The sequence below is a fragment of the Hibiscus syriacus genome, unplaced genomic scaffold, assembly GCF_006381635.1.
Source record: "Hibiscus syriacus cultivar Baekdansim isolate YM2019G1 unplaced genomic scaffold, ASM638163v2 tig00111408_pilon, whole genome shotgun sequence".
Lineage (NCBI taxonomy): Eukaryota > Viridiplantae > Streptophyta > Magnoliopsida > Malvales > Malvaceae > Hibiscus > Hibiscus syriacus.
This window is the reverse complement of record NW_024063085.1, coordinates 9,967-82,055: the sequence shown is the minus strand read 5'-3', so window position 1 is coordinate 82,055 and position 72,089 is coordinate 9,967. Positions and strand designations below refer to the sequence as shown.

At 33.9% G+C, this 72,089-nt stretch overlaps 2 protein-coding genes and 1 pseudogene across 7 annotated transcripts; 1 reads left to right on the top strand and 2 right to left on the bottom strand.

Moving 5' to 3' along the window:
* Window positions 1-14,123: 14,123 nt before the first annotated feature.
* Window positions 14,124-22,993, top strand: LOC120162750 (lon protease homolog 2, peroxisomal). Of its 4 annotated transcripts, none has more exons than XM_039172835.1 (18): window positions 14,124-14,317; window positions 14,764-14,876; window positions 14,949-15,057; window positions 15,202-15,371; window positions 15,691-15,782; window positions 15,933-16,112; window positions 16,193-16,276; window positions 16,568-16,695; window positions 17,102-17,303; window positions 17,384-17,590; window positions 18,203-18,333; window positions 18,602-18,815; window positions 19,612-19,914; window positions 20,140-20,334; window positions 20,656-20,901; window positions 21,108-21,209; window positions 21,956-22,066; window positions 22,760-22,993. In XM_039172835.1, exons 1-17 carry the CDS (start codon window positions 14,211-14,213, stop codon window positions 22,061-22,063), a joined length of 2,691 nt encoding a protein of 896 aa, XP_039028766.1. In that variant the 5' UTR covers window positions 14,124-14,210; the 3' UTR covers window positions 22,064-22,066; window positions 22,760-22,993. The 4 variants fall into 4 exon arrangements, with proteins under 4 accessions (XP_039028766.1, XP_039028765.1, XP_039028767.1 ...); XM_039172834.1 differs by having other exon boundaries at window positions 22,748-22,993; XM_039172836.1 differs by having other exon boundaries at window positions 21,956-22,045; window positions 22,702-22,800.
* A 5,110-nt stretch (window positions 22,994-28,103) lies between these two features.
* LOC120162812 lies at window positions 28,104-53,789 on the bottom strand (annotated as a pseudogene).
* A 1,934-nt stretch (window positions 53,790-55,723) lies between these two features.
* LOC120162808 (casein kinase II subunit beta-1-like) lies at window positions 55,724-61,261 on the bottom strand. 3 transcript variants are annotated; one of them, XM_039172882.1, is made up of 7 exons: window positions 61,069-61,261; window positions 60,527-61,002; window positions 58,176-58,416; window positions 57,174-57,392; window positions 56,699-56,808; window positions 56,431-56,596; window positions 55,724-55,960 (listed from the first exon to the last, which is right to left on the bottom strand). In XM_039172882.1, the coding sequence occupies exons 1-7, from the start codon at window positions 61,238-61,240 to the stop codon at window positions 55,830-55,832; spliced, it is 1,515 nt and encodes a 504-aa protein (XP_039028813.1). In that variant the 5' UTR covers window positions 61,241-61,261; the 3' UTR covers window positions 55,724-55,829. The 3 variants fall into 3 exon arrangements, with proteins under 3 accessions (XP_039028813.1, XP_039028814.1, XP_039028815.1); XM_039172883.1 differs by having other exon boundaries at window positions 55,726-55,960; window positions 56,699-56,793; XM_039172884.1 differs by lacking the exons at window positions 55,724-55,960; window positions 56,431-56,596; window positions 56,699-56,808; window positions 57,174-57,392; window positions 58,176-58,416 and adding an exon at window positions 59,580-60,211 and having other exon boundaries at window positions 60,470-61,002; window positions 61,069-61,259.
* Between the last annotated feature and the right edge of the window lie 10,828 nt (window positions 61,262-72,089).

The following is a 72,089-nucleotide window of genomic DNA, read 5'->3' as shown; positions in this document are numbered from 1 at the left end:
GACTCCCATCATCCATCCCTCGCTCTATCTCTATCTACATCTGTCACTCTTCTTTCATTCAAAATTAAATACAAAATTACAACAACATACCACACCCTCACCCCAACCCTTATAGGCCGTAGCATAATATTTGTCAGTGTTTCTTTCTTTACCTCCATGTTACCTTGTAGCTCATCTCATCTCTTTCTTATTATAAGTACTCATTTTCCTTCTCATCTATCACACTTATTTTCTTTCTTTTATTTGGCACACTTCCCTATTTCAAGACCTCTCCTCTTTTTCTTATCATCAACTATCTAATTCCATAGAGAAGAACAAAACAATATTTACAATAGATTCATTATTTAATAGATAAAATTGGTATAACTTAATCAGCTTGACTTGATGGAATCTTTTCAAAATCTTGTTTTTGATGCCTCATTTATTAAATGGGGTTTCCCACTTTATGTTTCAATTATAAGCTTTTTCCAAGGCACTTCCAACTCCCGAACACATGCATCCCGCATTATTTCATTTCTCATATTTCTCAATACAAACCCTCTCTATCCTCTTTAATTGATATATAGTAATATATTATGAAACAAGGTCAAAGTTGAAATTTATCTTTAAGAGTATGAATTTAGAGAGTGATACTAAAATTTTAAGGGACGTGAAATTATAAAATTGTAATAAATATGAATTTAATTCATCAATAAAAAATACAAATAAAATATCTAAATTATATAGAGATTTAAAATTTTCAGAGAACGACACTCTCCTCTCCCTATCACATGCACCCTTCTTCCATTTATCATAATTCCCAATTCAACCCCCTCCCCCTCCTTCCCCCTCTGATTGAGATGCAAAATATTGTGAAGGAGAGGCTTCTTTTTCTTTTAATTATAAAGAGAGAGCCTATATCCCACTTATAACTAAGAATAGTAAGGAATTAAGCAAGTTTGTGACTTGAGAAATATTATTAATTGTTTCTAGTAAATAATAAATGATAATTGAATTAAAATCATTTCATGTTTATGGGTGTTAAAAAAATACTTTTCTTTCTTTATTAATTGTTAGCAAAGCTATCTGGTGCAGGAATTGGAAACTTGGACTTCAAGAATAAGAAACTGTTCACTTGTGAGAGAAAAAATGCACAGATTTTGCCTAAATTTTATAATTACTTTTGCTCTAATTCATCTCTTCCCATTTTTCTCATAAGTTTAAAAGAAGTTTCATAAAATTTCAGGTTTTTTTTATTAATTTAGAATAAATACAAATTAATATTTGTTCAAAGAATTTTAAATATGGAATGGTAATATAACTCACATTTCAATTGTAGAATTTTTATACCAAAATTTACTTTATTAGGTTTCTCTTTATTTAAAAAAATTTGAATTCTAAATCTATTAAATGTCTTCAATAGTAAATGAGAATATTGTTCTTTATAGAGTTTTCGAGTTTGGGCAGTTACGTTCGTAAGGTGTGTACATTATTAGCATACTAAAAATATATTTGAACAAATATTATCTTATAATCATCCTATAATATTTTTTATTTTTATTTTTTTTACATTCTCTGCCATATATACCTCTTGCTTTTCCTTATAACTCTTTATGATTATGACTACATTGTCTTCATCTCCAAATAGAGGTGGGTATACGGGTTACCCGCCCGTTATCCCGCGGGTTTTGACGATGTGGGTTTAAATGGAGCGGTTTAAAAAGGCCGCATTCATAAACGGTTTTGAATTTTAAGGCCCATGGCTCGTTCATTTAACCCACGGGTTAAACGGGCTTACCCACGGCCCGTTAAATAACAACAATTTTAAATGCTTTAAATGCAATAAAAAATAATGTTCTAACTTGCTACACCTTTAAAAATGATCCAACAACTTGAAAAGGAAGGTAGCACCATTAATATAATAAATAATATTTAAATTTTATTTTAAATATCCGGAAATGATTATAAAATAATATTTTTTTAATTTTTTTAATCATTAATATATATATATAATGATATAATTACTTAAACTCAAATAAAAAAAACAATATTCGCTTATATCACCAAATTGAAAAATAAATAAAACAATAACTACATTATACTTTTATAAAACACAATTATTCAAGGCTATAATATGAAGACAAATAAGTGTCTGCAAGCAGAAATTCAAACATAAAAATTCAACAAAGTCAAACATTATACAAATCTAACAAGAAAGTTGTCAAGTGGTCATAATAATTATATTTTATGGATACTTTAGAGAAAGACTAAAACATAATATGAAAATATAAAATAAAATACTTACAGTATAAGAGTAAATTTGAAAGATACGGTTATATTAAAATTGATAAAATATAAGTCATTAATTTGTTAAAATATATTTATTTTGTAAAAACCTTTAAAAGTCTTTAAAGTTGAAAAAGTATGTTTTTAATTTTTTTTCTTTTACTTTTCTTTCTTATTTTTAATCCAAATATTACGTGTCATGTGATATATTATTATAATATCACGTGACTTTTTATAATTAAAGAACGAAATTGATAACATACTTCATGAAGAAAAAAAAATAAAAGTCAAAATTAAATAAAAAAAATCTTTAAATACCAAAGTGATAATGATGTAAATTTTATAAGACTAAAATACTATGTGAATCTTTTAATTTTTATTTTTTAAAATGAGGAATAATTTGATACATTGTAAATAAAAAAAAAATATCAAGCAAAGGTAGAATTACGACAAACGTCATAATAAATTTAAGAACTACAATGGTCATTAGTAACATCATATTTATAGGTAATTTATTTTCTTTTTCTATAAAATTCTTTAAGTTTATTTTCTCTAAAATTTTATAAATTTTAAATTAAACGGGCTATTGCGAGCTTCGCGGGCTACCCGCGGTTATACTCATTAAACCCACGGGTTTAACGGTCTGGGCTAAAAAACATGCAATTTAAACGAGCTTTAATTTTTGATGTCCAAAACCCACACGGACCACGGGTTAAACGGGTAGCCCGCGGGCCTTAACCATATACCCACCTCTATCTCCAAAGGGTCTCAATTCTTCCAAAATCTTAAAATTATCTTTTAAAAAAACTTTGACAGTTGAAATCAAGCACATCATGTGCTCCACATGTGACTATGGGACACTTGGAAAATTCCAAAGTATTTTCAGAGCAAAAGTTTAGTACATTGGTACTTGCTCTTTGTTATATGTGTATATATATAAGGAATTACAATTTTTAATTAATTCCCATGTCTTAATCTCAATCCTAATTAATTATTGAATTTTTAAATTATGTTCTCATGTTGATTAGGCAATTGCTTACAACTTCATTATAAACAACAACCCACATTAGGAGGTGGGTTTTTCCTTAGTTGTAAAGATTATGGAAAGACCAAATTAAAATAAATAAATTTGATTAATAATAAAAAGATGATGAGATGGAGTTTGACATTTCACCAATTTGTCATCTTCTTTTGGTGGTGCCATTGGAATAGAGGGGAAAAAAATAATTCAAGCTTAATCAACCATTTTGTTTTGTCTCATTAGTTGGATTAGGTTAGGCTCTTTCTCATCCTCTTTATCTCAAAATTGATGTGCACCATCAACTATTTACATGGGATTTAGGTTTTCTCTAGAAAACAAAATTCTCATTCAAAAGAATTACAAAGTTTTAACAAAAATGTGTGAAATCTTATTTTTTTTTTAGTTAGGAGGAGAGTTATTACCATAATTTTATATATTATTAATGAATTATATAATACTATATAATTAAATATAAAAGGTAAATAAGTTTAGCACTTAATACTTTTATTAATTTTAATCCTTATTTTTTTATTAAATTTGAACCCTCAATCTTTTAAATTTAAATTTAATCATTAATCTTTTTAAAAAAGAATTGAATTGCTATTTATAATAAGAATACTAATTAAATATTAAAATTTTAATAATATTGACGTGACATTATATATATATATATATATATTCTATTACATATTTTTTAATTTTTAATATATTTATAGTTGTGTTAGGATTTTTTCCTTATTTTAAATAATCTAGTGTGATTATAAGATAACATCTACAAAATCTTTTTAGTTTATTGACAATATATTCTACAAATATAACTAATCGAATTGAAATTCTTCAAGTAACAACATTCTATTTTATCATTAAGGCTATTCAATGGATTCATGTGACAGTTTCTTTCTTCTTCTTCTTTTATCCTCCCGGTTCTCAAGCCTTCATCCTAACTAATTCGGATCGACCCAGGCCGCACGTCTGAATTTGGTGGGTGAGTCTTCTAACGAGAATTTTATGCATACATAAAGACTCAAACTCAAAATCTACTTAAGCAAATATCAAACTGCTTACCACCTAAACTAATCTAAGAGAGTTTCGAAGCCATCATAGTAGGGACATTCTTTGGCTTATTCCCTATATTGCTTAACTAACATTGTAATTTTCATTGCATACGGTCACTTTCATTATTCCACTATTGAGAAACTGGGGAAAGTTTTGTAGGTTTGAGTTAGCAATTTATATATAAAAAAGGTCATGATTCTTGGCTGCAAATACACATGGGGGAGACTTTTCAAATGGAGAATATATATACAAGTAAACCCAACCAAACATCACCAGAAAATGATGCTTCCTCTTATATTAGCTTCTTTGATGAACAATATTTTATCTCCATTCTTATCTTTTCCTTATCACCAACATAATTATGGGTTTAGCCTTTGCTTAAACAAATTCAGAGCTTGATTGGCTCAACAAGGGTCCAAATGGAAACCATGTGGGAGTAATGGGAGCTTAATGGATCAACAGAGTATTGCAACTATGGATATGGACTCATGATTTTAAGAGTTTAGAGAAATGAATTTATAAAATTTAAAGAACGAAAATAATTTATCAATATAAAATACAAAGAAATATCTAAATTATATAAGAATTTAAAATTTTAAGTTCTTGATCGTCTTCTCTCAATCCATCCCTGATTACAGTAGCAAAAATCAGAAGGAAAAATAAAAGATGGGATTTCTGTCATAAATCATGATGGGATGTGCCTTTAAACCCCATTTATATGATTCTTTGTTTGAAGCCTCCAATGCTGTATCGACCAATCTAACTTTGATTCAAAGATAGATAAGGACGTGTTTGGTTGTCTCATAATTATCCATCTGAAATGACCCCAATATTGTTGAAACAATCTTAGGCCTTTTGCTTTTCTTCTGGTTTTTTTTTCCTGTTGGATGGTATTGTATTCAAAGCTAAGGCATCCACACAAACCGCAACTCATGACCTGAGAAAGACAAAAGCCTGCCCATGGAATGAAGTGTTCAAATTGATTATGAATTTATTTTACATTGATATTGATGTCATCTTAAAACTAATCTTATGGTTCAAATTTATATACAAGGTTAAGTTTTTTTATTAGTTTAAGGTGGTTACAAGATAGTATTTATTCGAAAGATTCTTAACCATTTGGCAATAGACATTCAAACACTCATGTAGACAACATGCTTAAATCTAAGATTTCTAAAAATAATATTCATCTTTTAATCACTATGATCGTTTAATTCATGTAAATTTAGGTCTAAATTGATTGTGTTGAATAACAAATATAAATCTGTGAAGATGAATGATGAAATAATATATGGCGCTCGATCCACTTTCACGGCCCAAAGAGGTGGCATAAAACTGTATTCAAGCTAAGGCGCCTAAACAAAAGCCCTGCCCAGGCCATTCTTGGAGGTAAACATTCAAAGTCAATGGACCAAGCATTAGAGTTCAATTTCCAGTTGTTTTGTCTAAAAATTATATAAAAATATAAAATATTTTTAGAGTAATATTAATAAAAATATTTTAATATTTTTCCTATTGTGTAAATTGTAAAATAGGTTTCTTTATCATTATTTTTTAAAATTAAATAATGATATATATCTAAATAATTTTTCACTTATGTATCGTAAGTTTATTTATTAGTATTATACTTACTTCTATGCTATAAATTGGTTACAAAATATTGTTATTTAATATTATATTATACATTCTAATAGTCCATTTTTATTGGGCCCACTAATAAAGACCATTATTCGAATACAAATTAACCAAAATAAAAATTATAATAACTCGACCCATTTGTTAAACATAGATTTGATGGTTTTGACATAATATTTTTATAAATAAATTTTAAGATGAAAAATGATTCGATTTTATAAAGAGTTGAAATAGTTATTAATCTTAAAATTATAACTTTTCTCTTTAAACCTTTTAACAAAACTCTCACACAATAAGAATCGTTTTAAAAATATTTTTAAGTGTTTTAAAGCTTAAACCTGTCAAAATTGGGCACTTTACTCACATGGTACCGATATTATTCCTTAAGTATTGATACCGTAAAAATAATATCAATATTGTTCTTTATGGTATCGATACTTATTGGAAACAACTGTTTTGAAAACATAAATTATGAATTGATACTCTAATTGGAGTATCAATACCCATTTTTTATTGGAGTGTCAATACCTATTTTTATTGGAGTTGTGCTATTATAACTGATTATTCAGTTGTTGTATTATAGGAGACAGACGACTGTCAATCTCAAGCATCAAGAAGTGGCCAAAAAACTATCTTAAGGAAATTGTGTAGCAACATACCTCAACTAATTTCCAATCGATTGATCTATAAGATAAAATGTGATTATCATCTCGGATTGTTATAGTTCTAACAATCTCAAGGCAAAATCTTTCTTTAATCCGAGACAAATTGAAAATTTGAGTGAAATCGAGATAACAAATAAATTTATTTTCGGGATTTATCCATTTCAACGGGTTTGCTTATTCTCAAAGTGGACAAATCTATTTAACATAAATTGTCGTTAAAGTAACATTAGTTACTGATTTTATTTTAGAGCGTTGATATGTCTGATAACAAGATCAAAAATAAATGAGAATTAATTTTTTGTTTATTGAAATTATTACTAATTTTGATTATGTTTTCTTTACAAAAACAATGAATATGGGACCAATTCACCTAGCTCAGACGTTAGAATGATGATTTCGACCTATAGTGACAGTTAGCTATAGCGAAAAGCCGACAAAATTATGTGGATAGAATTTCAAGACTTGGTAACAGAACATGTTTTTCTATCTGACCACAATGAACTATGCTAAGTTCTTAAAGGAACATGTTTTTCTATCTGACCACAATGAACTATGCTAAGTTCTTAAAGGAAGATCATCCAGCTATTAAAGAGGGAGAGAGAGAAGGAGAGGTAGGCAATACTGCCTTCAATATTATTGATGCTTGAAAGAACTTTGACTTCTTATGCCGAAGTTTAAAAAAATTAGTTGCTAAGTTTTTGAATTATACTATGGTTGATTTTAAACCAATAGTAAATCAAGTGGAGGAACTCCAATTGATTGTTCATGAAATTTTTGTTGAAAGAATGGACATAAGAGAATCTTTTCAGGTAGTAGCAATCATTGAAAAATTACCTCTAGGATAGAATGATTTCAAAAATTACTTGAAACACAAAGAAAAAAATGACATTAAAAGAACTTATTGTTCAAAAATTACCTCTCAGATAGAATGATATTATATTCTATGAACTAAGTATCCCTAAAACAAAGTTTTATTGCTTGGTTTAGATGTATTAAAAATTCAGGCTTTATTAATAAATTAGCCTTCAATCTATACATTGATTCTCACTTATGTACTTAATTTTTTTTTATTAAAAATGATATTAAAATTATTACTTTTTTCGATTTATTCCAAAAGACTAACTATAATAAAAGAGGACGACATATCAACTAATAACAACATAAGTATGTCAGTTTATCGATATCATATATGGTATTGTTAGCTTAATAGAACGATTAAAATATGCTCGTAATAGAAGTAAGCACGTTTGGTTTGTTGGTCAACTTGCTCATTTTTTTATCTCTTATATATTCCCTTCGACCATGAGTTCTAGACATATTAGGAGCACTGCCCTTCATTTCTCTATAGTCTCCCTTTCCCGTTTCTTTAAGTAAAATTAGAATTGAATTTAGAATTTATTAAAAAAAATACTCATAAGTCAATTGGTTTATAAACAAAGCAAGAAAAAAACAAGACAATTAATACATTAATTTTAGAGTGGTATAATTTCTACTTTACTACTTTAACTCTCTCATATATTTGAACTTTTGAAGATAATGTTTGACCTTACAAAAAGTTTTTCAAGATTTCTACTTAAACAAAGAAAAATTATCTCAAGAACAAATAACAAAGGTAAACTATAATGAAGTTTCAAAAGTAACATATTGGTCACTAATGTTATCTATTGTAACAAAATAGTCACTTCATTGTCATATTTATTAAATTGATGACGTGTCAACTTTAATAAAAAGGTTAATATTTAATTTTACCTTTAAACTACTGCTAAAATATCAAACAAGTCCCTAAACAATAATTTTATATCTTATTTACCCCAAAAGCTTTTTAATATCTTGGTCCAATCAAGCATCCTAATCTTGTTCCATTAACCGGATATTGCTTGGCCCAGGATCAAAAGATTGCTATTTATGATTACATTGGAGAATGGAAAGTTACAGAATATGTTACATGACTTGTCACTTGGTGTTCAGGCAACAGAAGACTGGAGCCACGAAACATGGGAGGAAGACAACAATGGGATACAAAATGTTGGGTGTGAAGGGTTATTAACAACCTGGTCTTTTCGACACAAAATAGCCCTTGGCACTGGCTTTTCTCCATCATGTCTGCTCACCACCAATAATCCATAGAGATGTCATAGCTAGAAGTGTTTATCTCGACGTAAACTTGGAGCTTGGAGGATGAAATTGGCCGAGGGTCACCTGGTATGTACCACCAGAATTCTCTCAGCGTCCACCCTAAAATCCCATGTATATTACTTGGGTGTTGTTTTGTTTGAACTAATCACAAGGAAAAAGCCAATCAGAGATGATTATCCGGAGGAGCAAGAAACAAATTTAGTGAGCTGGGTTAAAGGATTGGTGAGAAAGAGTCAAGGATCAAAAGCAATGATCCTAAAATTCGAGATACCAAATGGGAGAGGATGTAGAGTAATTGTTATATTATGTCTTGGAATCTCATAATCTTTGTCATCATAGTCATAATACACAAAGTTTGATCCTTGAAAGTTGCAGCAATATTTTTTTAAGAAAAAATAAGCACTCATTTTTGCCTTTAATCCTCGTATAAACAACTAAATCAATCTAGAATTTGTTTATTAAATGCTTTGCTAAGACAATTGCCAACTTTGATAAATTAGATACAAAACCATTGTGTAAAGACTTACTTGATGTTTTAACAATAGTTTAGAGGTAAAAGTAAATATTAACTTTTATGTTGACGTTGCCACATCATCAATCTAACGGGATGACAATGGAGTGACCATTTTGTTACAAACCAATATGTTACTTGTTAAACTTCAATAGGGAAAATAAAAATTTACTCAAAATTAGTGATTATATTTGTTGTTTACCCACAAAAACATCAAAGTAGAAATAATCCTTACAAGATAATAAGTTTGTAAATTTAAGGTCACACAATAACAAATTAAAAAAACAGTTGAGAAAATATAATATAATAAAACTTATAAGTATTCAATGAAATACAATAATTAAGATAAGAAATTGAAGCATATAGAACAAATTTAGCTCTTAATCGTGGGTAATTATTTTGAAGTCTCTTTTATATTATTTTCTTAAAATTTAACGCCTGAGTTATTTGAGGGAGTTGTAACGAAATTTTGCATTTATAATTTGAGAGATCAATTCTTTTATAAAAATGACTGCCACGAAAAAAGAATCGACCCTTTCTGTCAAAATATGTACTTTTTTTTTATCGAAAACAAAATTTTGAGACCATTCAATTGAAAAAAATAAATACTTTTTTTAATAAAAAATACATATTTTTATACTTTAAACACTTAGAGTTATTTTAGAAATGATTAATTAAATCTAAAAATAGTTTTAAAATAACTCATTATTATTATAACATTAAATTCAAATATTATGAAATGCCACGTTTTATTTCACTAATTTACTTTAATCAAAGATGAATTGACGGTGGGTGAGGCAGTCGCTCCCTTTAAAAATTTTAATTTTTACTATATTTTAGGGTTTTTTTTTCTATTACTCCCTGAAATTTTATAAATTTATTTCTTTCTAAAATTTTATACGTTCATCTCCTAACATATTGTCGGAACCGTCTTTCGGTTGGGCATCGGAATTGGGTTTCGACTTGAAATAATTGGGTTAGAGTCACCACCGATCATTTTTAAAAAATTAGGTGGATCGGACACCATCTTACCTGATTCGCGTTTTACCAGAAATGTGTCGGGTTCGGGAGTCGGTTACAGTCAAGGAATGATTAGCACCCTTATTTTACCCTTTCGGTACCAATTAATTTATCAGTTGTCTTAATTACGAAAATTTGAAATTAAAATTAAAATTTAAAAGACCCGATTCAAATTACTTACCTCCAATAGATTTAAAAGTATATCCTTAAGAAGCAAAAAAAAAAACGTGTTAGATAAAAAAATGAAAATAAATAAAATAAAAAAAGTAAAAAAATATAGAAAATTTATGGAAAATGTAATTAAACATATAATAATAATAATAAGGGTTACTGGCAGACTATATCACGTGTCGAGTATCACTTGATCCAGATAGAGATGCATTAGCATTTACAAAGGTCTTTGCTGCACCCCATTATTAGTGCATGAGATAATAGTAAAACCCATTACATCTCCCTGTGGAGTGATATGGCTATGGCCAGAATCACGTGGGTGTAAACCATACTCTTCTTGGTCTCTGTGCAATGTACTTAATTGCATGCAAACTCTTTGTGCACCATTAACAATAGGTAAGTCAACACCCACTCTACACGAAGCTTGGTCAGCTTCACCTTCGGCATTGATGCGGCCTTGACCGTCTTGGTCCCCCTTTCGCTCTTCGGGACAACGAGATCGACGATGACCCCACCATCCGGCTCGATCAGCGAGCTCTTTATAACAGAGGTAGACCGAACTCGACTCTGCTTTCTCCTCGGCTTGAGAGAAGTTGATGTTGTTGTTAAAGGATTGGAATGGTAAATCAGTTTGGGTCGGATTCTGGGATTGTATGCCGTGAAAAAAAAACTGGGTTTGTTGCAGGAATTAATGTGAGTGGGGGAAATGAATTGTACTTTGATCGTTAGAGACATGGTCGTGGCGGAGAGTTTTGTTAGAGAAGCAAAGCGATGTCCGGGAAAATAGAAGATGAGGCTTCAAGAATGGTGAATGAATTAGTGTGTTATTTGGTGGAAGAGAGAGGTTAGCATAGGACAGGGAAAGAGATCCACACATTTTCCTGTTTCGCTCACTATTTTAGTGTTTGTGGACTGAGGTTGCCATCCTCCCCCCTCCTTTTCTTCCCCGTTGTTGGCGTATAGAACTGTATATAAAGCAGTTCAATGGACAACACGTTCATCCACGGCACGACAATCACGGAATCACGAAGGTCGGTCTTTAAGGGTTTCAGAGTCCCACAAGTCCGCATGCACTTCCGGTGCAACCATGAGAAATAACAACGATTCTCATGGAATCCGGACCATGCTGCACAGTTCCAAGGTTTTCCCAAGGACGTATCTTTTAATAAGAGAAAGTGGAATAGTGGGTTGATCATGGGACCTGCAAAAAAAATTAATAAAAAAAATGTTAATAATAATAGTAATAAATAAATAAATATAAAAAGTATTTTTTTAGAAAATATATATAGATATATATATATATGTGTAAAATAAAATAAAATAATGAAATAATGACGAAAATAAGTGTCTACACATATAATTTTGCTTTCGTCCCTATTCTTAACCTATTGATCTTTTGAAGATAAATTAAAAAAAATTACTATATGATAATTTAAGTACACAAATTCTTAAGAAAAAAACTTTAAAAACACGTGTGATAATTATGATATAGTTAAGAAGCCGATTAACGAATAAAGTAGAAAATTTAAATAGTAAAACTAAATCAAAGCCTTTCGCTGGCATATGATACAATAAAAAAATGTTTTTAGTCACAATGTGAATTCGACCTCCAACAAACCAATCCCCTTAAAAAGAGTGAATTATATTTAGGGTGATGTTTGTTTTTGCAGAGGTAAAAGGTATGTAGTTTGGGGACCACATCTGCAGGCATCTGCAGCATAAGAGGTAGATCAAAAGTCTGCAGTCTGCAAGAAGAAGACTGGTTGTTTTTTAACGTCTGCAGACTGCTAAAATGAACTGAAATATAAATAAACTGATTTTTTAAACTTAAAAGAGTTTTACAATACTGAGATTTAAATAATTTTAGTTTTACAATACTGAAATTTAAATAATCCATACAACTACAATAATAAATTATTTAAAATAAATCAATCCATATTTTAAAATAAATCAATCCATACTAATAAATTATTTAAAATAAATCAATCCATACAACTACAATAATAAATCAATCCATATTTTAAAATAAATCAATCATACAAATAAATTATTTAAAATAAATCAATACATACTAATAAATTATTTAAAATAAATCAATCCATATTTTAAAATAAATCAATCTATATTTTAAAATAAATCAATCCATACTAATACATTATTTAAAATAAATCAATCTATACAACTACAATAATAAATAAATTCATATTTTAAAATAAATCAATCCATACTAATAAATTATTTAAAATAAATCAATCCATATTTTAAAATAAATCAATCCATACTAATAAATTATTTAAAATAAATTAATCCATACAACTACAATAATAAATCAATCCATATTTTAAAATAAATCAATCCATACTAATAAATTATTTAAAATAAATCAATCCATACAACTACAATAATAAATCAATCCATATTTTAAAATAAATCAATCCATACTAATAAATTATTTAAAATAAATTATTTTAAAATAAATCAATCCATATTTTATAATAAATTATTTTAAAATAAATAAGCTTATTAAATTATTTAAAATTATTTTAATAAATAAATATATTTTATAATTGCTCTTGAAGAGGTTTGAAGACCTTTAAAGACATAAAACCATGTCTGCACCAAGAAGAGCTCGCGCAGACGTTTGAAGAGCTCCTGTCTTCTAAAAAACAAACAGTCTGCGAAGCCTAATGTCTGCGCGACACAGACATAAGTGGTTTCAAGAGCTTGCACAGTGAAAACAAACACCACCTTAATCACTCAATTAATAGTGAATTTATAAATGAGATGTTATATTTTAAAAATTTATAATTGAGACAATAAATTAATAAATTATAACAATCTGATCATTGTATTATAAAATGCAAAACTAAAGTCTGAAGTAAAATATTTTAATCATGAAAAATCATATATTTCAAAAGGTTGCAATATACCATTTAATTAAATGATCGTAATAATATGGTAATGTTTAATATAAAATCTAAATATTTTATAGTAATCAATGAATCTAAGGTTTCATCGTAAGGTTCTCTTCGATTTCTTTATTGATTTATCGAGTTATATTCTTAAGATTTCTTCTCAAAATTCACAAAATCAAGTCAAAACATTCAAACCTTTTGAACTCGATCTATGTCATCTATTTAACTTCCGCCGTGAGATATGTTCTTCTTCCTACCAGCATTAGGTCCAACACTTTTCAGATCATCGATCTTAAAGAATCTCAAAACTCAAATCACCCATTTGTGGTAAAAGTAATTAATTCAATTGTAACAATTTGAAATATGATTATCATTTATAAACCTATAATAATAAAACGATGTGTGATGTAATTTATCCGAAATAAAATATCTTAAAATATTTTTTGATGACACTTTTTTATCATTCATTTAAGTTTTTACGATACAATGATACGAGTGTTATGATTGGTAAATTAAATGACTCGATTGTGGCCTTTTGAAATATAATAACCTATTTGTAAAAATGCTAATAATAGAGTGACTTTGTGTTGTAATTTAATAAAAACTCCAAAGTAAAACAAAAACGCAGCAGCCAATACAATAATGTATGCATGTATGTATATATGGTATATGTAATATATATGTTTACCTTGTGCAGTACTAATTTTCAAATGATTTTATTCTATTTAAATATCAGATGAACAATTTAGTAGTCTCTCTTTCCTTGTGGTTTCTTTTTGCTTCTATTTTCCTCTAAGAAAACCAAGGTTTTAAAAATGGCGGAATCGGTGGAGCTGCCCGGTCGTTTAGCGATCCTTCCATTCAGAAACCAAGTTTTATTGCCTGGCGCCTTTATTCGGATTCGCTGCACTTCACATACCAGGTTCGCCTCTATTAACAAGTGCCGAATTTTCTTTCTATTATTTGTTTCATAGAAAACGAAAATGGGGAAAGTTTTTTATTGCTTGAAGTTTTGAAATTAGAATAGTTTCTCTGGTTCTCTCTTCAAAACTAGAACGAATTGATTTTTTTTGCGTGTTGCCTTGTTTTGTGGCATAGTATTATCAGGCTTTATTTATTTATTTTTCGTGAAACTAATGCGTCTTTAAAAGTTTTCGAGTCTTCTAATTCGAACTTATTTTAACCCTCCACTCCCAGTTCATGGCAATTCAAGCTATTTCCTGAATTGCAATTGAGTTATTATTTTTCAAACGTTGGGTTTTATGTGATATTCTGTTTATTTTAGCTGAATAATAATAATGGAGCTGGTACAATCGCGAATTGGTTCACTATTTGTTATTAGATAATAAAGTGGTTTGGCCATTTCAGTGTCAAATTGGTGGAACAAGAATTATGGCAGCGAGAAGAGAAAGGATTAATTGGGATTCTTCCTGTTCGAGATGCTGCTGAGATGACTTCAATGGATTCTGTGTTATCTCAAGGTTGTTGTTTGTGGACTTAATTTGCCATCTGAAGGCTTTATGGTTTTCTAAGAGGTTTGAACGTTTTTTCAGGTGTAGCAAGTGAATGCGGAGAGCGGAGCTCAAAAGTTCAGATTAACACATCAGATGCTCTCAAGGTTGATGGGAAAAACCACCCTGAGGTTATTCATTGGCATAAAAGGTACTTCCAACCAAACATCTACTCGCTTTTAGATTTTGTTGCATTAAGCCTGTCTCTATTTTTCTATTTTGCTATCTTGCTCATGTCAATATTCAATACCTTGTTCTATACTTATGGTCTCGGCATTCGATATTGATATCCCAGGGGTGTGGCTGCACGTGCTTTGCATCTGTCTAGAGGAGTGGAGAAACCGAGTGGGAGGGTGACATACATTGTGGTCCTTGAAGGTTTATGCAGATTCAATGTAGATGAACTCAACACACGAGGACCTTACTGCACTGCAAAGATATCTCCACTCGAGATGACTAAGGCTGGTAAGTTGGCATCACATTCTTTCTTCTGTAAGAACATTCACTAACATATATGAGTATAGTGTTCTTTCTGTTGCACAATATTATGAATATAATGAGTTGGTATCACAAGACTCTTTTCAATCTCTAGTATCAGAAGAATGATTATGGCCTATGGCCTTTGGTTAGAATTAACTTTGGATGTGTCCATTTTATTATGCTATATGGTATTCTGTTGTTTGTTTCAGTCACCAGCATTTTTTTTTAAAATAACATTGGAATGGTAATTTTGTATACCCTATCTTGTCTTTTATAAGTTTATTCAACCTTTGATTTTGCTTAGAGATGGAGCAAGTCGAGCAAGATCCAGAATTTGTAACATTGTCTCGCCAGTTCAAAGCAACTGCAATGGAGCTTATTTCTGTTCTTGAGCAGGTAGAATATTTAACTTGTTCTTTTACTTATCAGTAGCTATGACCCATGTCATGAAGCACATAGAGATTGCTAGTTCTCTTGTTGATTGAAAACTTGCCTTGTTCTTGTGTTATATTGTAATGATAATTCATGTACTTGTGCTGCTTGTAGAAACAAAAAACTGGTGGAAGGATAAAAGTCCTTTTGGAGACGCTTCCTCTGCACAAATTGGCTGATATATTTGTTGCTAGCTTTGAGATGAGTCTTGAAGAGCAGCTATCTATGTTGGATTCTGTTGACCCTAAAGTAAGGCTTTCAAAAGCTACTGAGTTAGTTGACAGGCATTTGCAGGTAAGTTATTTACTAATGGTTAACATTGTCAATTTAATTATTTTCTGGACTTTATACGGTCTAATGTATTACTTATGCAGTCAATACGCGTAGCTGAGAAGATTACACAAAAGGTTGAAGGGCAATTGTCAAAATCACAGAAGGAGTTTCTTTTGCGACAACAGGTTAGCTTTCTTCAACTGAAGCTTTTAGGGAATGGAAAGTAAAGGGTGCTACAGGTTTTTTGTAGTTACGTACCATTTAGTAATTTATGGTTTGTTATTTTCCAGACATTTGTATAGAACCAGTAGGGGTGGAAATGGTCCACCTGTAAAGATATTTTTTTGTCGGTTTCTCATGTCTAATATTTGGAGCTATATTTGCTGCAAGAAAACCTTTACTTGGTTTTCTGCATATATATTTGTTATTTTCTAAGTTCTTCCTTCCGATCATTTGGTATTTGAAATATATTCCAGATGAGAGCCATAAAAGAGGAGCTTGGAGACAATGATGATGATGAGGATGATTTGGCTGCCTTGGAAAGAAAGATGCAGAGTGCTGGGATGCCTTCAAATATCTGGAAGCATGCTCAGAGGGAGTTGAGGTAAAATAAGTTGAGAGAATGGTTCAAATGCCAAATTTTTTGAAATTTTGCTAAGAATGTCTTCAAACCGGAAAGTAGTTCTTAATAACATTCTATATCTTGGGGGCTTGGGCATCTTTCAGTGGTTGGTTTGTTGGTGACTGTATCACTTCCTTGCCTTTCTTGTTTTCTCTTGTGTTCTTGTAGCAGTTATCTGATCAAAACTTCTTGTATTCTATTTTAATTTGATATGATTTTGAACAATGTTATCTATTATTCTTGTAACAGATTTACTGGCTAAATATTGGGGTTGATATATATTGTATTTAATGTATGATATTACTTTGCATATTACATGACCTTTATACTTGTATGTATACCCATAATAAAGTATTTTCTTCCTAATAATTTACAATTCTCATTTCAGGAGGCTCAAGAAAATGCAACCGCAACAACCTGGATACAATAGTTCGCGTGTCTACTTGGAGCTTCTTGCTGATCTGCCTTGGCAAAAGGCCAGTGAAGAACAGGAACTGGACCTGAAGGCTGCGAAAGACCGTCTTGACAGTGACCATTATGGTTTAGTCAAGGTCAAGCAACGGATAATTGAATATCTAGCTGTTCGGAAGGTTGACCAATTATCTATTTTATTGTTGCTTTGCTACCTTTTAGTTCTATATGTTCATTTGGTTTGAATTATTGCACTCAGCTTAAGCCAGATGCAAGGGGTCCAGTTCTGTGCTTTGTTGGCCCACCGGGTGTTGGTAAAACATCATTAGCATCATCGATTGCTTCTGCTTTGGGAAGAAAATTTGTACGCATATCTTTGGGTGGTGTCAAGGATGAGGCTGATATTCGAGGGCATAGGAGAACATATATTGGAAGTATGCCTGGGCGTCTCATTGATGGGTTAAAGGTAAAATGGATTTCTTGGATTAAATTTTGATTCTAGACTTCATGTTCTGCTATATTGTGAACTGGTTACATAATGCTCTGCTTACCCCAACTGTGAACTGACTAAGAATATCCATTTGAGGTCTAGATTTGTTTCAGTGGAGCCCTATTTAGCTTTTAATTGTCATTCTTCTTTGAGAAATGTTCTTGTTCTATTTTCTCATTAAATGATATTTTAGACTGTTGCCTCTTCAACTGCATAAGCTGTTTTTATTTTGATCAGTGGTCAATTTACACTTAAATATGTTAGAGTTTGACGTATTCAGCTTTTATCTTCTACCGGTTAATTGCGTGGATGTGCTCCACAGCATCTTTCTACGCCTTACTGTTGGTATAGTAATCCTGTGCATTATTGCATTATGTATGTGGGGACACTTAATACATTAAACATCACAGCCATTATAATTAAATGATGATTCCAGTTTGTAGATTGCAGTATTATATTTATCTGGCTGACAATCTGAATTTTGGAGAACTGAATCCCCCACGAATTAAGATTCTCAACATCTTTGGATTTATAGTATATGTCGATGATTATTGGTCTAACCATAATGATGTTTTGTTTGGTTTCTAGAGAGTAGGTGTTTGCAACCCAGTCATGCTATTGGATGAGATTGACAAGACAGGTTCTGATGTGCGTGGTGATCCAGCTTCAGCTCTGCTGGAGGTTCTCGATCTGGAGCAGAATAAATCTTTCAATGATCAGTATCCTACTTTCTTCTATGTCTAGATTATCACGGTGAACTTTGGCTTGGATGAACCAGCATTAACTTTATTGATCTTTATTAGAAAATCCTAGAAAACAATTGCATTGGTTTTTTACTTGAGGGCTTTATTTAACATCCATTCTTTTACTTTTTTTTTGGGATTGTGACATTGTTATTAATTTGACGTGTGCATTTGCATCTCCATGACTTAAACCATTTCATGAGTGTGAGTTGATCATTTGTGGTCTTTAACTGAGGTTGAATAGCTATTTGAATGTTCCATATGACCTTTCAAAGGTTATTTTTGTGGCTACTGCAAATAGGGCGCAGCCTATTCCTCCTCCACTCTTGGACAGGATGGAGGTCATTGAGCTTCCTGGATATACAGCCGAAGAAAAGCTCAGAATAGCCATGCAACATTTAATTCCACGAGTTTTGGATCAGCATGGATTGAGTTCTGAGTACCTTCAAATTCCAGAGGTATGTCTCACATTATCTTTTCTTTTTGAGGTTTATACTTCCGTACTTGATAGCATTGTCTTGCATCTCTTAAGTTCATTAAATCTGCAGTCATGGCTCCCCTTGAGCATTGAAATACTTTTAGAAACTTGTCAGCTGGTCTTTGCATCCCTATGACTTCAGGTTGAGTAAACTATTACTAGGACTAACATCAAATATGAACGTCTTTGCCATCTTATTTTGAAGGTTAAGGTTACTGTCTAATATCTATTGATTATCTCCGTGGAAGATGTCTATGCTCTTTCATTTCAACATCTATCAAAATGTAGTGTTATCTATTTCTTCAACTCTTCTGTTTAGAATTTAGATTTAGTTGTCACTAAGATCAAGATAAAGAAACTAGCTTTATCAGAATATAAGCACTTAGTTATATTGTATTGTACATGTAAATTGTAGCTGTATGTAATTAGTAATAAGTGCCCTAATTAGTCTGTTATTTATTATTTAATTTGTACTCTAGATCTTAACTAAGTAGAAGACTAGATAGGATATTGACTAAACCAGTTAATCCCTAATAGGACTCTTAAGTTATTATCACTTTAGAATTGTATCTCTATTGCGTTCTATTGTAATTTGCCAATATTAAGGCTTAAATCTATGTAATTGAATACTAAGAGAGAAAACTCAGAGACCAAAAATTACTTCTCTGTTCCATAAAACTCTTCTTGGTTTCTACAGTACATTCATCTTATTTATTTCTTCGCAATTCAGCTAGTCATATTGGTAATCTTGTCTTAATGCTTTTTTATTGTGGTAGGCCATGGTTAAACTTGTCATTGAGAGGTACACCAGGGAAGCTGGTGTCCGGAATCTTGAGAGGAACTTGGCTGCCTTGGCTCGTGCTGCTGCTGTAAGAGTTGCTGAGCAAGAACAGGCTGTCTCAATTAGCAAAGATGTTCAGAAACTAGCTTCTCCACTGCTGGATAATAGGCTTGCTGAGGGAGCAGAGATGGAAATGGAAGTCCTTCCAATCGGTGTAAATAATCATGAGATATCAAATACATTCAAAATTTCCTCACTTTTGGTTGTTGATGAGGCTATGCTGGAAAAAATATTGGGGGTAATGGTTCCTCATATGAACTCCATTTCTATCAGGATATTCACTTTTTACTCCCATCTTAATGTGGTCAAAAAATATTTTTGGTCGATTTTTTCCTTTCCTGCTACTTTTGGCATAAATGTCCTCATGCATGATGTGGTCCAAAGACTTGAGTAAGTTTTATGCCGACAGTAGGTTGAGTTTGCATTCTTTCACAAGAATAAGGGTGATGATACTCTGATGCAGCCTCCTAGGTTTGATGACCAAGAAGCTGCAGATCGTGTTGCCACACCTGGAGTATCTGTTGGGCTTGTTTGGACCACTTTTGGAGGAGAGGTTCAGTTTGTCGAGGCTACAGCAATGGTTGGAACTGGTGAATTGCATCTTACTGGGCAACTTGGTGATGTTATTAAAGAATCCGCACAAATAGCATTGACATGGGTATGCTTTCTTGGATAACATATTAAGTTTAATTTAAAATTCATCAATACGAATGCTATGGGTGATTTAGAGGTTGCTACCTAATCCTTCAACATGACCAGAATGATTTAAAAGTTGTAATAGAGCACTTCCTGTCTATGTTTTCTTGTTTCCACAAACAGACATCATATGAAAGTGGTTTTACTCATCAGTCCTGCTTCTTTGTCGTTAATTATGCTTTAATTTCTTTTGCGGTTGTCATTGCACCATAACCCAAATATAATAATTTAAAAATCTATATTCTTTAAAGGCTTTTATTTTGAAGTGTTTCCTATTATTCAGGTAAGAGCCAGGGTGGCAGATCTTAAGTTGGCAGCTGCTGAAGAAACCAATCTTCTGCAGGGTAGAGATATTCATATACATTTTCCAGCTGGGGCTGTACCAAAGGATGGACCATCAGCCGGTGTGACCCTTGTAACGGCATTGGTTTCTTTGTTTAGTCAGAAAAGTGTGAGAGCAGATACTGCAATGACTGGAGAAATGACGTTGAGGGGTCTTGTGCTACCTGTTGGTGGTATCAAGGATAAGGTGTGTTCCATTTCATGAGCTAGTCTATTAAGTTCTAGTTTTAGTTTTTTTTTATTCTTCAAGAGAATAATGTGTTCATCAATAATAATAATGTCCTTATGTTTGGCCAAAACTATTGTTCTTGTTAAGAATGTGCAATAACAAAAGATTGACTGGAAATGCATTTGCCTTCCATTATTTTCAACTTTTGTATGTTAATTTCGCAGATATTAGCAGCACACCGTCATGGTATCAAGAGAGTTATTCTACCAGAGAGAAATTTGAAGGACTTGGTTGAAGTACCTGCATCTGTGCTCTCCTCTCTAGAGGTAACTTACTTTTTTTCATTTATTTGAAACAAACATATTACTTTAATATATCTGCACTTCTTCTTTTGTTAATTGGCATCTTAATATGCAATTTGAATTCTGTTCTTTTTGCACGAGTTTTTTTCGTTACTGTGTGTGTCAAGCATTTTGTTGCAGTACTAGAATCTGGATGACACCTTGGAACAAAATGAATCCTTGCTCAGTGATAACATTTTTTCCCATTGATACTAAGTACCGTTTGGTTGGGTTTTGTGTCTGGTGAACATGTAAACAAGGCAGTTGAAACGATTGATTTAGGGTAAACTGCACGTTTAGTAGCCCAATTATTACTTTTGTTCTGTTTTGGTCACCCAACTGTTTTTTTTATTCAAAATCATACCTAACATTTAGTTTCGGTTTCATTTTGGTCATCCGTCGTTAAAAAATTAACGGTGATACTGATATGTCACTGTAAGATAATGTCAACTCATCATTAAAAAAGATAAAAATGTCAAGTCAGTAGTTCTGTTAATTTTTTAAAGGTGGGTGATCAAAATGAAACCTAAACGTAATATTAGGTATAATTTTGAAAAAGAAAATAGTTGGGTTACCAAATGGAATAAAAGTAATAATTGTGATATTAAACATGTAGTTTACCCTTGATTTTAGTTATCCTGTTCACCATTGAATTGGGTGTTAATATTACTCTGCTTGAAACTTAAAGCGCATTATTCCCCTTTTTGACTCACTGTATGTTATTTTGGTAGGTACTGGTGGCGAAGCGAATGGAAGATGTGTTGGAGCACGCATTTGATGGGGGATCCCCATGGAGACAACACAAAATTAGGACAAAGTTCCTCAAAAGCAACATCTAACATGTATGTTATTTTCCATCCATCCTTATACCAACGGCTTAGCATGGATTTAAATAGAGGTTCGATAGCATTCACGGTTGTGTTGCTTTTATCATGATTGCGACAATAGTGGGTAGAGTTGTAAACAAGCCGAATCGAGTAGTGCTGAGCTATAATTGACCTCAGTTCGGCTCGAAAATTCATGAGCTTAAAATTGTCAAGCTCGACTAGAAATAAAAAATTGAAATTAGACTTGATTTGAAAGCTCGCAAGCTTAAAATTTTTAAGCTCGACTTGAAATCAAAAATTGAAGTTCGACTCAAGTTTGAAGAAACTTGAAATCGAAATAGTCTCAGATTAGTTTGATTGAAGCTCAAACTTGAATTCAAACCTAAACCTCAAGTACATAAAAGTCTTATATTGTATTTTTTCTTAAAAAAGAATAACATATAAATTTAATATTAATAAAGTTTGTTTCGACTTGTTAAGAATTCGAGTCGAGTCTATTTAGTTCGAGAGTTGACCGAGTCGATCTCGAGTAGTTCACGATTTGTTTCGTCTCATTTATAGCCTTAATAGCATGTGTCATTACGGGTGTTATGGTCGTACAATAATAGTTTCAGACGGCACCTTCACCGTTATATAATAATCGTTATTTAAATCCATGAGGCTTAGTCTCTTGTCATTGATAATATAAAGTTGCAGTTATTTGTTCAGCTGCTACTGCCTTCGGCAATTGTGGACCCAAGACATAATAAAAAGCTCAGGTGTGATGGACCCTTGCAAATAAGGCTTATATACATCTTCATGTAGAAATTGCTGCTATGTATTTTCTTTTCTTTTTCTTAACACGCTTGTGGCTTGCATACACCTTCTAATTTGTTATTGTCGTGTATTCTCCACGTGTGTTTCCTGTAAAATTTATTTCATGTATAAGATTTATGTAAAAAAGATGAAACCTTTGTATACACAATTTGGATTTGATTGAAGTTGATCAGACATGTTAGTTGTTAATGACGTTGTAATAATATGTTTTTTTATTACAAGTGAAAGAAACCAGAAGAGTAATTGTCTTGAGATGAGATTATGAAACACATGGCAACCCAAAAAAGGTTTCAAGCTCAACCCATCAATCAACTTCTTATCCTTCCTGAACAAATGCTTATATTGCAGCTCGCAATCTCAACAAGAGATTTAAATAGCAGTGTATTATCGGATATAATGTTAAGATGTCATTCAAAATTGTTATTTTATAATCATGATTCCTATAATAACAATCGTTACATAATGGTAAGATGTCATCCAAAATTGTTATTTTATAACCATAATACCTATAATAACATATGTTATTATTGTAATCGTAATAATCATAGTTTAAATCTCTAATCTCAACTCAACACTTCACCTAATGTGGTAACAACAATAAATATTGCGTCTGTAGAAGGTATCTTGTTTCAGTAACCCTACAGCTTCCATATTATCTATCTCGACAGTAACTCACATATCATGCAAGCTTTAAACCTTTACATAGTCCCGTGATTTTGCTTCGTGTTTAAACTGTGGGGAACTACCATATTGGTCACTAAATTATATGGTCAATTTTATTCTTATAATTGAACAAAAATAATGTTAATTAGGTCATTGATTTTTATTTTTATTTTAATATAGCCATCGGTTGTTCACTGTTGACATGACACGTAAAATTTGTCTTAATTTTTATTAAAAATAATTTAAGTCTCGTTACTTACACATTCTATCAATTCAATCTATTAATTGGTGACAAATTAAGGAACTCTCTTATTGGTGAAAATTAAGGAAAATAAGACAAGATTGAGGAGACTTAAACCTAAGATTTAAGGATTATATACCTGATTTATTTATTTAAGAATGTGATTAAGAGAATTTAAACCTAGGACCTGGGTGCATGCACAATACTAAAATTGTTGAACCAAATTCGTCTCATGTGGTTGACAAAAATATATACTAAAATTTTCAATTGGAAATAAAAAATAACTAAAATATATACTAATGCTAATGTGTCTCTAAGGCTAATGTTAATGTTTATGCAATTATGGGCAACATTTGACAGACATCTGGCAAGGACGAAAGCGTGATATGCTATATTGTATATTCATTTAAATATTGCCATAAAACGGCCAGTTTCTCTAATCATGGCTTCCCTGGTTATAAAATATTGAAATGTGGTACTACCATGTTACTCCTTGTGAATGTTTCTATGTGCATGTCATACCATTATTCACTTCTAACAATTACTGGTTCAATCGGAAGTAAGGGGTATTCGTATGGTCTTTCTTTGTAATATATTATGGATGAAATAGAGCTGGAACTTTGATGTCAGTTTAGCTTAGTTTAAGCATGATAAAACTGTATCATAGCTAATGCATGCGTGAAGAAGACCGCAGTGGTTATGCATCAATTTTGAATTCTGATGCAATTTCATTTTATATCCATTCTTCACCTATTTAATGGGATCATAATCTCTCAGTTGCGATTCTTTTCCCAAACGGATTATAGTATCTTGGTTACACTGATGCATGAGATTAGGGTAACTTCTCCTCATGGAACATCATAGCAATATTATGCCTTTCTAGCAGGCGGTTATTTATTCTTCTATTCAAACATTTTCAAAGAAAAAAAATCTTACATACAAACTTAAGTTAATGTTTACATTGATAACGAGAGCTGATTTTAGAGTTTTAGTAATCCAAGTTTACTTTTATAACAGTCTGGTGAACTGGCTGAAAGTGTAGCTAAAATCATTTGATTCTGAATATGCAGACCGGGTGGATATGTCTGAAGTACAGGTACTGCTGACTTCATAACTGATTCATTTTGCAACAATCCTTTTGTTGAATTCTACAAGGTCTTGCAATTTTACAGGAAACTATATTTGATGCTGAAATGGCTGTAATGACCCGTGTTCCATGGGTTACCCTTGAAAGTGTTGGGGATCAATCAGGGTAAGATGCATTCCTTTTATGATTTTAATTTCACCAAGTCTACAGTCAAATTCTGAACGCTATATCATTGTCTTGTTGAAGATACGTCAATGGCATAAATATGATCCTTAGCAGTGTATTCCTGTACTTGGGAGCCTTCTTTCACCTATTTACTTCCAGTTCTTCTTGGACAAGGTAAAAACGAAAAAAGATGGGTCTTGCACCATGCCTCTTAACATGGTCAACTCTTACCATTTACTTTTGTAGATAGCTGTTCTTTTCAACTTGCTTAATGCTTGTTGCTTATTCTTGCAGCTTGCATCATCATTAGGCCCCCGGTTCTACACGAACATTTTCAAATGCAAGCAGATATCAGAAACAGGTTCCCAACGAAGTGCTTTCAGTTTTCACATGTTTCTCAATTTTTGATAGTGTTCTGTTCCTGTGGTTAAGTATAACTAATATTGCCATTGTCTCTAACTCTACATGTATGATGTATTAACTCTTGGTGAATATTAGCATGCAAGAGAAGGTCATTTGAGATGTTGATACTTAGTTGTTTGTGATCTAGGTCCGTTAACTCATTTGTAATTACTTCTAACGACCATGTATCAACGTTTGAATGTGATTGAATGCATTCTGGTAGCAAACAATAGAATTCGGAAATAATTGATTCTGGAACATATTAATATCTAAACTAATGGCACAACTGTATTGCAGGTGCTGTTGGATACTCGAGCTGTAAAGACGGTTCTTTTGGAAATTCCTTCACTTCGTCGACAGGTGAGTTATGCATTCAAATGATTTCCAGCTTGTTCTATAGATTGTTTCATTCGGTTAACATCTTCGCATGCGCGTATTCTATTTGTCAGGGTTTAAAGGATTTTTATTTTCCTTAATCTATTGCTTTATGGGCCTTGGTTTTGTCACATTTCATGCTACAGTTGCTTCTTAAATATTACTGGCATGTCAGCATCTCAGTGTTCGATGAGGCTGCGTCACTTTTTAGTTGTGGAGTGGTGCAGTATTCACGCTTCTAACAACTCTTATTGCATCCATTTGTTGTTTTGTATTTTATTTTCCTAAGATCTCTAATGTTTGTGTATTCATACTTGGATCATGAAGTTACCTCGTGTGTGAATTCTTATTTCGTATGCATTCATTTCAATTTGCATGGATCATGACCACTTCATTCGTTTTCGTTGTCGTTTTTATCATCATCCGTTCTACTACGAGGAAAAAATTTGGGCACAGAAAGAAGCAACTGATAAATTTTACCTTGTATTGGCAGACATCTGGTGCTGCTGGTAAGTCGAGAGATGAGCGAAGCCGAAGCACTTTTTTGAAGGTTTGTGATAAAATGATGGGGTCAGCTTTCATTCTGGCAGATTATGGCCATCTATCGTAATGCAAGTTTGTTATTTATCATTACACAGGTTATACTGTCTCCTGTTGATTCGGTGGCATATACATATCGTGCATTGCTCCCGGGGGGGAACACCAATGGAGTTTCAGCGAGCTAAGGCAGTAAAATTGACCCCAAGTCCATAACTTCATTACCTGGGGCTTGATTTCAGATCAAGTAAAAACTTGAAAATTGTGTTCAGGGCCTGAAGAAATCGGACCAACAAAGTATCTTAGATGATTTCAACAAAGAGTCGCTGGCAACAGGGCCGTGGCTGGCCCGGCGCAAACTGCGCGACCGCGTAGGGCCCCCAAAAAATGCCCTAAAAAAAGTATATATATAGTGACGTTTTTTCAAAAACGCCATTATAGATGGATTTATTGCGGCGTTTTTCAAAAAAACGCCACTATTATTGCAGCTTTATTGATAAAACATCATTATAGATGGATCTATCGCGGCGTTTGTCAAAAAACGCCACTATTGTTGCCCTGAAATCGAATATATCTAGAAAATATGAGCCCCTCTATAAGAATTTGTAAAGGGCCCCCGAAAATCTAGCCACGGCCCTGGGCGGCAATCTCACAACCTTCCAGTGGAGGTGGACAGGCAATGCCGCAAGCCCCACCAGCGACTACAGTTGCAGCCATGTTAAATCCGGCTTCAGCTGGATTTATAGCTTCTCGGGAAGAGGTGCGTGGCTGCTCTTGGATGTGGTGCTGCACAAAGTTCAAGAGGTTCCTTGTTTTAACCGAAGCTGCCAAGGGACGGACCTTTCAGAAAGCTCTTCAATGCATGATGATGATTGCATCAGAAAACAGAATGTGTTTATATCTCAAAGGTGGACAGTTTTGAGTGTAGTAGTAGACCCTAACATAAATATTCCCCTATCAAGGGATTTGTTATAAAATTTAAATAATTGTAACTTTAAGGGATTTGCTACAATTTACACACCATGTTATCTTCTTCTAAAGGTACTTTTTCTTTCAATTTGAGTTTAGTAAATATTAGAATTTTTATTAGTCCACCTTAATCTCTTTGACTACTATATTATCACTTGTTTAATTCTATATGGCTTTGGGCCTAAAATTAAAATTTAGATATTCTAAATTTCTTCTTTGGAAATATGATTTTAGTTGATTTTTTCTTTCAATTCATTAGAGATCTTTTTCTTCTATAATATTTGACATTAAATAGTTGGGTAGAATTTGAAGGTCAAAACGAGCAGCTAAGGCTTGAAAGAAAGCTTCATCTATCCTGAACGACCCAATTTCTCAGATTTAATAATAATAATAATAATAATGTCTACAAACATCTGCTAACAACAGTGAGAGTAACGTATAATTACATGTCAGGAAGAACTGAAAGGATTTTCCCCAAGCACGCTGTACAAAATTTTCACCTGCAACTGCTAGCTTTCGCTGTATCTTATAATGGGTATGTCCCACCTGCCCTCTTTTATCTTTTCATCAAAACCCTTTCAACACAATCTTATCATGTAGATGCTCTTGAATCAATTGAAAAACAATTCCAAGTAGAGGTATTTGGGGTTATCCTTTTCTTTCTCAGCACCGCCTGTGTTCCAACAATGCCCCGTTGTAGCCATATATAATCCTCACTCCACTTTTACATTTAATGGAATCATATTACAGGATATGGACAGGAATTAAACTGACCTTAACCATTTTGCACTCGAGAGGAGAGGAGAGGAGACGATATATTTGGGCACACAAGGACAGCACAAATCAAGTTGCCGATTGCAAAGACTAACCCATCAAAGCCAGATGCATCTTTATTCTTAACCATTATAATGATGGTGTTGGTTTTGGGGGTTCTGACCCTGGCCCTGGCCCTGCTGCTGTTGGGGCGATTGCAAGTGTAGTGGCTGTGTGTTGAAGTGCGCAAAGGGCTGGGAGTATAGAGAATTCATCAAACCCTGCAAATAGATAGGCCTTACACTCCCATTTATAATACAAAAAAGAACTTAACAATGTCATCAAAATGCATGGACCAAAACACAATGGTCAACCATGTCATAATGCCAAAGACTTCTATCCCAATGGCTCAAATCTAAAAGCATTAACTGGCAACTTTATAGTTACAAAAGGATTTTAAATCTTGCCTACCTGAGACTGAAGCTGGTTGGGATTAGCCACACCAAAGTGGCTCTGTGATGCATCGTCTTGTGAGGGGCCATTAAAGCCAGCCTGAGTGAACAGGCCTTGTGATCCATGATTCATGTTGTCCTGTAAAAACAGATTTTTGTTAAGAAGAAAAACTAGGAAAAAGATTAAGTAGTCGCAGCACAGCACTTTGAGCTACCTGAGTCATGAAATCATTATTCCCAGCACCGAAACGGGAGTATCCAGCTTGAGAATTCTGGTTTAGGAAGTTCCCTGGGAAGCCACTCTCTGTTCCTTGTGTAGCATAATCACCAGCATATCCACTCTGAAGCCAGCATGCAAACACATAAAAAAATGTTTCTTACGGTAAATACAGAAAATTACTAAATAAAGAGAAATGCTAGTGGAGAATTTATTCTAAATACCTTCAGGAAAACACATAATCAAACAACCCACATAATGAAACCAGAAGTCTAACACCAAAAGTATATTTCTTCTTCTATTTAAAGAAAAATACAAAGATGAGAGAAATAATCTAAATATCTCCTGTTAAAGAAACTTATGGACCTCAAAAGCTAACTTTTGAGGCGGAGAATTTAGTTGGATTTATAAACCACAAAGATAAAAGCAGCAAGCAATGCAAGACTTTTGACAATGATACCTCCTCTCGATACATCTGGCAAAATCAAACATAGAACAAGCAATCCAAAGGAACGTGCAAAGAACCTAGCTCAGATACAAAGAAACTCAAGCCTGACCTCAAAGCTAGGCATGCGGGGAATTTAACATCTTCAACACCACTTTAATGCCATAGGGTAGTTCCTAAGGAAACATCTGGCTATAGTATAGCTAGTGGTTCTACCTTTTTTTTTTCTATTTCCACTAATTTTAGACCATAGCATTGAGGTTTTTCAAGTGGGCAACAAGCTACTAAAGCAATCTCCAATAGAAAACCAAGCTAATACCTATAACTGATGTATGTCATACAGGATTGAGAAGATAATATTAATACAAAGAAAATAATAGAAGTAAACAGTCTCTACCTGCGTCGAAAAATCAGCAATGTTATAAGGAACATGTGAGCCTTGGCTTTTGAAGTCCTCACCCAAGAAGTCCTTTGGGATGTTCAAACAAACCAATTATAAGTTATCAAGAAAATCAATTGCAATTATGAAAGAAAATGGGAAGATTCATACAAAAATCTAATACCTGGGACATTCCTGCCATTGAAAATCCATCACGAATAGTTTGGCTTGGCCCTTGGACAGGCATCTATTTCAGATGACAAACATGCTCAGAATTCCATTATGTCAAAGAAAGGATTAAAAGTAAAAAAAAAAACCATAATAAAAGGGAAAGGATAAAGTACGGACATTGTTAACAAATCCAGGCTGAGACAATGGACCAACTACAGATGGCTGGTTGTTTGGGTTCTCCAGAGGAGGGAAGTTAAAAGGAGACCCAATAGTTCCAACATTTTGCTGTGTGCCTTGCTGGTGTGGGAGATGATGACCAATAGGAGCACTAGCATTACCACAACCAGCCCCAAAGCCTCTGCTTCCTGATTGAGGGACTTGTGGAACAGCTCCTATTGATCCATGAACAGATCCACGAGATGGAATAGCATACGGCTGAGAAGGAAAACCTGGAAATGGTGGAAGTGGAACCCAGGCATTGGCAACCTAGTAGGGTGCACTCCAGGCTTGTGTGTGCCATTGGATGGACCAGGAGGCATGTAAGTACCTACAGTTAGCAACATGAAAAGGCTCAAGTTATATTGTAAGCAGCTAGGACTCCTCAACATTAAAATCTCGGTAGCAAAGGCATATTCTAATTCTGTTGTGCATCTCAGTAAAAGAAATATCCCTTTCAGGTCTCCAATGTGATGATATAAATGGAAATAACTTAAAAAATCCAAGATGGCTCGGGAGCTTACCCCGAGCACGACTGCTGCTTCTATCAACATTTGAACTAGATGAAGCAGCAGCCCCAAAATTATCATTAAGTAAGATCCCAGGTCCACCACCAAACAATCTCCGTTCATTGTAGATCTATAAGAAACCAAACATTAATTGACATTTACATTATCCTCGACAATATTGAAAAATTAAATATCAATGGGTAGGCAAGAAGCAAAAGCTAAAGATATAAACAGATAACAGACACCATCTTTCTATTCCACATACAAAACTTTTTGGGCTTTTGGAATTGAACCATGCTCTGCTTTAAGTTATTGAGGGGTCCTTCAACCAGACACTCATGTTCCTGCAAATTTTAGCAGAAAAGATCAGTGACAAGAATAGCAAGATTCTCTCCAGCACAATTAGCATTAAACTGCCTTTACAATTTACATATTCTAGCAATAGCCTGGTTTGAAGAAAATAAAGAAGCTACCTTGTAATGTGTCAATAAACCATTCCATAGTTGTTGTTTGCTAAGAACTTTAGGGTTACCGAGAATCACAATACCATATCGAGCACGTGTTAGGGCAATGTTAAGCCTGCGAGGATCGTTTAGAAATCCAATACCCTAAAAGGCAGATAAAACAGTTAAACATGTTAGTTCTTTTCATGTTTAAAACATAAAGAGAGAAGGTTAAAATATAAGCATTAATACTAGAACAAACACCGTAACTGAAGGTTGCTCTATCAAACAAATTACAAACTTATGGACACTTAAGAAATTGAAAAATTAGTTATACGAAAGGCAGACTGATAATATTAAGTCAGTTTGAAAAAATCATTCAAGCACATGCTGCAAGTTTTAATTTCACATCTTGTATCTATATGTTAACTAACCTGATGTTCATTACTTCTCACACAGGACACAATGATGTAATCTTTTTCCCGTCCTTGAAATGAGTCAACACTTGCAACCTGATATAAAGCCCTTAAGTTAAAATAATAAATATTTGTATTATGACTAAATATCACAACAGAATTTATTCTGAAATCCACATAGTACCTCAATTTCCTTGTAAAGCTGCTGTCTCAAAGAACCATTTCTTGACATATAGTTCACAATATATGCCCTTTGTCCCTCATAAGGTGTTATGACCCCAATCTGAATGTATTGAAAATTTTGTTAAACTACAAGTTATAATAAAGCCCAATATTAATTTGAAAACAGGGGGAAAAAGTCCACAAAATCACCTGACTGGGAACAACACCACTCCTCAAGAATGTGGTAACTATCTTTTCAACATTTGCAGCCTCAGTTCGATTGAGATATGATGTTCCACTAGCACTAATCTCCTCTTGTCCCATCTAAAACAAAACTATTTAATTACAAAACATAACCATGAAATAAATAAAGAACTCGATTATTAGCAAGCAATGTATGTTCTTATCCACTAGAAGCTCAGGTTGACATATAAATAAGCGCAGGTTGACATTGTAATAATTGTATTGTCATTATTACAATGTTTAAAATATTCCAATACCTGTACAAAAAAAACATGGGACGGTTAGGCACAGGCCAAGGGAAATCAATGCCAGATGATTGCCTTTCATTGATTGTCACTCCATTTTGTAATGTGCCTTCATAGAAGCTGTTAGAAGGAAACTCTGACAAACACGGGTGCATACAGTATTGAACCTAAGTAGAACAGAGTACTGACCATCAGAAACCAACACGTTTTCTATTAGCGATCACAATGAAATGAAGGGCGAAACCAACAAACATACAAGGACATTACCTGCAACCTAATTGGTTTCACACCAAGTAAAACTAGACGCTCAAACAGAGACTGGGCTAGCCCAGCACGAGCTGCTTTCTTGCACATTATAACATGTCCAAGTTGGCAATGATCACCAACAAGGACAGCCTATAATAAAAATATATTGGTTAGAAGACCAAAAGAGAAAAAAAAGAAAAGCAAAAGAATCTATAGCTTGTTAAGTTTGATCATTCATTACCTGCTTCACTCCAAGAACCAAAGGAATGAGAAACTCAGGTTCTGTTGCCCGAGTAGACTCATCAATAAGTACCTAAATAAAGGCAGAACACTCGGTGCTTTTATTTTATTAGTGGTTATCAAATATTTACATATCTGATATTTTTCACCTGCCGGAAACTAAAATTAGAGAATCTAGGATCTCCAGCCCCAACACAAGTGCAACAAATGACATCAGCACTTTGGGATATTTCCCTCTCTGTTGCTCGTTTCAATGCTTTGTACTTTTTCTCATCACTGCTTGACAACTCACCTGTAAACTTATGATTAAAATAACAAGCAATTGGAGCATTTTAAAATTTTCAATTTGAGAAAAAAAAACACTCATATACACTGTTACTTTCCAAGTTAATTGAAGAGTTCCTTTTCATATCAGTATGAGCAGGTTATGTCCCTATAAGCTCTAACTATGAATATTTTCATCAGGGAAAAAAAGGATAAAGAAAAAAGCTATTAAGATTTTTCATCATTGAACAGAACAAGTATACCGACCTTGTTCATCTTTCAATTGTTGCAACTTGTGAAGTTCGCTCTTCTCAGATGTATCAAGATGACGGACCTAAATGCAGCAATTGCAAATATGAATGATGCTACTAAATAAAAACGCAGAAGAGCAACAAATGAACAATTCAACACCACAAACCTTATTAGTAACAAGTACGAATTAGCAGATAAATACAAGTCTAAGCCTTTGAGATATGTAACCATAATTTCCCAGAATAATATTGACTAATGTGTCCTATTAGTTAAACCTTCAAGATACTTGAGCATTTTTCCCTCGAAATATAGTATGACTACTGCATCATAAGATACATCTTTGAAGAAATAAACAATTAGCACAGCCACATGCAGACTGGAAAAGTTAAACTTCACTACCTTTAACCCAGTCGTGCTTATCATTTCAGCTAGCTGGTCAACAGCCACATTACTTGGAGCGCAGACCAGAACCTGATAAGAGAATGAAATATCATAAAAAAGACGGAACAAAATAAGAACTATATAAGAATATCACCAAAGTCCTTACCTGCCCCTGCCCCTGTTTGGCCATGTGATAGACAATGGCAGCAGAAGTCACAGTTTTTCCTGTGCCAGGGGGGCCTTGAATCAAGCTTATAGGCTTCTGAAGAACACTCTTGACTGCAAAAACCTTTCCAAGAAAGGAAGGTCAACACAACTTGATACAAAAAAAATGTTATTTAGAAAGAAAAAAAAAACATAAAGAAAATGGAAAAAAGGGGGGACATACTTGAGATACATTCAACTCCGGCAGACCAGGTGCACCAAAACGGCGAGGCAGTGTATTACGAACCATCTGAACTTCAACTTCATGGCGAAGAAGATGATGGTAAATATATCTGCAAGAAATTAACCAATTGATTTACTTGGAAGGGAATAACAATTCAAGTTCAACAAATTCATGACCTTTGAATTCAAGAACAAATTTTTGAATGCTAGACAGCTAAGTGAAATAAGAATGGCCATCTTTTGGCTAAATAAAGACAGAACAACAATGAAGACATGCATGCATCTTCCTGAACTGTACACTTTTTTTAGGTTAAAAACTTAATATCAGACAGAACTGTGTTTCAAACCATGCCTTACATACACCTGTTTTAAATTATGTATAAGAAACTAAACCAAGAAGGTTAGTAAACATAGACCCTCAAGAGTATCTAGTGACTAGTATATCGCAAATCAACCAGTAAACATATGGCAATATCTGACATAACAATCTAAAATAACCTTAGTTTTAAAAAGGCACAAGGCACACTGAGGCAAAGGGTCCTTGAAGCCTAGGCGCGAGGCGTAGGGTGAAGGCGTGCGCCTTTCATAGGCGGGGCACACTTTTATACTAAAAAATCTATAAATCAATTATAGATAAGAATTAGGATTTGAACCCTTCTATTTATAAAAACATGTAAATGAACGGAGGTTTGAGCTACTATTTGTAATAAAAAAAACTGTATATGCTAGAAGGGACCTTTTTATAAATGAACTCTTTAGGTTTGAGCTACTAGGAGGACCTTTTTATAAATAAATAAGTATAATAGTTGGGCTACAGGTTCGGGCTACTATTTGTAATAGGTTATAAAACCTAATATTAGGGTTAAAAGTTATGTTGGTTTTGGTTTTCCTGGGCCTTTTTCCAAATAAATATTATAGTTGGGCTATAGGTTTGGGGTACTATTTGTAATAGGTTATAAAAAAACTAATACTAGGGTTAAAAGATAGGTTGTATTTGGCTACCCTCTCCATCGTTTTTCACTTCCTCTCTAATATTCTTTTGTTTCCCTTTTGTTTCCTATTTATCTCTAATATTCTTCTCTCCGTCGTTCTTCCTTTATTTCTTCCTATTTCTCTCTTCCCACCACCCCCACGCCAAAAAGCTCCAAAAGCAAAAGAAGCACACGCCCGCTGTACTGTACTGCGCCTGTGCCTCCGGAGGTGATTTTTCCAGCTCCCGGTGCCTTAGGTGCGCCTGGGTGCACTTTTTAGAACTAAGAAAATAACAAGAAGCGAGTGCAAAGAAAACAACTAGAACCAACATACCCGCTAACACTTGTTTCATCAACTGCAAATGTTTTCATTGCCCCTTGCATCCGGTCAAAACTTGTACTCTTCCAGACAAAATCTACGCTGAACCCATGGTTCACATCAATGGGAACACCCTACACCACAACAAGCCCCAATTTTTAAGTACCTCCCAAAAGCCATCAACCAAGAAAACAAAGATACATCAGAATTACCTGACTAGCACAGAGCTCAAGCACAACCTCCTCTTGTGTTGTTAGCTTGATCTGAAACAACAAAAATATACATTATGAGTTTGTTCCTCAAAGGTGCACCAAATGCATAAACCTAAATGAGGAATACAACAAAAGCAGATTTTCTGTAAACAGTACATATAATCATTATCATGGGCTAAACTCTCGAGATAACGTTCTCAAACAAATTATTTCACGAGATAATGCTCTCCCAAGATTAATTGTTCAAATAGGGTGAAATCTACAGTGTTGGCCGTAGGTCGCCATGCCTTCCGGGGGACCTGCTACGTGACCAGCCATGCACATCCCCAAGCATAGGTCGCCATGCCCTCCGGGCGATCTTATGGTCTCCATGCACTCCTGGCGACCTTGTAGGTCGCCATGCACTCCCTCCTGCTCCTCGCGTGATTCCTCTTGCCCTCGGATGCCCTCGCATAGCTCGCTCGGATAGCCTCGGTCGGATGCCCTCGGTCAGATGCCCTCGAATGCCCAGCGTGTTGGAACGTGCATGGCACACACAATCTCTCTCATAGCTCGCCTGGAAGACATGGCGACCTAGTAGATGACATGGCGACCTACGGCCAACACTATAGATTTCACCCTATTTGAGCAATTAATCTTGGGATAGCATTATCTCGTGAAATAATTTGTTCGAGAACGTTATCTCGAGAGTTTAACCATCCATATGGAACACATCCATTAAACTGGCTAAACTCTCGAGATAACGTTCTCAAACAAATTATTTCACGAGATAATGTTCTCCCAAGATTAATTGTTCAAATAGGGTGAAATCTACAGTGTTGGCCGTAGGTCGCCATGCCTTCCGGGCGACCTACTACGTGGCCAGCCATGCACGTCCCCAAGCATATGTCACCATGCCCTCCGGGCGACCTTATAGGTCGCCATGCACTCCAAGCGACCTTGTAGGTCTCCATGCACTCCTGGCGACCTTGTAGGTCACCATGCATTCCCTCTTGCTCCTCGCGTGATTTCTCTTACCCTCGGATCCCCTCGCATAGCTCGCTCGGATAGCCTCGGTCGGATGCCCTCGGTCGGATGGCCTCGGATGCCCAGCGTGTTGGAACGTGCATGACACACGCAATCTCTCTCATAGCTCGCCGGGAAGACATGGCGACCTAGTAGATGGCATGGCGACCTACGACCAACACTGTAGATTTCACCCTATTTGAGCAATTAATCTTGGGAGAGCATTATCTCGTGAAATAATTTGTTCGAGAACGTTATCTCGAGAGTTTAGCCCATTATCATGCATGTCCATGCACACATCAGAACCAGAATTGAATGGTAAACTCATAAAGGACACATACCACATGCCCAACAGCTTGCCATGCTTGATGCGCAACATCTCCTGAATATCGCAGTCGCAACTCATCACCAGGCACCAGACACAGCTTATTGTCTTCCTACAGCACCACAACTTTTTCTATTAACTTAAAAAATAAAAAGAGGCCTTGTCATATAGGGGAAAGGGGAGTATAAACCAAGAACACGATTATTTATTAGAATAAATTCATAGAAAACAATTAACAGAACCACTACAGTAAAGCACCTTTGGATATAATGAGTGTGAATATCATGATACGTACTTTATCATAGTCAACTTCAAGCTTAATGAGTGGAGCAAAAACATTTTGATACTGCAAAGGAAACCATCAACATGATTTGTTCAGCTATTATTTCAGACTTTTCAATTACATCATGGAGGAGCAGGGTTTTAAAGAAGTAGTGGAAAGGAAAATTTCAAACATAAAGAGTAGGAAGAGGCTGAGCATTGATGTGTTACTTAGAGAAACAAAGGTAGAGATCAAAAATTGGTCTAATGAAAGCAGAATGCAATTGCACAGATTGATTGATAGCAAGGAGTGGTTAATCTCGAACCAAGAAGAACAATTACAACAAAGGAATTCTATGGTCTCTATGGTGGATGTTGCAAAAGAAAAAAGTGAATTATGGTCATTGTATAAAAAAGAAGAATTAATTTGGTTCCAAAAATCAAGGGCGAATTGGATTCAGGATGGAGATCGGAACTCAAGGTATTTTCATCAATGTGCTAAAAATAGAGGGAGGATCAATGCTCTTAATTCTTTGGATGTGAGTGGTAATTTGATTGAGGATCCGAAAAAGATAAAATCTGCCATTTTTTATTTTTTTAAGGATGCTTACAATGTCAATCCGACGGTTAAAGTTGAGAAGTTGGATTTGAATTTTAATAGGCTTTCGGAGGATCAAGTTGCACAATTAGAAAGAAATTTCTCAGAGGAGGAAATTCGGGAGGCAATAGAGTCTTCAGATAGTAACAAAGCTCCGGGTCCATATGGATTGAATATGAGATTCTTCAAAAAAATTCTACGATGGGAAGAAGTTTGGGAAATGTGTCAATCATTCTTTCATTACTCTAATTCCGAAGAAGTCGAATCCAGTTGGCATTGAAGATTATAGACCAATCAGTTTGGTAGGGGGATTATACAAAATTCTGTCAAAAGTTTTGTCAAGAAGGTTAAGGTTGTGCATATGAGGGTTGATTGGTCATTCTCAATTTGCTTTCATCCCGGGAAGACAGATTTGTGTCTGCTCTTTAATTGCTAATGAAGCCATCGATTTTTAGAGGAGAAAAAGAAGGGAAGATATCGTGTTCAAAGTGGACTTCAAGAGAGCTTACAATACTGTTGATTGGAATATTTTAATCCAAATCATGGAGTGTATGGGGTTTAGCCAAAGATAGAGGTCGTGGATATTAAATTATTTGAATACTTTTTTTATAGGAATAGATGTCTTATTAAAAACCTCCCTCTTAATTGGCTCTTGTGAAAGAGGCAATTAGCGGAATGAGGAAAAGAGTGCCTCATCATATTGATAATCCATAATTACATAAGATACAACTTACATAATAAACATCCCGAAATAAAATACAGAACAATACAACAATAAACTCTACACATCAACCAATCCTCTCCTTAGCTAGCTTGTCTGCTTCCCAATTATAGCTCATAGGAATCCAATTAACAATAATACCCCTAGCAGATACAAAGGCCCCAATTTCCTCAACCAAAAAACTAAAAAATGTTGGGCTAGAAAAAGGCATCATAATCCAATCCACAGCTTGTTTACAATCACTCTCAAGGGTTAGTCTTCCCTTCAATGCCCAATCCGATGAAAGAAATATATCAATTCCTTGTTTAATAGCTTTTAGCTTAGCAAACGTAGGAGGACCAGGTCCCACAGTTGTAGAGAAAGTGGTTAAAGTAGAGCAAATCGAATCTTTCAAAACTCCTCCAATTCCACCCTGCAGCCCATCACCTCTCACCGCTCTATCAACATTGAATTTAAAAAAATCATGAGGGGGCGGAGACCAACAATTAACCTTTTTCTTCTTCTTAGATAAATTAGTAAGGATTCTATCTGCAAGAGATGGATCCCCTATTAGTAAATCAGCCTGAATATTAGCATAAGGGAATTTGGCTAAAAACCATTTAGCTAGTCTAAAACTGGAAATGAAGAACAGAGATGAACTGTCAAATTTTCATTTTTCAAACACCACTGAATTCCTAGCTTTCCATAGAGACCATAAAACCACTCCGGGATAAACTTCCAAATGGTTGAATACTCCCTAAGATAAGACCAAGAACAAAGTAGGGAAGAAGGGTCTTGGGGAATAACTGAAGAAATATCCCAAAACCTTAAGAATCTATTCCATAGCTCCACTGCAGCTGAGCAAGAGATAAAAAGATGTTGAATTGTTTCCTCATAGTTATTACATAATGGACACAAAACATCTTCTAATTAACCCCTATTTTCTTTAATTCCACTCTAACAACCAATCTCCGATGAGTAATCTTCCACTGAAAAGTATCTCCATTTATGCAGGAAAGAGTCATTCTGCAGGACTTAACCGAAAACAAACTGTTACCTTTCCCCGACCACCCAAGGAAATCATCTACTGATTCAGACAGACATATATTATCAATCAAAAGCATTAAAGAAATCCACTGATCCAATTCCCAGTCACATAAATTCCTCCTTAACTGAATATTCCAAACCAACCATTATTTTCAAAGTAACCGAATTCCGCCACTTTTCTCCCTCTATTAGTCGATAGAGCAAATATCCTAGGAAATTGATTCTTTAAGGCAGAGCCATTGACCCAAACATCATTCCAAAATTCAATTGATCTACCATTCCCCACTTAAATCTTCAAATTGGACCTCAAGCACGATCTGGTCATTTTTCTCATAACTATTCACAATACCTCTCCATATCCATGAATCTAGAGGAGAAACGACTTTACATATTGATAAAGATAAATTACTAACATTATGTTTGCAACACAGTAATTTTTTCCACTGAGATTCTTTCTCATTTGCATACTTCCAAACCCATTTCCAAGCAAAACTCTGTTAACCAAACTCAAGTCCTAAGATTCCCTAGCCACCCTCGTCATAAGGTTGACACACCATACTCCAATTTACCCAATGAATCCATTTCTTGGCTATTCCTTCACCCCCAAAGGAATTTAGCCATTAAAGAATTAAGTTTCTAGTTTACCTTAAACGGTAATTTGAAAATAGAAAGGTAGAAAATAGGTAAGGAGAACAACACCAATTTTACCAACACTAATCTTCCAGCCATCGATAAAGAGAAAGCTTTCCAACATGCTAATATGTTGTAAACTTTCTGCAACACTGGCTCCCACAATAACTCTGAATTTTTTATTGCGCCTATTGGTAAACCGAGATAAGTCATAGGAAAAGAACCCACCCCACAACCTGCTTCGGATGCCCATTCTTTTACAATGTCCCCTTCCAAATTAACTCCAAACAACTTACTCTTAGACATATTAAGGTGGAGTCTTGATATTAAGCTAAACACCCTCAATACTCTCTTGATATTAAGAATTTGAGTTGGAGAGTCTCTGCAGAAAAGAATTAGATCATTTGCAAACTGTAAATGAGTCAATTTAAAAGGATTTTATTCCTTACCAATACTGAACCCTTCAAAAAGACCAAGATTAGCAGCCTTACACAATATTAAATTCAAGAGTTCCCCAACTATATTAAACAATAAAGGGGACAAACTACAGCATTGCCTCAACCCCTTAACCATCTGAAATTCTTCTGTTAGAGAACCATTAACAAGAACTGAGATTGAAGCAAAAGAAATACAATAATGAATCCAAGAAATATATTTCTCCCCAAAACCCATGACCTTCATTAATCTCAATATAATTGGCCATTCGACAGTGTCATAAGCTCTACGAAAATCAATTTTGAAGACAACTCATTTCATTTCTTTTTTCCTCCAAAAATCTATGGATTCATTGGCAATAAAAGCACAATCAAGCAGCTTCCTACCAAGGATAAAGGCAAACTGCGAGGGCTAATTAAACCTTTAATAACTGAAACCAGCCTTCTCGATAAGATTCTGGAGATAATTTTGTATAAGCTACCAACTAGGCTTATTGGTCTGTAGTCTTCAATACCTTCTGGATTAAGTTTCTTGGCAATCAATGTTATAAAAGCATGATTGACCCCATGCTCCCAACTCCTCCCTCTATGAAAATCATTCACAAACTTCATAAGGGGATCCTTTAGGTTAGGCCAGAATTTCTTAAAAAACCCATCCTGAAACCATCTAGACCCGGGGCTTTAGAACTGTCCGAATGGAAAACTGCTTCCCACACTTTATGTTCTAAAAATATAACCTCCATACCACTCTTCTGCTCCTCTGTTAATTTCAAGAAATTAAAATTGATTTCTTCCACCTCTAACGTAGCTTTAGAGTTGTAATTCTCCTTAAAATAGTCAAGGACAAAGGCTTTCAACTGATCCAGGTATAAAATTTCTTCATCAGCGACTTTCAATGCCGCAATAGAATTCATTCTATTTCTATTAATTATTGTTAAGTGAAAAAACTTCGTGTTCCATCCCCCTCCTTGATCCACTTCAATCTTGATCTCTGTAACCAAATACTCTCTTCTCTGCTGTGCAACTTCCACTATTCATTCCTGTACAGTATCAACATATCCCGTTCTTGATTTGAAATTCCACCATTTTGTAACTTCAATTCCAGACCATTTATCTTACCTTCTAATTCTAAAATCTCTTCAGAGATCCCCATTAGATTCCTGTTGGGCCACTTCCTGATCTACTGTTTTGTTCCTCAAAGTAAAGAAAACAGTCCCCTTCAATCATTATCCTTCCTTAGGTTTGACATAGAATTTTCAACCAACCCAACAAACCCATCTTCCTCTAACAAGTAATTAAAAATCTAAAAGGCTTAGGTCCTCAATTCTTGTTTTCTTCTACTAACACTACCGGATTATGATCCGAAAGGGATTTTGGTAGCATTTTTTGGATCACATTTGGAAATTTGTTTAGGAAAGAACTACTAATTATAAACCGATCAAGCCCTACCCAAGTGGGAGAATCTCTGTTGTTTCACCAAGTAAATCTTCCTCCAACTAACGGAAAATCCATAAGATTAAAGTGTTGAACAAAGGATCTAAACAAATCCATGGAATGCCAATTTTGCGATACTCCACATTTCTCATTCGGATCCAAATATGCATTAAAATCCCCTATGAAAACTGGCAGATTTAGACATTGAACAAAGCACAACAGCTCCCTGAAAAATTCCTCTTTATCCGCTTCTACTGATGGACCATAGATATTTATTATAACACAATCAAAATTAAGCAATTTGAACTTCCCTGACAATACCATGAATCTGTTCTGATTATGTTCTGCTCTAACCTCAAAAAAGTTTCCATTCCATATAAATATATGTCCACCTACATAACCATCGACAAAATTAAAGCTACCACCTTTCAAAAAGTTACCCCATAACGTCCTTCATAGACCAGAATGACAAACATTCAGCTTTGTCTCCTATAGTAATAGAATAACCGGCTTCTCTCTATTAACAAGTCTGGCCACTTCTCTGATTTTTTCTCTTCTTCCAAGACCCTTAACATTCCATATAATTATTTTAATCTTAGACATTAGAAATAAATATCATGAACACCAAAACAAACAAAAAACGATCATGATCCCCTTGAAGATCCCTTTATCTCCATCTTAAATATCTCCTCCTCTAATAGCTATTTCCCCCTTTAAAGGTAATCCCCAACAAGTCACAGACCTCTCTAGTAGCAACAGCTTCATTCCTAGCTTTAACATAAGATTGAGAAGACTGTGATGACTCCCTAACTTGTTCCAACGAATCCCTTACCATGCTTCTAACAACCCTTCTATAGACTCTATCAAAAAAACTAATAGCCACTTCACTATCCAAGCACACACTTCCTGACGATGTGGAGCAATTCTCAGCATTCTATGATTATTAAGACTTTTTGATCGAGAAATACACTTAACCTGATTGTTAGTTTTAACCAGATGATTTTCCTTTTCTATAATCTGACCCTCCCTAATGAGTCATGAAGTACTTCCCTCTTGATTCACATAATTCCTAATCCTTACACTCAAACTTGAGAAGCTTCCCTCATTATGACTACACTGATTATCCTCCATAACCTTCATCTTCTTTAATCCATCCAATTGATCATCTGACAATTTGCCTCTCTCTGCATTCTTATGAATCTGAAAACTACATACATGATCCCCATCCATACTTTTCGGGCCAACAGACTGAACTTTCTCCATTTCAACACCATGTTCACTTAGAACCACTTCCATCTCCCCCTGTGTATTATCCTTGACCACCCCAACCTCCCCCTCGTCAGCAGCATGCATAGAGTTTTCAAAGAAGAGATTGGGCTGTAAAATAAACTTTTCCCCAACCCATTTTAAATTATATGCCAGCCCACTAGGAATCAATTTCTTAATTGGTGAAACAGCTATCTCATTATCCTCTGATTGAACAAAGTCAACCCGGTCACTTGAATCCCTCAATCCCAGGCCCACATGATTCCCATATGGTTAGTCCTATTTTCCAAGAAACCTGATATCCCACAATTAGAGTTATCTATTTTTGACTTACTCGATGGGACTTGTCCCCCACAGACACCATTCACTCCACTGTTCTGCGCATTATTAAGCCAATAGATGACTTTAAGCCTACCATTGTCTGAGAACTCTTCCCCATCTTCTACCAAAGTAGGACATCTACCAACCCCTCCACAGACAAGACATATCCACTATTCTGTTTTTTTGAAATTTTCTCCACCATCTTCCTCCCCGCTTCTTCTGGTTTATTCAAAACAGAACCCAGTGAAATCTTAACTTTGAAAGATTGCATAAGAGCCAATCGTCACCGTATCAGGGACATAATAAGGACTTTCCACCCTAAGCAGAACTTTCGCCGACGACAGGTCCGATCTGGTCACTGATTCCTCATTAAAACATAAAAACTCACCCCACCTCCCAGAAAGTTTTTTCATGAATGACTCATTCCAACATAATAGAGACAATCCATATAACTCTATATGAAAAAGGGCCACCGAACTCCATCCCTGTTCAACACTGGTGCCAACCAGTCTAAACATAAAAACTCTCTTTCTTCTTATTCATCTATACATGAGCGAACTCCTCAACCGAATTAAAAGTAATTATGCACGCATTCCATACGTAGCCCCATCTCACTACCTGAACTTCCACCCCCTCCATCTCCAAAGCTTTCTTTAACGAAACGTGGTCAAAAGAAGGTTTCATTATCCCTGTTAAAAATCGTTTCACCCATTCCGAGTTGTCTGTTGGAATATGCATCTCCCAAATGTTTCTCACACCAAGAGCATTCTGCTTGTTACCCTCCAAGTTAACTCCTGAGATTGATTATCTTCTCGTATTAAATTCAGAATTTACAACATCCTTATATGATCAACCATCTTCTTATCCTTCTGATATTTAGCAACCCCTACAGAGATTCTCCTCCCATCGAACCACTTCCCATTCACAAGATAGATTGATTTCTTCCTACTTTCCTTATCAGCAAATTGGACAAAAGCAAACGTCGAGGACTTATATTTTGATTTCTCTAAAATCGTGGAATGAAAATTCTCAGAATCTGACCATAAGGACTAAAATAATCCCTTAACACGCGTCTTGAAACCCTCTTACTAAGATTATCAATGAACACAATCCATTCCTCAACGGAAGCAATGGACTTTTTCAACTTTTCTCTAAATCTCTCTCTACCTATCACACTCATTCTCTCTCTTCAATTTCAGTTCTTGTTAATGGTTCTCCTACTAAAAGTTTCAAAACATCTAGGGGCTGATACAAGGCTGTTCTTTATCCCCGCTTCTGTTTAATTTAGTGGGTGAATTTCTGAATCTGTTGATGTCTAAAGCAGCAGTGTTGGGGCTGTTTGATGGTTTTCAGATATGATGTGATAATTCTTTAGCAATGTTGTCTCATTTACAATTTGCTGATGATTTGATTATTTTTTGGAAAGCTTCTAAAGGACAGTTGGAAAATTTGAAGAGGGTTTTGGTTATATTTGAGATGTGTACAGGGCTACAATTAAATCTATTGAAGAGGGATTTTTTGTATTAATTTACAAGATCAGATTGTTGGGGAGTGGGGCAGATTCTATTGGTTGATTACGAGACTCTTTTCCGACGAATATCTAGGGTTACCATTGGGAGCAAGGAGAAATTCTATTCAACTATAGGAACCGATTGTGAATAAGTTCTATAAGAAATTGGCAGGCTGGAAATTAAGTTCATTATTCATTGCAGGAAGGACAGTCTTGATAAAATCAGTCCTGAATGCACTTCCTAATTATTATATGTTTCTTTTCAAAATGCAGTGGTTGTTAGAAAGAAACTGGAATCTATTATGGCCAACTTCTTGTGGGGTTCATCGACAGAGAAGAAACGGTTTTATTGGGTTAATTGGAATATTGTTTATAAAAATAAAGAGTTTGAGGGGTTGGGAATTTCAGATCTAAAGCTACAGAATAGGGCTTTATTGGGCAAATGGGTTTGGAAGTTTTGTAGTGAGAAGGATTCTTGGTGGAAGACAATGATATGTTCTAAGTATAATGTGGATAGGAGTTCTATTGTTTTAGATGATAATTTACCCTCCAATGTGTCTTGGATTTGGAAAGGTGTTTTAAATAACTATCGGTCTAATGACACATTTGGATTATGCTTTCAAAATCATCTAGTGCTTCAGGTGGGAAAAGGAGATTCAATTAGGTTTTGGCATGACTCATGGATTAGTAACTATTCCTTGAAGACTCTTTTTCCAAGGATTTTTGCTCTGTTAGTTAATAAGGAAAGGTTTGTGGCTGATTTTGGGTATATATCTAATGGGGAGTGGGTGTGGGATTTACAACTTAGGAGGAATTTAATGGATAGTGAATTTGAACATTGGACGGAAATGATGGTATTGTTGGATAATTTTCGTCCTGTTTTGAAGGGTGAAGACTGTTATGCTTGGAAAGGTAGTGGGGATGGTGTGTTCTCAGTTCAATCTTGCTCTAGAATAATTTCAAGTTTATCAGACTCAGATAATTCATGGCTGGAGATTGTGTGGAAGGGTTTAGTTCCACCAAAAGTGGAGATATTTCTTTGGCAAATTATTCATCAGAAGTTGGCTGACAAAACGGTTTTATTGAGCAAAGGAGTCAAAGGTATTGATAACCTACTTTGTGTGTTCTGTGGAGTGGAACAAGAATTGATCAGTCACTTATTCTTTTCTTGCGACCAGGTTTAGGAGATTTGGGTCAAACTCCGACGATTGTGGAAAGTTTTATCAGTACTTCCTAATAATCCGAAAGGCTTATTGCTTTCTTGGTTGCAATTAAGACCTAACTCGGTTATTTGACAATTTTTTCCAGGAGTTGTTTTGTGGTCTGTCTGGTTGTGCATGAATCAGATAGTGTTTGAGATTTTTTTTGTGAGGTTTAGGGTGGAGTCATAGTTCTTGGCTAAATACAAGGACTTTTCTATTCAGGTGGACAGCCTTGTGTGAGACCTTACTTTGGCAGATATGCATCAGTCCCCCTCTAACTTTCGATTGTCAAAATTAAAATGGTGCACTCCTCCTTCGGGTTATTTTAAGATGAATGTTGATGGGGTTGTTACTTATGATTGGAGAAGAAGTGGTATTGGTGGAGTCCTTAAGGATGCTGATAATAAGAAGCTGGTTTTCTTCTCTAAAGCGATAAGACCTTGTTCTCCTATTCTTACTGAGATTTTTGCGATCAAAGCAGGGTTAGAAGAGTTTTTTGATTCAGTTTGGAGGGATAAAGGAATTTTGATATTAGAAAGTGACTCGTTTCTTGCTGTGAAGTGGATCAACAGCTGGATATTTCCCCGGTACACCATGTTGATTTGATTACAGAAATTCAGAAGACAGTTGTGTAATCTAATGTTATTATTAAGCATATCAGCAGATGTATTAATGAGGAAGCTGATCATTTAACTAAATCAGGAATTGGTTAGTGAGTGAGGAGGTGGTTGTAATGAGTTGTGGTTGTGGTGTTTTGGTTTTGTTTGTTTTTGTATGCTTGGTAATCTTATGTAATTATGGGTTATTAATATATTGAGATACTCTTTTCCTCCTTCCGCTAGTTGTCTCTTCATAAGAGGCAACTATAAGGGAGGTTTTTAATGAGACCTTTTATTCCTATAAAAAATGATTTGTAAACCACATTATATATGATATAATTTCTTTTAAAAATAATGGAATGCCAAATATTGCAATTCTTGTGAGTGTGAGAACCTGATAAGCATCTTCATACTTTAATGCCACGGGCTGAGGTTCATCATCTACACCAGGCTTCTCAAGATCTTCAAGAGAGGCATCAGGATTTGTCTTCCAAAGCTCTTCTACCTTGTTTATTTGTTGTGCACTTATTTGGCGTGCCCTTAACTGTTCTAGTTCAGATGGAATCTGTGGAAATGAAATGTATCAATATGCCCTCAAACCAATAGGTCATTTTCACGTGATAGAGGAAAAGCCAACCTTAACCAGCCACTGCAAAAAGCACCTATCATCGATAAGGAGACCGCTGACTCAAATCCCAATTCATGTCCTTCAAAGCATTGACATTCAAACAAGGTTCTCTACAAAGAAGAACGATTATCTGTCTTAGCAGATATAAAACCAAGAAGGAAAACATTTCTGCACCCACAGTTGTAGCATTCAAGAATTGTTTCTCCCAAAGGACTATCCTTATGAAGGCAGACTTCCTTGTGTTTAGACCGTACCTAAACGGAACAGAGAACAAACCCAATAATCAATAGCATCCAATGACTATAAATACTGGTTTATCCAGTACCCTTGTTAATACTCAATTCATTAATCCCATTAAAAAACACACACATAGTAAAAGAAACTCAGATGATGTTTAACTAATTAAAATTATGGCAAAAGGACAACTAAAAGGAACTTCGTCAAACAGAACAAGACATGGCTACATGAAACTACATTCCTAGGGTGGCTCGACTGACAAGGTATATGTTGAAAACTTAGTCACAAACATTCAATTTAGTCCCAATTGTGTTAATCCCATTTTCTTACAGCATCATTAGTATATAGCAAGCAGCAAACGATTGTTTCTCTGTTCACATAAAAGTAAACTACTAGATTGCAATTTATGTTATCAGTTCTTTTGGGTTCATTAATACAAGATAAGAAAATAGAAAACAAACATGGATGGCACCCCCAAAACCAATAGATGGAACCAAACCTGCACACTATGATAGGCTACCAAGCTACAAGAAGATAAGATGCTTAAGTATAAAACAAAGCAAGGTGTGCTTAACATTCTCCACAATCAACAGTGATCATGTATGTAGAACGGGGATGGCAACTTAGTGCCGTACCAAGTACCCGATACATCCCCAACATGGGTATGAAACAGGTACAACTTAGGTACATACCGGAGACATCCCATATTTAAGGGGTAAGGCTGAAATTAATTGGATACGTAGGAGAGATTTTCGGAGACATATCGGAGACAATATTTGATCTTCACGCACATGACCTAGATTATTTTTAAGATTTAAATAATAAAAAAAGATACAGATGAATTAGGATATGATTTTATTTTTTAATTAGGAATTAATTTCTTACAAAAAGTATTCTTTGGATCCGAAAAGTTGGTTGACTAACTTTGACGCTGAAATTCCATTGCTTCAATCTTTGGCTTTCAAAGTGATTGGACTACCTACTTCATAATCTTGTTGTGCCGAAGATTGGAGTATTTATTCCTTCGTCCACTCACTTAGGAGGAATAAGTTAAATCCAAGTTGTGCCGAAGATTTGATTTACATCCGCTACAATCTCTGTCTTTTATCAAAGAATTCTAATTACAATAAATTTTAATTAATATTTATAACCTTTTTATGTCTTTTAAATTTTAAAATTTATTGTATATTAACCATACCTTGCCGTACCCGTATCCTATAATTTTAGAAATTGATGCTTCTCGTCCCCGTATCCGTCACCATATTTGTCCTCATACCCGTATTCAGTGTAACATAGGGGTCATCGGCATGTGCAAAGTAAATTATACAAAACTGGTTCGGATACCCAAGGAAAATACTAATCAGTTAAAATTTCAACATGAACAAAAGAACATATAGTGATATCTAGACTTGGGCCTAACTTCTGTTAGCCTTCTACTATCCCTTTCTTTCAAAAACTATCAACTCAGATTACACAATTTTGTACTTTCCATACTTGAACATGAACTTATATGAGAAGAGATTTTTAGTAATGTCTGACATCAAATTATCTTATATGCAAACTCCATTTAAGGTGAAAAAAAAAACAGTTTCTGTATGCATCATCCTTAGGAGTGTAGTACTAGATGTAATACTTTCCTAACAATCTCAAAGGAAATGAGGTACAAAATTGCTTTCAATCTGAATCCAAAAAAATTCTCTTATTTTGATTTCAGAATAGCCTACAAGAGGAAGGCACTGAATGATGCCGTACTTTTATGTGGTTGTTCACAGTACATTTGATTAAGAAGCTTTCATTTCATAATCGATGTAATAGTATTAGCATAATTACCTATTAAAAACTTTCAAAACTGCATCTATAAACCTAGTAAGAAAATGTAACCGTTTGAAAAGTACCATAAACAATTCTATGAAGTGTGAATCATATATTTTCTCAATATACAAGCACATTTTTTAAGCTCCATGAAGATACTAATTTTTTTTCATCCATTTTTTTTCATCCAGTTACACGACCCAATTACAAACAGATCCAGACCTAATCCCGAAGCCCAGTTCTGGCCTAATAGTAGAACCTTAAACCCAATTAGGGTTTCATCTCAGATCCCAGCCGCTAGTCAATTTCAGCCGTTGGATTTGAGAGATCCAAGCCCCAGGGTTTCCTAACCCTATGCTATCATCTCGCGTCACCGCTTGGATTGGAGACAAGCCAGCCGTCGCTTCATTGCCAAGTGGTCCAACGTCCCACTACCGACGCCTTCACTGTCATTGCCGACACTCCTTTGCCACGCTACACTCGAAGAAGCCTCTATAAGAGCCAGATGCCCCCACACGTCGTAGCTATGGGGTGAGTCACCACATAGCTCGGTGACTCACCAAAAATCGCTCTATTACCTGGTCCGACGAGAGCCTTGTGGTGGCCTATAAGGCCATCACCAAACATGCAAAATAAAGAAAAGGGGAAGAGAACAGAAATGGGACCACGACAGCAAACAAGGATGAACACAACGATAGCAACACCACGAACAAAACACAAACAATCAACAATCAAAAGGAAGAGAAGAGATCGAGAAAACTTACCCTCGTCGGAGCCTCCACACGCTGTTGAAGAATCGAAACGGTGAAGGTAAAATTTTTAGATCTACAACAATCTAAAGGGTTTTAGGCTAAAATAGTTTTCGATTTAGGTATAGAAAAATAGAGGCTTCAATTTGGGGATTCAGCCACCGAATGCGGTGGCCCGCGGCGAAATTGGCGGTGGCAGACGGCTGCCGACTGGTGGTCGGCCTTCCTCCGGTTGGAGGAATTTTGAGAGAGACAAGAGAAAAATTTCTCTCTCGTTTTTAGAGAGAGAGTAAAAAAAAAGAAAAATGAAGAAGATGGCCCATAGGGTCGGTCATTTGAGGGTTATATATCCTCTCCCAAACGACGTCGTTTTGGGAGAGGGTGTTTCTGTAATTTCTATTATGGGTAAATCCTTTCTGCCATACCTGAAGTTTTATAACTTTACAAATTGGTCACTAAATTCAATTTCTAATTATTCCAATTCGGTCTTATAATTTTATTTTATTTATAATTTAATCCTTACAGTATATTTACATATTAAATTACTATTATTATAATATTATTATTATTATTATTTATTAATATTATTACAAACAGGCCCAGTTACACGACGCAATTACAAACAGATCCAGACCCAATCTCGGAGCCCATTTCTGGCCTAATAGTAGAACCTAAACCAAATTAGGGTTTCATCTCAGATCCCAACCGCCAGCCAATCTCAGCCGTTGGATTTGAGAGATCCAACGGTCTACAGGATACCAGCATGAAGCCCTAGGGTTTCCTAACCCTAGGCTATCATCTTGCGCTGCCGCTTGGATTGGAGAGAAGCCAGCCGTCGCTTCATTGCCAAGTGGTCCAACGTCCCACTGCCGATGCCTCCACCACCATTGCTAACACTCCTTTTCCACGCTACACTCGAAGAAGCCTCTAGAAGAGCCAGCTGCCCCCCACACGTCGTAGCTATAGGGTGAGTCACCACATAGCTCGGTGACTCACCAAAAACCGCTCTATTATTCGGTCCGACGAGAGCCTTGTGGTGGCCTATAAGGCCACCACCGAACCTGTAAAATAAAGAAAAGGGGAAGAGAACAGAAACGAGACCACGACAACAAGCAAGGACGAACACAACGACAACAACACCACGAATGAAACACAAACAATCAACAATCAAAAGGAAAATAAGAGATCGAGAAAACTTACCCTCGTCGGAGCCTCCACACACTGTTGAAGAACCGAAATGGTGAAGGTAAAATTTTTAGATCTACAACGATCTAAAGGGTTTTAGGCTAAAATAGTTTTCGATTTAGGTATAGAAAAATAGAGGCTTCGTTTGAGGAGGGTTTTGTAATTTTCGGCCACTGGATGCGGTGGTCGGTGGCGGAATTGGCGGTGGTAGACGGCTGCCGACCGGTGGTCGGCCTTCTTCCGGTTGGAGGAATTTAGAGAGAGACAAGAGAAAATTTTCTCTCGTTTTTAGAGAGAGAGTAAAACAAAAGAAAAATGAAGAAGATGACCCATAGGGCCGGTTATTTGAGGGTTATATACCCTCTCCCAAATGATGTCGTTTTGGGGGAGGGTGTTTCTGTAATTTCTATTATAGGTAAATCCTTTCCGCCATACCTGCAGTTTTGCACCTTTACAAATTGGTCACTAAATTCAATTTCTAATTATTCCAATTCGATCTTATAATTTTATTTAATTTATAATTTAGTCCTTACAGTATATTAACATATTTAGTGTAAAATACCATATTTAGTCCCTTAAGCTTTAATAATTGTTATTTTAATCATTAATTAATTAATTAAGGGCAAATTACACTTTTAGCACTTAAATATATGACATTTCGAATTAGATCTTTTTAATTCGGCCTCTTAATTTATTTATTTTATAATTTAGTAACTGGCTTACTTATATATAATTTTAGGTAAAATAACCGAAATAACCATTATAATTTTGTTAAATAATATTTTAGTCTCGAACAGCATGTTTTAATTTGATGTCCAAATTTTATATTATGTTTATTTTAGTCATTAAATTAAAAATAAGGTAAAATAGCATGTTTAGTCCCTGAAATTTTAAATGATTAATTATAAATTAGGTAATAATTAATTTTTAAATAATTAACTAGGTAATAATATGTTATAAATTAATAATTAAGTTTAATACTTTCATTTATTGTTAGATACAAGTTTTATCATTTTTTTATTATAGTTTTAATTTTATTTATTTTAGTCATTGTTTATTTATATTTTAAATTTATATGTTTATATATTTAATTATTATTGTTATTATTATGTATTCATATAAACATATATAATAAATAATATTTATTTACTTATTTTTTAAAATAAAAATCATATTTATAAATTTAATTTTATATAAATTATTTTTAAGAAAAATAATCATATTTTAATATTTATTTATTTTTTAATATTAAGAAATAGGTTGTCTTAAAGCACCTAGAAGTCCTTTTATGATATTCTTAAATAAATAAATATCTTATTTTTATAAATTATATATATTAATTTATTTTAATTATTTTTAGAGAAATATTTTATTATTATTTATTTATTTATTAATATTAAAAAATGGGTTGTCTTAAAGCACCTAGAAGTTATTTTCTGATATTTCTAAGTAAATAAATATTTTATTTATAAAAATAAAAAAAACTATTAATATATTTTCTTAAAATTATATTAATAAATTTGAAATAACATGATTATGAATTAAATATATTTTTGAATTTTTAAATTTTCAATAATAGAGACAATTTATAATTAATTAGTACTAATTTTGGGCGTTATAGGTATGGTTGGGCATTTAAACCCGATCCGATCCGATTGGGTCAGATTTTTCTAAAAAAATTCGTGTTCGGGTCGGGTTTGGGTTTAAGGTGAAAAAAATCCGACCCGACCAGAAAAAATATATAATTTTACCCTATATATTTATGGATAATTACAATAATATATCTCTATATATAATTTTTTCCAATTAAATACTATTTTTATTGAATAAAAATAATTTTTTTATTATTTCGGGTCGGGTTTCTATGTCATATATTCGGGTCGGATCGGGTGAAACCTTGTTTTGGTCGGATCGGATCTTGGGTAGAGGCTCTCTTGTTCTCAGGTCGGATCAAGTAGATCAAAAACCCGATCTAACCTGACCTATGTTCATCCCTAGTTATAGGTACTAATCATTCTCTAAACATAAACCACGAATGAACGTTACAGCGAACAACGCAAGCCGGATTTGAAACCCCACAATACCTACAAGCGTGCTCGGCGAAATCCCCTTTTCCGTAGTCATACCCACCATCCTCGTCCCCAACCGTCTCCTCAAAATTCAATCCACTAATCCCCGTCGCCAACGCATCAACCGCGGCCACACTATTGCTAATAGTATTGCTATAGCTGTTGTTATTGCTCGTTGACGCACGGCCAGCTCCTTTCGAAGCGCTAGAAGGAGAGGAGGAAGCGACAGTGTCCGAGTGGTGGTCGGAGCCGGATCGCTCGGCGGAGTGTGCGTCGGAGGGTGTTGGCCAGGAAAGAATCAGGTCGCGGAAGTCCGTGTATTCAAAATCGGACTCATCTTGGGTGTTAAATTCGAGGAAGGTGTAAGCATCGGTGGCCGGATCAGGTTGCGAGGCCGTCTCGAATTGAGAATCCATAGAGGAAATTTTTCAATGCCGAAGGTTATCGTGAAGATTAAGATTAGGGTTTTTGATGTTGTTTCTGAGTTATGGTTAGGGTTTAGTTAAGAAAAAAAATTAAAAAATAGCAAAATCCAACTGAAAGAAAGAAACAGGTGAAACCTTATATATAGTTTGGAGTCATAAGTTACATTTCAGTTCACTCGACACTAACATCAATTTCATCATTAGATCATTTAATTATTTAAATAATATCAATCAATTCACTTGACATTAACATCTAACAAAAATGTTTATATAATAATTAATAAAATTTATATAATTACACATTTTATTCTCAGTATTTACAATTTCTATTAATTTGATTCTTATCTCAATTTAATTCAATAAATTACATATTTTAAACTACACGTCTAATAAAAATTAATTAAAAAATTATTTTTATTTTTTATTAGATAAATTAAAAAGATTTAATTTAAAATTATATATATAATCATTGAATTATAAATTTGTAAAAAAAATATAAAAGATTTTATTTTATTTTTTTAATCTTGTATTAACTAGAGTATAACAAATATATACAATGTATCCAATTATTAACCAAATATAAGATTTGTTTTGCAATACCTGATACCTTATTTATATTTGTAGCAGTATGTCACTATATAAAAGTTCTTACGTCAACTCACATGGAAACGACTAAAAGGACTTTTCATTTTCTAAAAGATACTATTGATTTTAGGCTATTTTACACATTTTTTTATGAATTTCAGTTCATAAGATTTTGTGATAGGGATTTTATCAGAGACATTAATGATAGAAAAAATTCATTTGAATTTATATTTTTCTTGGGATATTGTTGCATCTCTTACTGTTAAGAAAAAAAAATCATTGGGACTCTTTCCACACGTGATATTAAATATGTGACAACTTTTTGTACTTATCATTTCATTTGATTTAAAAACTAGTGAAATAACTTCACTTGCCACAAGAAGGACCTACTAAAATTTGCAATGATAACAAGCCTACACAAACACTTACAAAGAATCCATTATTCCATTATCGAAGCAATCATATTGACATCATATAACATTTTATTAGAGAACATATTGTCAAAAAGGAAGTGGAGCTTAGGTTTGTATAGAAACCAAGAACAAATTGTGGATATTTTTATGAAACTTCTCAAATCTTAAGATTTTAGAAGAATATGCGAATTCTTGGGGTGACGAAGAAATGTTCAAATTAAGGGGTCGCTAAATATTATAATTTAAATATAATATTCTATAAATAAGTGTATCTTTTTGTCAATCTATTATAATAAATGTATGTATTCATCATGAATGAATATGCCTAATCATGAAAATTAGATGTGATCGTGTATGATGAAAAGATGTAAAGAATAATTTCGATTATTCTAATAGTCACTTACAATTCCTATATAAAATATTGTAAGTGATGAAACAAAGCATTATATTTAAAGTGTATTAATGTATTTTCTTTCTCTCTACAAAATTGTGTTATTATACTTTCATATCTCTAACATTATATATTATTAAAATAATAAAATAACACTATATCATAAACTTTTAAAAAATGAGTAACGATCTGACATGCCAATAGATTAAAATGGGTGATTGACTCGGTAACTCAAATTTTTAGTCCATTTTTTTCTTCTTAGAAAAAGTCAAATTGGCCAACATATTAATGGCGGTCATTAAAGAAAGCCCATCTAGAAATTAAAAAAAAAGTGTAATGTTTAAAAAAATTCTTCTACGTTTGATTAAATATTCACTTAATTATTTTGGGGCATTTTGATCGCTACATTTCAAATTAGAAGACCGTCAAAACCTATTGCTAGCAACTCGTACAAATATCCAACAAGGATAACGGATTATATGATAAACATGCAATACACTTCATCAAATAATCAATTAAAAACTACAGTGGAGGGATTGTCACTCTACCCATAAAGAATTCCATCTAAGACCACATGAAATGCTACTATAATTGAAAATTCACACTTTCTGGTGTTCCATATATGCTTTATGGTAATACTTTTTAGAAAATTTAAAATTGGCTCTAAAACATGATTACTTGGGGAGGATTGTCAAACTATGCCTCATCTTTCAATACCATTACTTCCAAACTATGAGTATTTGCCCATAAGGGAGGCTTTAACTCGGTCCGGTATTATGGCTTGTGGATCTTGAACCCAAATACTCTTGGAACGTAGCTTTGTGTTGCCTTCTGTTGCTTCAGGTGCCCATATGTCATCAGAAACAGAGGTGGAAATGTGGTCCCAAAATAGGCTCCGTCTATGTCTTCGATAGAATTAAGGTAAACTCGAAGCAAAACATGCCAAGGCAAAATTGGAAATATGAACACAGACATCTTATGATATGATTTATGTCATATCGGCTGATAGCTACCTCGTATTTACTACAGACTGAATTAATTCCTACTGATTATCATCATCAAGTTGACTCCTTTCAACAATATTTAACAAAATGGTTCTGCAACTCGAGGGAACTAGTTCATTCCATTTTATTTTGTAGAGAATAGTCTACACCCCCCTTCCCTCTCTCTCAAGCCATGAAACAATTTAACCCTAGGAACTTTGCAAGATGCGGAGAGAAGAGGTCCTGATGCGGGCAATGTCAACAATAATATAGGAATATTATAAACACATAGAAGTGGAGAAAAGGAAAGTCGATTTATGACGTGCATATTATCTCCCTACAAAATCCATGCAACATGAAGAAGCAAATAAGTTCAATGGCCAAAAGGATACTGCCTTGATACTTGGAACGAGGGTAGTAGATATCTTCACATCTAGGGCAGTATATTTTAACGGTGCTTGAACGAGGGATATCTGACTGACCAGCTGGAAGACAAGGTTGTCCACAGCAGTAAACTCTGGGGCATCTTCCAAAATCATAGTTCTTGTACTTATCTAGCTGTCAGTTTTTTTTTTTAAATTAGTCACAATCTAGTTGCTGAATTTACATACATTTCAAAACATGAAATTATCACAGTAAATATGACAACAAACATCTCACCATAGCAGCCATTCCTTTGCTTGTCAATATGTATCTGGCATGAATCAGACCGTAAAGCATCTCAGCTGCAGATTCAACTAATTCATTTTGCTCCTCTGTAAACATATCTCCTATCAATTTTAGCCCCAACAAAAGTACAGATAGCAAAAAAATATTAAGAAATAGAACATTTTCCAAGTTGCCAGAGGACATAAATAATATGTTTCACATAAATTGAACTATTAAGTATTATTAACAAGAACATAAATATAGAAAAAAGTTCAAATTTGTGCCTTCATCAAGATTTAAAGCAGTCAGATAGATCAAAACCATGTCATAAAACAATCTGCTGTGAAGAACAAGACTGACAATAGCATTAACACACTCAAATCTCCAAAATCTAATAGCAGAATGGAATGAAAGAGTTCAACAAGAACAAGGAACAAAAATTCACACATCCTAACAACTTGATGGGAGAAACAAACAGTAAGCTTACCATGAGAAGATTCAACATCCAAAATCAAATCAAGTGCATAATCGTAATAAGGAACTTGGCTGCTTAGTCCACAAAGGTTAAAGTCATCTTGTATGTAGTCATCATCAACTTCGCAAAAGAATTCATTTCCACGTAGGTTGCAAAACCATGAGATCCAAGATGTGCCATCCCCATCAGAACCACTAACATCCGATTCCTCGTTGTCTGTTTCAGATTCATCTGCAATCAGTGCACCAAAATATTCGCATCAGTATGTCCCTAACAAGTAAAATAGAACGCAAAGTCATCAAAACACAAAAATGTAGTTGACCCTTGCTTTGAAAACATGGTTCATAGAAGAGAAAAAGAAGAATCAACTGAATTAGTAACCATGAAATATAAGTGCAATGCTACAATTCACAAAGCTGAACATTTAAGGTTCATAAAAAACATATGTATTCAACATCATTTGATTTTGGAAATGGTCCCCGAACCCTTTTTCCCTTGATAAAGGGGAAAACGCAGAAAACAAAAAAACTCAGGATTCAAGGAATCAAAATGATGATTCGTTTGAGCTATAAACACAGATGCTGAGCAAAACGTATTCATATAAAAATAAAGGTTTAACTAATATCTATACGATCTCACCCCACCAAAACTGCGACGCATCTAGTTGAAACTTAAATACATAAGCATTATTAGTTTTTTGTTTTACAATATTCATATTAATAACAATAAAAACTCAGATTTTATTTATATCCAGCTCCGATTACATATTGATATTCATATCAAGTACAACAAAGGCAAATTTAATTTCAGCAGAAATCAAAATATTCAAATAACGAAAAAAGTAAGATTTTAAAATACTAAAGTCTAAACATAGATACAGATGAAGTCATGATAAAAAAAATCCCTCAATTTCTCGTATGTTATCATGTGAACAGAGAGAAGTCTAGATTTTTTTTACAAAAAATATCGAATTTAGATATGGAAAGAGGGAGGGAGATGTTGTTACATTTATACCTTCGGCGTCTGCTTTGGGCAGAGAAACAGGGCGAGAGTCGAGATGATGATCAGATGGATGCTTCCCCGTAAGGAGGTAATGCACGGACTTCTCCTTTCCGTTGATCACTCTCGAAGTGGACGGCGAAGATCGTTCCAGCTGCTTATCGAGCGCATCGTTGATCCGCTTCCGATCCACCGCCCCCAACTCTCCCTTGGACACACCAATCCCTCTCTGCCCTCGGTACATCTTCTCTATTATCTCTTCTTCTTTGACGATGATATTAGTCGCTTTCGTTATCGCCGATGCATAACGTGAAATGACCTTATCCCCCCAAAGTCTAGGGGTCTTCTTTTGTTTTTTCTTCTGGTTTTAAAATCAGAGAGAGCGGAGGGATGGGAACAGAGTTGTTTTGTGTGTAGATTTTCGGGTAAACTACAGCTAAACTATTACTCTAGTTATATTTTGTATTTAAACTTTATTTTTTAAATTATATTTAATATTTAGTTTAAACTTTAATTTAATACCCCGTTATTACCTAACGCATATATTGATGAGTTATTATAAGATTATGTCACATCATTATTAAAAACTTATAATATCAATAGTTTAATTAATTTTTAACAATAAAATATTAAAATAAAACTTAAACTAAACATTAAATATTTTTATGTTGACATTTTCGACGACATCATCGTCTATTCCTAGGTTGGCATTTTCGATGACCTCATTTTCTTCGCTTTGTCTCTCTTTAGGGTAATACGTGAAAAAAGCATTTGATTTGATTGTGAATATTTGTATATCGTTCATTTATTAAGTTAAATAAATGAGTACAAACAAAATTTTTATATTCATTTAATAAACAAACGAACATGAACATAAGTAAGATTAGTTTGTTTATGTTCACAAACAATCTTGTTTATTGACTCACTTATATAAGCTTGTTTACCTGAATCTTCTTTTCCTTTATTTTTCTTAATTTTTAAATATCGGTGAAGAGAGAGACTAAAATGAACACAATGTAAATTTTGAAGTTCAAACTGTAAAGCCTAAGGAGCTTAAGAACTAGTGGTGTAATTTTCTTACTTGATGAACATGTTCACAAACGTTAAACAAACATGTTCACGATCGCTAAACGAATGAACACGAACACATTCAAAAATAAATAAATACGCACGAACAAGATATTAAAATTTAGACAAACACAAATCAAACATAAACACATTCAAAAATAAATAAATAAACATAAACATACTCTTATTTATTCTAACTCGATTCAAAAATAAATGAATTTTTGTTCCAAAGATGTTTTATTTCCCATGCACAAAAATTTTCTCATCTTGTATACTGTCAAATACAACCTAAAACAGTAAAACTTGAGCTTGTATGAACTACAACTGCATTTAAATCAACCCGTGAAACTTGGGGAACTTATTAGTATATTGCATCAATTACATGCAACCAGTCCAGGATTCCAATTCACTAGATGCTTTTTTCCCCTTGTATTCCTAGATTCAAGAGGATTTCAAGTCCACCAAGAGATTTCTCAGGCAACACAAGAACAACCTGCTCACCACGTTATATCACAAAAAAGGATGGTTCGGATGCATATCAGAAAAGATTGATTACTATCACCCTTAGTTCTAATACTGGTCTATCTGAAGAATGACAACTAACACGAACATGCCATTCCATATTACATGAAAAGGTACATGATTAAAAAAAGGTAATCACTAACCACTGCCACAACCAAGAGATTATATGAAAAAGTAGGGCGATGAATGAATGTAATTCTACGTTCTTAGTCTTCAGCAAAATACTTCTCCTCTGCATCATGGTTTGCTTCCCTAAGCCAGTGATCATCCAGGGTCTCATCATCATCTATTTTCGAGTAATCTAAATGCTCATGATCTTCACCGGATAGAAACTTCTGCTGCATGATGTAGGTGAATTGATCCATCCTATCTTGCATTTCTTCCGCCGAAGGTAATTCTTCACGTTGGTCTGCAGTTTCAGAAGCTGCAACCTTGTCATCCCCAGGATGGTCCAAAAGCATCTGAAACATAATGGAAGATACAAATGTATGAACAACTCACCAAAAAGGCAATAATAAACCAGAAATCCTAAATCCTAACAATTGGACAACATTTGGAAACACTAACACATCATTATTGAAAACAACATTACTAGACAGATAACAACAACGGTAATGACTTAAACCCTTCTTCATTAACAATATCATGAGACACTGGTCTACCCAGGAAACCTAACTAAGAAAGTTATTCAAAAATGAAGGAAAAAGTCCATTACATACTTCCTTGCCATGGTCGTTTCCATTTTCCTTTTTCATTTCATCTTCCTCCTCCTCCTCCTCCTCCTCTTCTTCTTCTTCTTCTTCCTCCTCCTCTTCCTCCTCCTGTTGTTGTCGAAGAATGTTCTCATTGCCAACCCAATCTTTTTGAGCCACACCAAGCCTCTGCTGCTCCTCTCTAATCTTAGCAACCAACCTAGCTTCTTCGCACCTCCTCATCAGAGTCTCAGACCAGCGTTCCCCAGGCCTGGCCATGCTTCTCTCACGTAAATCCTGAAACCTCCCTAAATATTCATGATGCAAATAAGGTTCCCTTTCCCTCATCGCATCCTCCGAGAAATACTGCCCATCAAACACCAATTTGTTCAAGTAAGCCCGCCTTCGATTCTTGACAGTCACCGACCTTGATTTCAGTTCCTCTGAAGTTGGGCTCATCTTGCTCCTAAGATGTTTTAAGTGCCAATTAACTTCATAGTCATCGTTAAGTGCATCGAATTCGTGGAGTTCGTCAATAGTCAGCTGAGACCCATATCTTTCTGCATCACCAACATCAATTTAGTAAAACAAACAAACAATTTAATGCAAGAGAAAAACAATAGTACCTAAGAAGACGGGGACGTCGCGTGAAAGGAGGTCGTGGAGGATGGATTTGCGATTGGAGGGATCGGTGGCGGAAGATTGAAGGGCGCGTGGGAAGTAGAGATTATCGAGAGCTGAAAGCCTTTGGGTAATGCTCTCCACTGCTTTTTCGCTAACTTTTCTTTCCATCTGCATATCTTCTGGGTTCTTCAATCGTAGAATTGTTGAAAACCTTAAAAACGCTCTCAAACAGACAGTTTTATCTTTGGCTCAATTACTTTTTTTTAGGTTTTTTTCTTTCCATTGTAATCACTTAACTATTCCTTTTTAAAATCATTCATAACTTTACGTTTAATTTTGTTTGATCCTCAGTTATTAAAAAAATTAAAATGATACTGAAGTGATAATATAAAATAATATTACATCAATATTGAAAAATAATTTAAAATATATGATGTCAGTATCACAATTAACTTTTTACGACGGGTAAGCAAAAAAAAGATAAAATATAATGTTAGTATGATTTCCAAAAAAATAATTGTTAAATTACTAAAATAGAAATTAATTAATATGTGGGTGACCAAATATGTAATTTAGCTTTTATATTTATTTTTTTATTTTAAATTAATCACTGTTATCCGATCTATTTATCAACGAGATTTATTTAAGTGATAAGTAGTTTGATATCGCTTAAGTAGATCACGAGTTTGAAGCATTGTATATGCAGAAAATCCTCGCTGAGAGACTCACATGCCAAAACTAGATATAACATCTCAATTTAGGGGTTAAATTTTAGAAATTATAAAGTGCTGAATTCAATTGGTATTTTGAAAGAAATTGAGGATTAAATTGTAAAACTTTAAAGTTTGGAGACCATTTTAAGAACTATAAAAAATTTAGTGACTAATCTCATAGTTTACCCATTTTTTATGGGATGGATTATAAACCCCTTCCCCGATTGTTTCTACGTATTCTTCCCAGTTTCCCTCTTCCGTCAACCCCTCTTTGAACTCTGATATTCTCACCGTCCGACCTCTGATCGACGAACCAAAACTACTATCGTGTTTGTTGTCGAGCGATGAACAAAATCCCTCAAACCTTTCATCGTGAATCGTCATCGTTCGTCGTTAATTTCAGTCGGAAGTATAATCGGTATTAACTCGATTTCAGTTGGTTTTTCGTCGATTCACAACGATCCGACCATTCGTTTTCGACACCTCCCGCACCATCGTATTTCTTACATCGTTTCGAGTCTGCCTGTGTCCTCTGTTTCTCCGTCGTCGCCTGCACCGACGCGTGTAGGGGTGAGAAAGTCAAAGTTTTCGATGTCTCAAATCGAGCTCTCCGCCGTTCAAAATTGCGAACCGAGCTCGGTAAATGTCTCAAAATGCCTTAAAATAATTATTAGGAATTTTTCCGGGAATTTTTCGACATCGTATAACTGTTCACGCGCCGCCACTACGCGTAGGGGTGTTAATTTTTTAATTAATTTCTGTTAGGGTGATATTTGTGTAAAATTTTGGTGTTAGTTTTGTAAATATTTATAGAATGTGGCTAATTTTGTAATTAATTTCTGTTAGGGTGATATTTGTGTAAAACGGTCGACTGTTGACCTTTGACCCGGCATTGAACGACCTTTGACCAGGTATACCTATCCTGACGGTTTTTGACGTTCTGAGTCTGATTCCGCAATCCGTTTTTCAAAATTCTCGGACCCGAAGACTTCGAAATTGCCAGTCAAACCCATTAACTTTGACTTCGATCGAAAAGTCAAAAATTTCTTTCGAAAAGTCATATTTTAATTTTTTGACGTCTTAAATCTATTTTTGGGGTTTTGCCAAACTCGAACCCGATAAGTTGTTTTTTATTGATTTATCACCCGATTCGATCTTCTTTTCGGAATTAATCTCCATTTTTTATGTAATTTTTGTTTATATGGATCCAATGAAATATTGGAAGTTGAATTAAAGATCAAAGGCGTTCGAATTGAATTTATATGGTCGATCAGTATGGCATAGAAATCGATGTAATATTTTACTACCTCTTTATGCTTTATGGAACATGTGAATATTGATAAATGCATGATTAAGATAATGTTGGTCTCATTTGTGTAGTTAATTAATTTCTACACTCAATCTGAATACGGTAAAAAGGTTCATTAATTGATTATAGTTCAGATGAATTTTATAAGAAATTGAGAGATTTTTAGAATTAAATTACAAGTTCTGTGCTCAGTGATAAAGAAATCAACCTGGATCTGTAACTTATAATTTATTTCATCAAAGGTTAAATGTTAAATGTACTTGGATGAGAAAATATGAGAATACTCTTGTAGGGTAAAATTACAAAAATACCCTTATGTTATAAAAAGACAAGATTTGGCTATGGAAGTTGGATAAGATGTTTTAAAGATATATTGATCTGATGAAACTACTGATGTGAATAAGAAATGCTAGTTTTGCTTAGAAAATATAGATAATCGGTTTTTAACCCAAGAGGATTTGAGCAAGAATCTAGGAGTCTGTTAAGGGACTCATTTCAAGATCAGAGAATGTTCGGGAAAATAATTAATCATAGGATCTCTAAATTATATTATTTGGTTAAGAGTTAATACCGAAATTATCTAGTTAAGAAATTACTAAAATGCCCTTGAGAGGTAAAATAGTCTGAGTTGACCCTGAATGAGAAAGTACTTTGAGGATTCATACTTAACTCAATTAAGTATGGATTTAATTGTTAAGAACCTATATTTGTACAGAAAAAGTCATGATATTTCGTTTGTAAAATCTGAGAAGGCATTTGACCCAAAAATATCCGAGTTATGAGTACAAACCTGAAGAATAATTTATCGGGGGTGTTTTTTTGACAGAATTATTTGAAATGACTTAAATAAGTGATAATTTTAAATTCGATAATAAGATCGGACGCAAGGAAATGATTGTAATACACTAGATCTGTAAAATGACCAGAATACCCTTAAAATACAAATGACCAAGAATATCACCAAGCTCATGAATGATTGGATATCCTCGAGCTCTGAAATGAATGGAATATAACTGAGCACCAAAATGACCAAAATACCCTTATGACCTAGAATAAGTAAATGTCTTGGATTAATTTAAAAATCCAAATAAACACGGATGTTGTACTGCTCTTAAAAGTTATGGAACGCAGCTTAAGTGGTCAACCAATGCTAGTGCTATATCATTATCTGAATGATATAAGTATCACTTGAATGTTGGTTCGTCTTATTAAGTTTGGATTGATGATAATTTTGGAAGTAATCAGCTCAGCTCAACTTTGCATCGCATTCGGCACTCAGAAGTGGATATTCGTTAGACAAATCAACCAAGAAGACAAAATTGAACTGAACGAAAGTATAATACTTATCTGAAATCCAGAAACGTCCAAATTACTCTGAAAAACTCTGAAGTAACTGGGATACACTTGACTGCTAAAGAAATTAAGCAACCTCAAGGAATGAGGATTAAATAAGTGATTTGAATGGGTATGGAAATGTTAATGAACATACATGATGTAATGTTCTTATAGGACATATACTACCTATCAAGCACGTCAGCATTTCATGATATTGTGGAAGTGTAGAAATGAAATAAAGAGCATTGAAATATATGTTAGTTTCCTTAAGATATATTCAACAATGATTCCGAATATAATCTATGGATAAGAATTTTTTGTATTAAAAAGTAAATACCCTGGAAGGATAATGTATTTACCAATCGACAAACATTAATTCTGGGAGATATTCATCTATAGTTGTTTGATAATGAAATCAATCAACATAGACTGTAAATGTCATGGACCTTCATTTCTTCCCTATAAGCTCAAGTTTCATTTTGAATAACTGATGATTCCATCAGTTATTGATATCTTCCAATAGTAATTCTAAATTCCAACATTCTATCGACATACTGAAAATCTATGTTTTTCTGCTTGATAAGATTATCCAGTACCTCTGAATAATATCAATAATTGATTTCTATGGTGTGTTCCCTAATCATATAAATATTTTATCTGATTTCCGACTTGAATTCTATTATGATACATTACCTGAATTATGTTCTGATATATAATCTGAATTCTGTTTTGATTTCTGATATCTCCGTTTACCGACGAAGAAATGTTTTATCTGGGTGGTTTATTTTTGGAGGAAGATTATTTGCAGACTCATCGACTTTGTGCTCAGGGACTAAATGACATGTGCGGTTGGGTATATGGTTTTGGGGAACCTACACATTTATGATGTGAATGGATGGGAGTAATGTTCATGTTTTAAAAATATTTATGTTTTAAAAGATCTGTAACTTTTTTACTGGTTTTACGGGAACACACTAGATAACCTATTTTAATCTCCTGAACCTAGATATCTGAAATATTTCCATCTGGACTGAATATTATCTGTTACTACCTGTGTTGAAAATATTTTTATGTTTCGATATAACAAACTAAGTATGAATGAATTTTAAGATTTTACAAAGATTTTTATAAGTATATTTGATTCAATTAATCGAATATCAAATTATTACTCCAAGTCTTTCAAGATCAATTTCAAACCTTACTAAATGTGTAAAATTGTGTTTTATACTTAATATATTTTTGAAACAATTTTCACAAAGTATTTTGAACCGAAATCAAGCCTAAAATCAATTTTTCAAATGGATGCACCGATGCACCAATCCATGCATCGATGCACCAATGAATAAATTGAACATCGAATGCAGTTTATGCATCGATGCACTCAGGTTTAATGAAAACATCGAATGCATTTTATTCATCGATGCACACACCATGCATTAATGCACTTAGGCTTATTCAAAACACCAAATGCATTTTATGCATCGATCCACACTTAGTGCACCGATGCACTAAGTGTTCCAACGGTCAAAATATTTGAATTTTACACTTGATGCACCTTGTGTATGCATCGATGCACTGACGCTCCCAACTGATTTTATTAATTGTTTTCACACTTAAACGACTCTATTGACTCCACTAATCATCCCCAACGTTCAGAATCAATTGAAGGAGTATTTAAACAAGCTTAGAAGCCATTGATCAACAATTAGAAAAAACAATGAAGAAGAGAAGCTAGAGAATCAAAGAGAAAGCATCAAACCTCAAGTTTGAGCATTTCAAGCTATTTTCATTCAATATTCATTTTGCTTTCAAGAACACCATTTGTGCTCTATTGTATTTATCTTTGAGTGTTCTTTCTTTGTTCTAGAATTGTGCAAACAATCTACCTTGTGAGGTTTTCTTGTAAGTTTGCGAAATTTGTGTATTTCTCTTTGAAAAAGAGTGTGCTCAAGAATTTGGGGTAGAATTCTTGAGGGAGTTGTAAGGTTACTCTTTTTCCTGAAAAGAAAGAACAAATTAGTGAATTTGTTGGAAAATCCATAGTGTGGATAGCTAAGGTAGTGGACGTAGACTTTGGTTGAGAAAGTCAAACCACTCTAAATCGCTGTGCAAATCTTTTAAATTTTCTGCAAAAACTTACACCAAAACTTTTATTGCCAATTCACCCCCTCTTGGCCAATTCCATCGATCGATTAACTCAACAATTGGTATCAGAGCCTCACTCATTTGAAGGTTTAACCACCTCTTGAGTCGATTCGGGTAGAGTTAAATCGATAAAAATGGCATCCACTTTCGGTTCATTCTCCATGGAAGAATCCAGACCAATTAATGTGCCTCCACACTTCAACGGAACAAATTATCATCGTTGGAAGAGGTTTATGATGATATTTATCCAAGCATTTGATATGGAAGCTTTGATGATAATCGAGAAAGGATATTCCTCTCCTACGAAGAAGGCAAAGAAGTAGAGTGATCAAGAACGGAAGAAAGCTCAACAAAACACAAAGGTTATTTACATGTTATGTTGTGCAATTGATCATAATGTATATAAAGGAGTTTCTTCTTGTTAAAGTGCCAAGGAGATGTGGGATAAGCTTGAGGAGATCTATAGAGACAAGGAAGAACAAGATCCAATAAAGGTGATGTCTCTATTAGCTCTCACAGAGCCAAAGGTATCTTCTAACTCAAATAGATTAAATTCAAAATCTTTTAATGAGTTACAAGATGCTTATGATGAATTATTTTCGGAGTTTGAGACCATGAACTCTAAATACAATAAATTGATTTCTAAATTTATAGTTAAAAATGATCTTCTTTTGAAAGCCAAACTAGATTTAGAAAATCAAAAAGAAATTTTGAGAAAGGAGTTAGAGCTTTCAAAAATAAAATCTGAAAACTTTGAAAAAGAAATTTTCAAATTAAACAAACTTCTTCTAGAAACGAAAATGGATTTTGAAAATCAAAATGAAATCTTGAAGAAGGATTTAGAGCTTTCAAAAATAAAATTTGAAAGTATTGAAAAGAAAATTTCGATTTGAAAGTTAAGCTTAAATGTTTTACAAAAGAAAAAGGTATCATTTTAAATAATTCATCTAGTTCAATAATGACAATATGTTCACATTGTCATTATCATGGTCATAAGGAACATACCTGTCCTTTAAAAAAAGGAAAACGATTTAAAATTAGGCAAGTATGGGTTCCAAAAGGAACAAGGGGCATTGAAACTAACATTCACAGATCCAAAGCAATTGGATACCAAAATCTACTTAAGTGTCTCTTGTAGGTGTGTGGGAGCAATGGTGATGAAGATGATGATATTCAAGATGCTCTAGCCACACATGAAAAATGAATGGGTAACATCTAAACTTAATGTTTTTATTTTATTTGGTTGCTCATTTAGTTTATACATGCATGAGGTTTTAAATGTTGAATAATTCTAAATGATTATGATTTATCTCATGTATATGAACATAGTAATTTTTGGTAATGTTTTATAAACTCTAGTTCATCATATTAATTTTTGGTCAAAATTGTTTTTAAAATGTAATTTATATATTTGACAATTGATATCGATTTTTCAAGAACTTTGGTTTTGCAAAATTTTGACCTTAAATTTTTCTTAATGTTTATGCATAGCTTTTTTTTTTAAAATATTATAAAGTTTTAATGCATAACATTTTCAAAAACTTTATGCATGTGCTTTTAATCTATATAATCAACATTGCATAATGTTTTGTATGTGAATGGATTAAAGCATAATCCGATTAGATGAATTTGACAAAAGATACACTGTCTTATTTTTAAATTAAGTGTTTGCAAAATTGATTGACATTGCATCTATTTTGATTATGCTTGTTGGTCATAGAATAAGAAACATTTACATGGTGCATTTAGATTCCATAGAAATGACTAATTTATGCCTAGTTGTTAAGGATGAGCATGATAGTTGGTTATGGCATAGGAGACTAGGACATGCTAGTATGAGTGTTTTGCAACGGCTAATTCAAGGAGATTTATTTCGAGGGTTGCCTAAGCTTAAATTTGATATTGATAAAATATGTGATGTTTGTGCTAAAGGAAAACAAAAGCGAGTTTCTTTTAAATCCATTAATGACGTATCAACTAGTAGAGTATTACAATTGATCCATATAGATCTTTTTGGGCCAACTAGGACTACTAGCTTGGGTGGAAAACAATATGCATTTGTATTGGTAGATGACTATTCTAGATATACTTGGGTTCTATTTTTAAGTACTAAAGATGAAGCATTAGAACATTTCATCACATTTTCAAAAATAATCCAAAACGAAAAATGTTACTCTATAACTAGTGTTAGGAGTGGTCATGGCACTGAATTTGAAAATCTCAGATTTACTGAGTTTTGTGATTCTAATGGTATTAGTCATAATTTTTCAGCACCTAGAACCCCTCAACAAAATGGAGTTGTTGAGAGGAAAAATCGAACCTTAGAAGAAATTGCTAGAACCATGCTTTGTGAAAATAATTTGCCAAAATATTTTTGGGCGGAAGCCACAAATACCGCTTGTTATGTTGTAAATCGAGTAATGATTAGGCCAATTTTAAAGAAAACTCCATATGAAATTTTCAAAAATAAAAAGCCTAACATTAGCTATTTTCATCCTTTTGGATGTAAATGTTTTGTTTTAAACAACGGTAAAGAAAACCTTGGCAAATTTGACGCTAAAAGTGAAGAAGGAATTTTTCTGGGTTATTCCTTAAATTCTAAAGCTTATCGAGTATTTAATAAAAGAACTTTAGTTGTAGAAGAGTCTATACATGTTGTTTTCGATGATAATCCCCTTCCGAGGAAGGATTCTTGTGTTAATGATGATGTAGGTATTGTACAAGCAAATGACGTTAGACATGACGTTGAAGAATCATCATCAAAGAAGAAACAAAAGATGAGGAAACTCATGATCCTCTCGAGAATCCAACCATTGAAGAAAGGGAAGTATCTTATCCAAGAGAGTACAACTATGTCAAAGATGGTGAAATTATAGGTGATCCATCCAAAGGGGTAACTACTCGATCTTCTCTTAGAAATATTTGTAATTATGTTGCATTTATTTCATGCATAGAGCCTAAGAACATCAAAGAAGTATTAAAATATGAATATTGGATTATGGCTATGCAAGAAGAGTTAAATCAATTTGAGAGAAGTAAAGTATGGACATTAGTTGAAAGACCTAGTAATAAATCTACTGTAGGTACTAGATGTGTATTTAGGAATAAGCTTGATGAAAGTGGTAATATAGTGAGAAACAAGGCTAGACTTGTTGATCAAGGGTATACTCAAGAAGAAGGCATAGACTATGATGAAACAAACGCTCTCGTAGCTAGGATGGAAGCAATTAGAATGTTATTAGCATTTGCATGTTTTCATGAATTTAAATTATATCAAATGGATGTTAAAAGTATATTTTAAATGGTTTTATAAAAGAAGAAGTGTATGTGGAACAACCTCCTGGTTTTGAAGATTCAAAATTTCCAAATCATGTTCTTAAATTGATAAAAGCTCTTTATGGGTTAAAACAAGCTCCTAGAGCTTGGTATGAAAGATTGTCAAAATTTTTAATCGAAAAAGGTTTTTCAAAAGGGAAGGTTGACACTACATTGTTTTTAAAGCATAAAGGTAAAGATTTATTAGTAGTTCAAATTTATGTTGATGATATAATATTTGGTTCTACTAATGATGTTCTTTGCCAAGAATTTTCTAAGCTAATGTAAAGTGAATTTGAGATGAACATGATGGGGGAGCTCTCATTTTTCTTGGGACTCCAAATCAAGCAAATAAAAGATTGCATCTTCATCAATCAAGCTAAGTACGTCAAAGATATGCTCAAGAAGTTTGGACTGGAAAATGGGAAACCACATAACACTCCAATGAGCTCATCAACAAAGCTTGACATAGATGAAGGAGGTAAATGTGTGGATATTAAATTATATAGGTCAATGATTGGCTCTTTGCTTTATCTAAATGCAAGTAGACCGGACATTATGTTTAGTGTTTGCTTATGTGCTGGATTTCAATCATGTCCTAAGGAATCATATTTACTAGATGTTAAGAAAATCTTTAGATACCTTAAAGACACTCCTAGTTTAGGACTTTGGTATCCTAGAAACTCTAGCTTTAGCTTGCATGCCTTTTCTTATGCGGATTATGGAGGATGCAAAATAGATAGGAAAAGCACCTCCGGTACTTGCCAATTCCTTGGAAATATGATGATTTATTGGTTTTCAAAGAAACCAAATTGTGTTGCATTATCTACCACTGAAACGGAATACATTTCAGTCGGTAGTTATTGTGCACAAGTTTTATGGATGAAACAACAACTTTTTAATTATGGAATTGAAGTAGGTACCATTACTATCAAGTGTGACAATACTAGTGCTATTTTTCTCACTAAAAATCTCATTCAACACTTTAGAACTAAGCACATTGAAATTAGACATCACTTAATTAGAGACCATGTCGCTAAGGAATATATAGTTCTAGAATTTGTTGATACTTTACACCAATTAGCGGATATCTTTACAAAACCTTTAGACAAAGAAAGATTTTGGACACTTAGGAGAGAATTAAGTTTAACTGACGTATATTCACTTTGTGTTTAAAATATTTTTAGCACTTTTAAGAATAAATGAAAAATGCTTATAATAATAATTTTTTATTGCATTCTTTGCTATTAGTTAGGGGGAGTTTATGTCTTTGGTGAAAATTAACTTTATGTTCAAATGTAGTTTAATGATTAATTTGATTGATTGAACATGATTAATTTTCAATATATGAGTTGCCAATACCACTGGAGCTAATTAATTTAGCATTTTGAGTGTTTAAAACAGATTTTTGACATTTTTGTGCTTAATGCATCGATACACTTCACAGTGCATCGATACACCATGAAGGTGCATCGATGTACTCCTTGAATATGCATCAATGCACAAAGCCATGCATCGATGCATCCGTCGGGTTTTGGTTAAAAACCATGTTTCTCTTCTTTGTCTCAAAACACCTCTTTACCGCCTCTCTCTCTCTCTCAACTCTCTATTTGTCTCAAATCAACATATTTTTAACGGATTTCAATCGTTCTTCAACTCCAAATCCTACTTATATCATTAATTCGTGCAAAACAACATCACATTCCTCTCAAATTCAAAATTTTCAATGTAATATTTCAAAACCTTTGTTTTATTGATTTTTGAACTTAGAACTAGTTTTGATTAGTTCTAGGATGAACATTATATCGGACATTGATTATATTATGTTTCTAAACTAGATTTCACAATCAATTTCGTCAAAACAAGCAATTTTTCAACATTGTTTTTGAATTTTCGAAAAAAATGCTATTTCGAAAATCATTGTTTTTTATTTAATTGTATTGTTTTCATGAAAAAAAAACTATATAAATTATGATATCTCTAAATGTTATTTTCAAATAGTTTTCAAAAACTTTGCCCATTAGGATTCGTTCTAGAGAACCTTGAATTATTGCGGACTCAATTGAGTTTTGGGATTGATTATTTTGTATACATGTTTCAAAATTGTAGGTTACATTTCTAATTCCGTTTCCTAAATCATGTCAAACCCAAAACGCCCTAGGTCTTCATCGAGTCGTTCAAACCGACCTCTCATTCCTCCTCAAAA

Excerpts from the sequence above, each read along its gene's own strand:
- LOC120162808 (XM_039172882.1), bottom strand. The coding sequence starts at position 61,240 with ATGCAGATGGAAAGAAAAGTTAGCGAAAAAGCAGTGGAGAGCATTACC. Across the intron at positions 58,417-60,526 it reads AAGAAGAAGAAGAGGAGGAG|ATAATAGAGAAGATGTACCG; the intron begins GAGGAGGAGGAG and ends AAAGAAGAAGAG. Across the intron at positions 56,809-57,173 it reads GGATGTTGAATCTTCTCATG|GAGATATGTTTACAGAGGAG; the intron begins GTAAGCTTACTG and ends TAAAATTGATAG.
- LOC120162750 (XM_039172835.1), top strand. The coding sequence starts at position 14,211 with ATGGCGGAATCGGTGGAGCTGCCCGGTCGTTTAGCGATCCTTCCATTC. Across the intron at positions 18,816-19,611 it reads AGTACCTTCAAATTCCAGAG|GCCATGGTTAAACTTGTCAT; the intron begins GTATGTCTCACA and ends TTATTGTGGTAG. Across the intron at positions 19,915-20,139 it reads TGCTGGAAAAAATATTGGGG|CCTCCTAGGTTTGATGACCA; the intron begins GTAATGGTTCCT and ends ACTCTGATGCAG.